We start from the raw sequence: 55,874 nt of genomic DNA, 5'->3' as shown, positions 1-55,874 counted from the left end.
GCCTATAAAAATCCATTACAATACTTCGAGATTTTTCATTACCAGGTAGAAAAAAGACTCAGCAGGGGAAGAGCAGTGAGAACTCCATTCAGTAGCATGAATCCTGTTTTTGTCAGGATACCTCTTGCTGCTAAGGTCACTACCCTTTGACAAAAATGGCCTCTGACCTCCCCAGCCCCACAATTCTGTTGTGACTGACCCTGAAACCCATGAAATTCAGGGGCAGACATTGCTTTGGAAGGTTTAGATAAAGCTGACTAACATGGGAAGGGCTCCTGGTATGCACCCATCTGAAAAGGTCTGGCAGTTCTTTGGTAGAGGATGCAATTTATTCTGTCCCTCTCTTTCATTGAAATCCTAATCCTTCATATGCTACATAAAGTGGAAACTAAAACGTGCTGATGATGAATAACAATGTGCCTTTAAAGGGCAGTAACAGTTTCCTAACCTTTATTTTTCAGGTTTTGTAATTAAAAAAAAAAAAAATTGGCGATGTGCAAGTAAAATGAGTGTTTTGCTGTGCTGCAAAGTAAATCTAAGCAGGCTTATACTTTATTATAGAGCTGTAAATCTAACAGGCAAAAGACTTTTCACCGGGTTTATCTCCAAAGCTGCATTGGTTTACAGATGGATCTGACTCAGAAGGAATGGCTGCACACTGGGTGGCTGGATTCTGTTACTCCTTGCAGCCCAGTGACTGTGCTGTTTTGGATTTATATCCCAGTTCTTGTGGCAAGAAACTTGTAAGGAGGAAATTCAGGTTCTGGTCTGGGTGTGCATGTTTAACACTGCAGACATGCACCGTCACATCTGACCACCTCTGGGCCCTGTCCATCCGCAGGGACAACCTCCCCTGCCTTTTCCACTATGGAACCGGTCATTTGTGAGATGAAAGGTTTCTCTTTGTCACAGATTCCTGAATTGAAGGAATAAAGATTTCAAGGAGAGACCGGCCACAGCTCCGTACGAACATGTTTGGGTTTTTTTGTTTTTTTGTTAACATATCAATTTCTGCTACCTGGACAATGAATTTCCATTATAGGTACCTTGAGTATGGACATACCGTGTATCTGCTCGGTGTGGTTTAAATCCACGGTCTTACAAAACCTCCGTACAGACATGGTTCACCTTTGCCCGGCTCTGCCGATGCAGCCCGCCTTCTCCTCCTGCCACCTCCTGAACAAAGCGGAGAACTTCCCAATGGTGTACCGTCATTGCTCTGGTGGGTTAGACTTGAGAAAAAGGGGGTTGGTTTTGCAACTAGACGCTGTGGGGAAGCCCCGCTTCACACGGAACACGCACAGACTTCGCCGGCGGTGGCAGCCCAATGACCTAAAAGCTAAAGAAGGAGGGCCAGCCCCGCTTGTGGCAGCCCTTCGCCTTGTGACAGACACGGTGTGCACAGGGCGGCTAGCAGAGAGCACACAATCGGGCAAGCCTCAGGAGGACGGGGGGACATGCCGGGCAGCGCCCTGTGCCGCCGGGCGTCCCGGGAGCCCGCTACCGCCGCGCTTCCCGGCAGGCGCCCTCGGCGCTGTGGGCACGGACTACAGCACCCATCGTGCCCCGCGCAATATAGCCCGGCGCGCGGCGCCGTTCGGCATGCTGGGAGATGGAGTCCTCTCTCCGCAACGGCCGGCGGCGGGACGGCAGCCAATAGGAGGGGTCGGGGGTGCGCGCCGCCGGCCGCTCCAGCCAATGGCGAGCGGACGCTGCCTGCCAGTCCGGGCGGCTTCCGCGGGGAGCGTCGGGCGCGTCAGGGGGCGTGGAGCGCGCGGGCGGGGTGCGGCCGCTGCCGGCGGCGCCGGGCGGGGCGGGCCGGGACTGTCGGGCATGGAGCCGGGCGCGGAGCCGGCCCCGGAGCTGGGCGCGGTGCTGGAGGCCGTGGAGGGGCGCGGCGGCGGTGGCGCCGAGGCGGTGGAACGCGTCCTGGCGTGGTACAACGAGGAGGTAACGGGTCCCATCCCCCTCCCCTCTGCGCCGCTCCCCCGGCGGTGTCGCCGGCCCGCCTCGCCCGCCATCGGCAGCGCCGCCAGCATCGTCCTGGTTGCCCCCGGGCTGGGCTCTGCAGCGGGTCACCAGCGCTCGCCGCTTCACCGCCATGCCCCTGCCCCCCACAGCCCCTGCCCGGCGCAGCCTCCCGTCCGTTCCCGTGCTCTCCCGGGAGCCGGGGCAGTGTCCTGAGGAAAGCAGACTTCCAAGGGAACACAAAGCCCATGGCCAGGCTCGGCCCCTGGCACCGGTTGTGTGGGTTATCTGTGATCGGGCTGTTGGATAGCATACATTTGCCTCACAAGTCTTCTAACCTACGTATACCACTGGGCAGGGGCTGGACAGAAGAACACCGAAGTGTCTTGGTAGCTGCCCACCTGCCTGAGGTGCTGCCCTTTGTCACCGGGAATAGAGAGGGCTTTCCATCGCCTGGACAGTGACCGTGTCAGTGGGCAGGGGCGGGCATGGTGTGAAGTGGGCTGACACAGCGCGTTACATTTTTCCGTGTTTCTGGCCAAGCAAAGTGAAAGGGGAAGACAGCTTAGAGCAGGTTGAGTTTTTAATGCTGGCAGGTATGCAAAAGTAGTAAGGGTCTACTGCTGCTACAGTCTAATAAGGGCATGTTCAATCAAGAAGTGAAGAGGTTTCCTGCTGATGTAGGAAGGTGAAAATCAGGGTGAAAGTAGATGTTGGGTGGGTTTTGTATTTTTTCCCACCTCTTCTGATAGGGGCGTTTTGACATTTAGGTTGTAGTAGAGCAGTACAGTCCATTCTGAAAGATTGTGTCTCAGCCCATCAGGTGCTTGTGTGATTGATTCACAAGTCTCTCTAAAGCTGGTACTGACTCCGAGTTTGGCTTTGGCTGTAATTTAAATGCAGTCATGTTGAACTAGTTATTGACTGAAATTTAGGAATCTGTTACAGGAACAAACATTCAGATCTTTAGTTAAAGTTTCATAGCTTTGTGATTAGGAGAGAAGCCAAATGAATGTGGATGTGATGTGGGTATTCTTCAGCCTCCAAGAGGTGTCTTGAAATTTGCTATCCTAAGTGTGATATGTTTTACGTCTAACAATGGCAGTAACTGATTTCTTCACTCAAACTTGGGCTTGTAGAAGAACCTTGAGTAACAGTCTTGACATAGGCTGCCTTTGTGCACATGAAATTCAAAGGCAGAGATTGATGCAGCTGCAGGGCACTTCCTCTAACGGATTGGTAGATCAGGAGCTCATGAGACACATCTGTTTTAACTTGCTGACCTCTGAGGTACAGAGGAAGGATTCTGATTAAAGGAACCTTTTGTCTCTGTCCTTACTCTTCAAAATAACCCCGTGTTAAATGTGTTCTGTCAAAAAGCATGGACAAGCATAATTTCTTAATTTTGCTCTACTAGATTTTATGCCTTCTCAGCAGCTTTCCCAGATGAATTATTTAGGCTTGAATTGAATCCTCAAGGACAGAGCTGCTCGTGCAGCTTCTATTCTGATATTTCAAGTATTTGTATGAAGTCTTGAAGTTAAATGTGTAGCTGAATACTTCTTTTGGAGTTGGAAGTGAAACTTCAGTGCTGTCTCAGTATGACATTGCTCTTATTGTGTTTCTTGTTCAAACTTTTTAATAATATTTCCTCCATTTTTTTTTTTTGTACACTTTGTTACTGACACTTTGTCTATGGGTCAGCAAAGACTGGGCAGAGTACTCCAGTTTCCAGAGCTTTATGTTCCCTTTTTTTGTTCCAGATTTTTTTTTTTCCAAATAACAAATTAAATATGCTTTAATTGAAAAGAAAGGATGGATCAAGTGCAGTTCCAAGGTGCAGGTGCCTATAGAGTAACCATAATGGGAAAAATGAATAGTCTGTTGGTGCTTCTCTGTGCTGTCTCATTTGCAGTGATTATTCCAAATCTCTGTTCTTCTACTGCTTAGGCACTGCTTACTGCTTTTGTAAATTTGCGAAAATGTTCATGTGCAAGCATCAAGGTTGCATTCTCTTGGTTAATTGCTCATCATTTAATGCTCACCTGCTTTTGATTGGCATGTTGCTGAACTCCTGTGGTCCAGTTGGAGCCCTGTAAGAGAGAGGAAAGGAATGATTTTCCTGCCATCCTCAAGGCTCTAACTGATGTTGGTAACCTTTGGTGGTTGGGTAGATGTCCAAGGCCTTTCTGTATAATTGTGAGCTTGGGCCATGAAAGGCAAGAAGACCATGAATGTGCTGTGGAAAGTCATTTTTGTTTTCCAATCACTTGCATGATGTAGCAAGTTGCATATTACAAGTAGAAATTGAGATTTTTAGTTTTTTGGAAACATGCTTAATCATTTAGATTGGAAGTTTTAAAATGTTAAAAGAGCTGTCTGGTATTAGTGCTGTTTTCTTTGTCTCGCAGAATAACTTTTGCCATACAAGTAATATTTCACTAATAGCATTCTTCAGGGTGCTAGCATAGAATTAGGCCCAACTGCTATTTGAAGTGTTTAATAAAAAATAAGAACTTGTTGTTAGACCATGTCTATTTTGTGCTTAACTGTATCAGAGAAACAAATACCTTGGTAAAGTGTTTTGGAGGCTGCCAGAACACAGAAACTGGTAGTTTTTGTAGCAAGGCTTATTTGATTTGTACTAGTTGTTTTCTGGGCAAGATGATGCTGTGGTGGTTCTGCTTTGGAACAGAGCAGTCAAAAGCTTGTAAGCTTGTGGAAGAATCTGGGTGATGAGGTATGTGTACAACACAAGGCAATCTCTCTTTTTTCATCCTGTCAAGTGCCATGTGTGAGGTGGTTGACTCACATCCCACAGATAAAAGCTTGCTCTGCACCAGTAGTGATTGTGCAACTCTTCGCTGGAGTCACTTGCAGAAGCTTTTGCTGTTGGAGATGATGGGAAAAGGATGACATGGTTGTAGCCTCATTATCTGAGGCTGGGTTTAACCAGACCCCTGAAGTTTTGAACAGTTTTGCAGGTATTACATCCTCAGCAGCTGCTGTGCATGTAACAAACACAACCTCTTGTCTTTACTTACAGAATCGGGCCACTTTCAAATTTGACCCTGCAGATGAAGACAAAAGAAAGGTGAGTAAAATAGGCTGCTGAGCTGCATACCTCAATGTAGAAGTATAAAAGAGTAAAGGCAATCTCTTAACTTAGCTGCCATTGTGAAATGGTGCAAGCAGTGAATATAAAGTTATATTTTAATTTTTGCTTTTTCAGGCCAAGACACAGCCTAAGAGACATGACAACTACACATTCCCTTTTTGTTTTGTTTTGTTTTTTTTTTCCCGTGAAAGACAAAGTCCCCAGTCTTGAATGAAAGTAGTTACAGAAACGCCTATAAATGATTTTGCTGTGTACGGATTTGAGATGAAGTGGAGGAATAAGGGTAGAGATGCTCTTCTATATCTACTGAGGTGAAATTTTGCAGTAGATTTTTCCATTTTATCTCTTCTCAGCAGGTCACGATATGACAGATGTATTTCTTGTCTATGCGAGATGCCTAAAGAACACTAGGGATTAAGATGAAGGGATAAGTACAGAAGAAAGCTATTAAGCTATTAAGCTGTAAGGAAGACAGGGTTGCACAAGCCTATTCTTCCACAGGTGGCTGTATTCAGTGAGGTGTGGTATGTGCATGTCAGGTGTCAAAACTGGGAAATGTGAATTGAGTTGTCCAGGTATGGTAGGGCTTAACACACCCCTTGGAATCTATCCACAGCCTCACATTTAAAGCTTTGACATGTTTTTTTTTTTTTTCCTCTTGTTATTTTTAGGGTGTAATATATAATTACAAGCCCCTTCCTTTCTGTTGTGTAATTGACTTTGGGGCTGATTTACATATTTATTCAGAAAATGTTCATTAGTGATTGAGGCTGTATGTTTCTGCTATTTCTGGAATAAACTTAAAGCTTGAAATCAGAATTGCAAGGTTCCTACAAGGATAGCTTGTCTGAAATTGGGTACACATCGTTTCATTCCATGATCTTATGCTAAATCTGAATAATATAAGGTTTGTTTTTTTCTGGTAGAAATAGGTGGGATGATAAGTCTGGCAGTCTTTTGCAAACCCATCAGTTGTTTATAGTTTAATCTTCACTTGCAATTCCTTGTTACACAGAGGACTCAAAGACCTCTTAGCTTTGCTTTATCTATGACTTTACTCAAAGCTGACACTCAGTGATGTGGTGATGGACTCTGTGTGTCCTTTCTGATCTGTAGAAGAACTCAGCTGGGATCTGGACTTGATGTTCTTGCCTCTGTTCCCTCACCATCTCTACCGTCCCTTTATACATTGCAAATGAGCAAATGTCTTGTCTGAAAAATTGATTGCCAACTACAGAACACAGGAAAGGAGAAGAGAGCAGAAGCCAAATTGGCAAAAGCCAAATAAAGACAATGAGTTTGGAGAGGTGAATATAAGTTATATAGTATAAAGATTTTTTTTTAAGCAACCCATACACACTAGTGATGTGCTGAAAATACAAAAGATAGGCCAAAACTATGGCTTGACTAGAAGCTGGGTCAGTTGGACTGAGTAAATTGTTCTGCAGTGACATTACTATCAAAGTGTGATGCTTTTAGGCTATAACCTAACTAAATCAGCAGTGAATTTGTGATACTGAATTCCAGGAGGAAAGTAGGTTGTGTCCTCTAGAAGACAGGAAGAGAGGTAATGCTATCAAACTTGTCTATCTGGACATAGCCACAGGACTGTAATACATCAAAATTGTGATAAAAACACAAGATTGTAATGTGAGCTGTCCTTGTATTTGTCCCAGTTGTTTGTTTAATGATGTATGCGTCTGCCTTGGCCTGTCTATGGTGAGTGTTCTGGATATAAATCACATGGCAGTCTGTGTTGTACTGGAAGATCCACTCAGATACCAGGCACTTCAGGTCACTGCCAGTCTTTCTTAACTTGTTATATACTAATAAAAACTATGAATTTCTGGAAGCCTGTTTTCATTTTGTGTGTAAACAGTATAGAAGTTGCCAACCAGAAGTAAATGTGTTCTGAAATAGCAGCTGAAATTAAGGCAGTGTTGTTGTTTCTGAGGAGCTTAATGAGCTCTTAGATATCTAAAATATTTGTTGACAGTCTTTTACTGGGAAAAGTTGAGTCTGCAAAACTTCAACCCTTCACAGCACCATGGCATGGTTGACACAAACAGTTGGTTCTTTAGGTCTGTTCTGGAATCCACTCCAGAAAAGTAGTATGTATTAACTTGACCAGGCAGTCACCTTGGAGAGAGTTGTCTGGTGCAGTGTCTCCCTCTCTGTGGCACAGCAGGTGCTTCAGCTCAAGCTCATGTCCTTGTACAAATAGAAAAGGGTTTTTTGGACCACTTGATCCTTATTTAATTGCTTTGCTTTCAATTATTTATGCTTTGTTGCGGTCAAATACTGCTTCTGAAGCAGCAACACATTTGTGCTGTTTACAGACTTCAAATGGTAAGAAAATTACAGCACTGTTTGTGCCCTGGAAATGTCTCTCAGCACTGATTGCCTGATTGGTCATAGCATTCCATAGCTGGACGTTGCCACAGCACCATTTGCTGTGATATAACAGATGAAGTAGAATCTGCCCAAGATGGCAAGTAAGGCTTTTTAATTTGGATGAAGGTGCTGAGTTTGCAAGAGGAAGGGAAAAAAGGGAAGCAGTAGCCAGATGTAAGAATATGACTTACAAGCCATATTCTTACCTGACGTGACTGAACTATATCTTCTCCATACCTTTCTGTCTACTTCATCTTCTGTAGTACTTGCAGCATCTGGTTTCTGCTGTATTAGGTCCAGCTTACTGTTGGGTCTCTTAATAGAATCTTCAGAATTTGAGTCCAGTGTTCTTGAGTTATTGTCTAAGTTCACTTTGAACATGATGGCTCTAAAAATGAGTGGGAAGAAAATCATCAAAACAGTCTTTTTCCCTATCATCATTGAGTGTTTTCAAGGTGTTGAAATAGCTGGTGGTAAATCACATCAAATGTATTGTGGGGCTTTCTCTACCAGTTAAATTCATGATGTGGGAAGATTCTCTAAGTCTGTGGATAGTACCATATTTTACCTCTGGAAAGCTGGAAAGAATGAAGTATGTTGATGGAGCAAGATGCTGTCACGCTGTAAATTGTAGAAGAACCTCATTCTTAGACAGTCCTGTTGCTTCAGGGAGGTCTGAAGGTTCCTGCAGCCACCAAGGCACAGTTTTTCTCTTCCCAGTAAATTTGGGACAAGCTTTTGTGTACTGTAAAAATATTAAGCTCTAGTTCTTCTGTGGGCACTCTGTGTGGTATCTTAGTATTAGTTGCTGTTGTTACTGTTCTGACTTCACCAAAACCCCTTAAGGGAGTACCAGTCTGTAAGAGGAAAAAAGTGCTAAGTATCCTTCATTAATACTGAACATTCGTTCTGATTCCCTCTGGTCCTGTCCATTCCCATCTAGCATTTTTCAGCTTTTACTGAAACCTCTAAAGGTTCATAAAACCCATCTCTCCTTTTAACATCCTTCTTTCACCATGGGATTACAGAAGATAAAAGGGTTCTCCCTCTCCCTGTCCAGTGAGGTGAGCAGGGGCTGCTGCAAGTGCAGCTACACAGGGTTTCACCTTTCTGTGACTCTGAAGCAAGTGTTTAATCCACTAGTTCTGACAACAGGCATTGCTCAGTGTGCTCCTCACCTCACCTGCAGAATTGTCCTGCTCTCACATGTTCAAACCTTCAGCTTGGAGCTGTGCCATGTCAAAGCTGGCAGGCTCCTGATGAACAGCCAGCCTCCCCCTGTCAGTGTGGGCTCAACCATGAAGTGCTCAAAATAAAGCAGGCTGAATGCTCAGGAATGCAAGTATACACTGTCCCTCCCTACCCACATCTATCCACAAAGACTAGGCAAAAATTTGGCATAGCCTTCTCGGGGAGGTTATCTCATTGTCCTGTTATTCAGCACACTTGATGATACATATTATGTTAATGTTACCTTCACTTCCAGAGAAATGAAAGTTGTAACTAACATTTCAAATATTCTTGGGCTTCATGCTTAGCTCTGGAACCTAATAGATACTTCAACACAGAAACTGAAGAGTTGTGCTCTCTTTTCCTTCCCCTCCCTTCCCCCCAGCCTGATCAGCCTGTGAATAAAGATAGTGGAAGATAATGGAAGTAAAGAAATTATATTGGCCCAAAGCCACACAGCAGGTCTGTGGCTGAGCAAGGGAGAGAACACAGGTCTCTTGTATCTCAGGAGAGGTTTTTTTCTATTGGGCTGTGTTGCTTCTTAGCATCAAGACTTTATGCTGTCAAGATGAAGGACCAAAATGGGTTAATAGTTAATTTGTCAAGATGACAAATGGGTTTTTCTGGCCTTCCTGTTCTAACACAAGATTTAACACTACAGCATAGACAAAAGGAATGGTGTGTGTTGTTCTATCTTACTATCTATCTTACTATTAGCAAAAGCTGAGAAATCTTGAATTTCAGAGAAATAAATGGATTTTACAATAAAAAGTTAAAACTGGAAACTGCCTTGAGTCTGTGAAAAAGTATATTAAAAACACTGCTTGCTGTAGCAGTTAATGAAAGGTTGGTGAAGGTCAAAATGTTATCTGGATCTTGAAAGTCAAAATGTTACATGATTTTATTGTTTTGATTCTACAAAGGACAGAAGTATTAGAATCCAAACAAAGAAATGTTAAAAACTTGCAGTGACCTAAGGGTAGCAACAAAGCCACTGAAACTGGAACAATCATCTGTTGTAGAAGGGGAAGTACCTTCCTGTCTGAATTTTCACTTGCTTTCATTTCCAACCACATAAATGAAATCTATGCCCCTTAGTTTATGCCATGCTAATGGCCTACAGGGTGGTGGAAAGACCACCACCTAAAGAAAATTAAAATCATAATAGTGTTGTGGTCACGTCTCTTCCTGTTTCTCTTCTCTGTGCATCACTTCCCTTGTACCACAACAAGGCCACAACAGAAAATGTGCTGTATGGCATTTGGTTTTAATTGTCTCCAAGGCAATTTTCTAGTAGGGTTAATCTTTCCATGGATAGTTCTGCCATTATAATCAGATTCTCTAGCTTTTCCTGAGCTGATGATGGCTCTTGGGATCAGCCAGCAGTAGTTCACTGTCACAGATATCCTAACTGATTGCTGACTCCTCTAAAATCACTCTTGATGGCTCACTGGGTCTTAACGCCAGAGAACTTTGTAAGCAGCTAAGTTGTAAGCAGGTTGCTAAATCTTAAAGAAAAAAAAATTCTATTTAATATCTATATTTAGTTCAACTATTCAGAGTTGAGACTCTTCTGCTGCTGTGTTTCACTAGGATTTGAAGCCAAGAGATGATTTTATATTTTTTAATTAAGTTGCATGTTATTTACTGTATGGAAGGAAGGTTAGTCTTCCACCTCTCATAGCAAGTCAGCAGGAGGTTGGTGCCCTTTGGGATCCTTCCTGCAGTACTTTTGACATTTTGCAGTGACACTTTGATAGCAGCAGGTGGGTAAAACTTTATGAAGAAAAAAAAAAGTCAGGAATTTGAGTGGCTTGGTATCTTTGTAAATTGTTACAGATCACTTTGTAGCAGCTATTACCAACAAGGGAGACAGTAACTGCTAAGTCTAGTTGAAAAGTGCATAAACACAGAATAAACTAACATTTTTCTGAAGTTCTGTGAACTGTCCATTCAGTTGTGTGTTATTCCTCAAAACTAAATAGACTGTACGTTTCAGCTTGCAAAGCAGAGTTAATCGTGTGGAAAACTCAGCAATAGAAAGGTAAGAAAAAAGTCGAGCTGTGACTAATTTGACTGCGGATCTAGAGTGATGATTTTTTTTTGTTTTGGGCATTTTTAAAAACACTTCAAAAATGCCACTTTCAGGTGCATTAGTCCAAGTCTAGCATACCATGCTTAAGTCAGGAAGTCGTGCAGATCTGTGTGAGCAGCATTAGGTTAGTGGTGAAGAACTCTGAGGACTCTGTACTTGAATATCTTTTTCCAGCCACAGTAAGTACCTATATGCCTGCACAGATGGTCACATGTGGGGGTTTTAATGTTGTAGTGTCTCTAATATTCTGATAAAGCTTTCTCATGTTGCCTATGTGATAAGAGGTGGGGCTCATTCCTTGTTTTCAAACGCTTACTGGATTAGTCTAGTCAGGGCTGTGGAAGTGCAGTCAAGATCTTGATTGTCAGGGTGGTGCTTTTGGATAGGCTTAACCTCAGGACAAGTATACTAGAAATCATATTATGAGTTCCTACTGTTTGTGATTGTGTACGGATTTTCTTTAGCATTGCTGAAGTTAAAAGAAATGTTTTCTCCCATATTCTTCTGGTGTGTTTATTCTAGATGTGCTGTAGACTTAATGTTTGTTATTTCATAATTTTTGCTTTAATTGTCAGTTATCACAGTAATAATATGGTTTATCTGTCCCAAGTGGAACCTTTGTTTTGAACTTCATGTCAGGGTCATGGACTTCTGTACTCCTCACCTTTTCATTGTGGTGATGGTGAAAAGTGGAATTCCAGAGATCATTCCCCAAGAACCATTTTATACTTTACTAGCATTCCTATGCTTTTTGTAATCACTTTCTTGATGCAGACTGCCTGAGATCACAATATGAATTTTGGGTCCTAAGTAGACTTCTGCACTATGACTCTTCCACTCAGTGACTGCTCTGCTTCTTTGGTAATTTATTCATATTGGTGGTAAAGACACCAAACTGGGGAGGAGAGAACCATGGAGGAACTGTGTCCTAGGAGGTACAGTGCAGTTTCTATTGTATTGGGAACTTCTTTATGACTATACTTCTGACTAAAGAACTCTTGAGCGTAAGGCATAAAAACCCATTTGAGTCCTCTCACATCAAGCAGTCTCTTCTGGCCTACCTTTTCTCCTGTTTGATTGATTGGTTGTCCATTTCTATCTTATAAAAGGTAATACTGCCATAATTCAGATGTTACAGTTCTGACCTGCAGATTATTGGAGTGTTGTATTTTCTCATGCTGCATTTATGTGATTTTTTTTTACCCCTGCAGTCCTGTTGGTATAAGGAATCCTTGAACTATTTTGACATCAAGAACAATCTGTGTTGATAAAGCAGCAGCTTTGCTGGTTTGGTAAAACTGCTACAGTCTGCCTTCAAGTAAAATTGCATTATGTTTCTGTGTCAGAGGTCTTATTTCTGAGAGTCATACTTAAAATGGGAGAAGTCTGTCAATAAGGTTGAAGTGGCCACACAAATTATAGCTGTTACCAAACATGGAGTACTAATCCTTGTATGTGAAGTAGCAGTTATTTTGGTTTCTGTTTCTCCCAGCCTCCTGACTGAAACAACCTTAACTTAAAATTCTGCAGGTGCTGTAGGTGTGACTATTGTACTTTGGCATGTTTTTAAAAGCTTTCACTTCTCTCTAGCTTTGTTATTCTTCTGGAGTTTTTAGTCCTGATACTGTAACTGGCAGTGGTGGGTAACAGATGTCATTTTGGCGTAATGCTTTTGCAAATGTTGATGTATTTGGATTGTGTCCATAAGAAAAGCTGTTTTTGCTGCTCTCTGGAGGCCTTTGGTAACAATTCATATTTTGCAGTGCTAATATGGAATACCTAGTTTCTCAAGTCGGATAAAACCTCAAAATTTATATGGAAGCTTAGCTAATTGTCACCAATATTTTGATACTAAAACTGTTCCCTTTTTCTTTGTTGTGTTTGCCTAGAAACTGTGTGAGGGAATTCTAAACATCCTTGAAAAAGACACAAAAACTTCATGTCAAGTTGCCTGCCTGGAGGCCCTCCGGATTCTCTCCAGGGACAAGAAAGTTTTAGTGCCTGTAACCACAAAGAGGAACATGCAGATCCTTATGAAGCTAGCAAAGCTGGACACTGTGGAAGATCCTCTGGAGAGAGTATCTGAATTTCCTGTGATAGTAGAAGCCTTAAAATGCCTCTGTAACATAATTTTTAATAGTTCAGTTGCACAGAAGCTCAGTTTGGAACTGAATCTTGCAGCGATGCTCTGCAATCTTCTGCAGAAATGTAAGGACCGGCAGCTGGTTGATGACATTAAATGCTTTGATTTGCGTCTCCTCTTCCTCTTGTCACTTCTGCACACAGATATTAGAGCACAGCTGCGTCAGGAGCTGCAAGGGGTGCAGGTTTTGACTCAGGCTTTGGAGAGTTCCCTGAGTGTAAGATGGACAGAAGAATATAAAGCAGCAGAAGATCGTGACAGGCCTCCTCTATCTTTGCAAGAGACAGATTGTGCCATTGAGGCATTAAAGGCTCTATTTAATGTAACACTTGACAGTTGGAATGTCCACAGCAAGGTAAGGCTTAGCTCAAGTGCTTTTTTCAATTGATTTTGTTTAGCCTGCAAGAACCAGCGGGTGGATACAGAGGAGGCAGTTGTTGTTCTTGTTACTACTTGGGCAGAAAAATCTTATCCATACATTTTCTGTGTAATGGGAGAACAGCTTGGCATGCCTACAGCAAGTTAAAACTATATGTTTTTGAATACAAAAATGCAAAAAATACTATTTCATAAAAGTCTTAGATTTCCAAAAGAAATGTTGTTCACTAATAAATGTTCATGTTCCACATGGCTAGGAAAAACTTCTTTTTCTAAGTGTAATGGCTGCATCTCTGGAGGTTCTGGACTATGGCAATAGGGCAGTAGAGCTGAGAAGGCTCCCTGGTTTTTGTCTGTTGCATGATAAGTACATCAACTATCATTTTTAACAAATAACTCTGATGGAGTGCTGCTGTTGTTAGTATCTTTGTCCCATCCTCCCAACACCAGCTTTGGACTTAAACATGGTCTTTTAATATGACATCAAGTACAAATACACTTTCATTGTTATGTCTTATGAGTAAGATTTATCTTGGTTTGTTTTTGTTATTAAGTCAGATCTTTTTTTTTCCTTAGATAAATATGCTTCCTATGTGTTGCATCCTTAAATTTATAAGCAGAAATTACAAGAGTAACTTTGCTGAATAACCTGAGTCTGTGCTAGAGCGGGAGAATTATATAGGGAACCTTTCTTTTTTAGTCCACATCATAGTCTCTAGAACAGTGTTATTTACTTTCCACTGGACATGGTAAATATGCAGCATATAAAGCTGATCAAAATTGTACAGTACTTAAAACTTGCAAATAGTTGTTCTCTTTAGTGCATTGAACTAAACAGCAAATCAGACATTAATTATAACTTAAAGGAATGTAAAACTTGAGCAAAGTTGGAACTTTATTCTTTGTTTTAATGTCTCAAGGAAATGCTGAATAAGAAATCCTGAAATTTAAGATGAAATGTTGGAGGAGTCAGAGAAGCTAATATTTGAATTTCAAGGAAATATAAAGAAAGTGAGCTTTCTTTCTTCTGTTTATGTTCCTGACTTGGACCTTTATTAAAAGTATATTTAACTTTGCCAAAGTTCTTTGTATAGACAAGTGATTGTTCTGGAGGTGAAAAAGCATGTAACACAGTTATATGGAAAGTTGGAAAAAGAAACTGTATTACATGTTCACCTCTTGAGAGGTAAGCTCTTGCTATCTGGAAGTTGGTTTACTTACAAAATACTGAATCTGGAGAGATGTAAAGCCCTGCTCACTGTCTTTTCCTCCTTAATATCCCAAGTGTGCATGCAGCCTTTTTTTTTTAATGAGAGTTTAAGACATCTTAGGGCAGGAGAAGCTTATGTGCATTTTGAGATAAAGCTTAGATAACTCTTTACTAGGAATCCATGAAAACAGAGAACTTTTAAATTAAAGAACTTTTTAGTGGCTGTTAGCAAGATGACATTCTGCTTAGTGAATATTCCAGTGGCAATTTTAATGGTCTGGGAGAAGAATGAAAGGCGTGTTAATGAAGTGGGCTGAAGATGCAGAATTTGAAGAGATTCCAAAGAGCACAACACATGGAAAATAAAAGGACAGCAGAGAGGTTGGGCATGTGGGTGGAAAGCTAAACAAGCTTCATCCTTAATGACTGGAGATGGTTTCAAAGTAGCAAAGCCAGACAAGAGCTGCAGGTGGTACAGTTGGCAGATTTGGATGCTGATGCTACAAAAGATGCATTGGGTGCTTTGTGCCAGGTCAAACACTCCAGCACATGTGATAGGTGCCAAGAAGAGCTGTTGAAAAAGGGCGAGGACAATGATACACAGTTAAATGGTTGCAGTTACTGATGTACTTTTGTGTGGTTGCAGTCTGGTGGGAGATTGGAAGGGGGGATTGCTTGGAGAGAGGAACAGGTAAGGCAAGTGAGGTTGCTGAGAAGTTATTAATGGAATGGAGGAAAGGTATCAAGGGAGCAGAAACAAGGGAATTAGAAAAAGAGACGGACTGGATGGAAGGAATGAAACTTGGCAGCAAAAGGCCTAAATGAGGAGAGGACAAGTTAAATGAAGAATATGCATAATCTAAATGGATGAAGCAGTGGCATGGTATAAATACAAGAAGGAAGAGAGTGGTATGTTAGGAATAGTGGTATGGAATTGAGCAATCACTTGTAACTGGGTTTTCTAGTAATGAAGGCTGATTTAACTGGAAAAAACTCCTCAGTGAGTTTTACAAGCCTGGTTCAAAGTCAGCTTATGAAAGTTATGTAGCATTAAGCATTCAGTGAACACTAAGGTACAGTCCTTTTATTGATAGGGATGGATGTTATGATCTAATAGGTATTTTCCATCTTTAACTTTTATTATTCTAGTGACCTGAAACCCTCACTTGCAATCTTCAAAATGAAAAAATATCTTCATAATTTATATTTATATAGAATGAATCTCATCAATTTCGTTACATGGCTGCCATCCTTCGACACTGCTTATTAACCACGGGCCCTACTGAAGAAAAAACTGAAGAGTTGCACAGGTTGGTAGAATTGCAGAACCAGTCTATGTTAAAAGGTTTTTGTTAGGTTGGTTTTCCTAAAGAGAAATTACTTTGCCTAAAATCTAAAGTGGAAATCTGAGAAACAATGAAAACTTAATTTGAGTTAATATTGTTAATATTTTTTGATGAAAGCTGTTTTCCTCAAATATTGTTTAAACATATCCAGTTTTCCAGAGAGAAGGTGGCTGGCAAGATTGTTATTTTCTATCACTGATAATGAAGCTTGCCTTTTTTAAATTTTGTTTTTATGTTCATACGTGTGTATCTGAGGATGAAAATACATATGGAAGTTCTAAGTGTAGTTCAAATTGAAGTGGAATGCAGCTTCTGTTGTTTTGCACAGAAGCTGATGGAAACACTACATTTTGAGATTTCTATATATAAGTTTTGCATTTCTGATGGATTGGGATGGAAGTAATAAGCTGATATGTTATCCCAATAGTTCTAGGCTGCTGTATTGGATGTACCAATGATTTTCCTTGGTAATTTTTTTTTTCAAGGACAAGTGAATCCTACAGTTTTAGGCGTGTGGGTTTGTTATCTATTGGCATATTGGCAGCCAGTAATTCAATCAAAATTCAGATTATGTGTGGTGGAGTGGTGGTTCTTTGTTTAGTGTTACTGTTCCTTCTCTATAACACCCTTATTTTTACCAAGTAGGTTAGCTGTTCACTGGGCCTGACAATACAGTAGCTTCCCTCAGCACTGAAATGTTGCCATTTTCTTTTTCAGTGATGTCTGTATATCTAACTATAGGATCTTTTGAAGGTCTTCTGAACCAGTCTCTAGGAAGAAGGATACAGCTTTTCACACCCAGCAATCTTGAAAGTGTTAAATGACCCTGACTAAAATCTTGGAAAGCTCTTAGAGATAAACAGTTTTGGGAGGTGAACACTAAAATCCTGCATCAGAGCCCTTCTCAGTTGGTGCAGACTAGTTTGGAATAATTTAGGATACTGCTGCAGTAGTTGCCATGACTGAATGAGTTCTGTATCCTAAAGGGCACTTAATATTTTCTCTTTGCTGCTGCTTATGGTAGCTGCTTTGTGCTCTCAGCCCCTTTAAGGGAAGGACTGCCAGGAATAAAATCCCTATTGCTGGGTGAATTTTAACAGTTTTGGATAAAATCGACAATTACGAGGGAGTTGCAAGAATTGTTATATAGCTGATGGTCTTCCCAAGATCTGTTTCCTTGTCCAGAAATCTGACTAGTCTGATCACCCTGTTAAATATATTGCTCTTTAAAATTTAATTGTTTTGTGCTATTGCAAAAGGATGCAAGTTATGCAGGTCCTTTTGCAAACACTTGCAGCTGAGATCCAGAAAGCACTTCACATAAAGAAGTAGGCAGCTGTGAAGATGATGTAGTGTTGGTGTGATTTGTCCTTGCTTTTTTCAGTCACAAGGGAGATGTTTTGTAGCTGTGCTGCCCACATGGGCCTTATGGAGACACCAAGTCAAAGCAAAGGCTTGCCATAATTCTGAGAGGGAGGACACACATCATTGCCTTGTATCACTTCAGCTGATCCCCCTTCTCCTGCAGATTCAGTGTAGCACTGCATCACTCTTTCTGCTGTGTTGAGAAAACAACTTTGTCCCTCAGTTAGCGAACTGTAGCTGGTTAAGTTAGCTGAAGAGTAAAGAATGCAAATACAGCATCGCTGCTTGTGGCATTTGATCTTGATTTACGTGCTACAAGAGCGCAGTGCCGAATTTGACTGCTGTGATTCAAATATTTCAGCCTTTGCTGAACCTGAGTTTTGTCTTTGACTGCTACAAGGATGAAATAAAAGGTGAATAATTGAATGCACTTTTCCGCTAAGACTGTTCATCACAAGGCAACTCTGGAATGGAAAAGCTGTACTCAGAAGTAATGCCCCTGCAAATCCTTAAAGGGATTGGGGCCTGCATCAGAGGGCCCCACTTCAGTTGGCTGTTCTATTTGGACAAGCAAAACTTAATTCCTAATAGGAACTGCACTAACGAATAAGTGAACTGTTGTCAGCAGTCTACAGCTAAAAAAGAGAGGCTGTGTCATCATTTGGGCTATTCAGCATGCTGGACTCTGACCATGCAGTCTCTATTGCTAGAGATGAGGTGTGAGAGAGCGGATCACAATTTCCAGCTCTGCTTTCCTCCTGGAGCCTATCAGTAAAGCAATTATGAAAACTGTGTTAAAAATAAAATACAAACAGTGGTGGATGCAGAATAAACTTTATGAAGCGTAAAGGAGATATAAATATTTTTCTGAAGATTGCCGGTCACTTGCACTTCCCTGAGTTTGTAAATCTGCAGAACCTAAGATGCTTCAGTGAAAGGTTTGGGCAGCCTGTTAAAGCTGTTTGAATGCCTGTGCTCTGAATGTGTAAGTTGAGGATTTATTTTAGGTGAACACTGAGTGTTGGATATGTGCCCTGACCGATGATGTACTGATTGTCAGTGTGACTATTTCTAATAAAAAAGCAGAAGTTAGACATAAAAATATCTTAACTATTTCAGTACTCAGTATTGTCACTGTGGTTCTGTTGCGTCATTACTTAATGCTTGAATATGAACAAGTTAAAGTACCACATGTTAGAGTGAGTGTCATTTTTGCTCACTAACAAGGTCTTAATCAAGGCATTCACTGGCTCTAAATAGGCCTTTGCTTCTCAATTTGCATATCAGGAGGGGGCTGGGAGCATGAGTGGGTGGATGTCATGTCCCAGTGATTAATGATCTCTAGGAAGCCGAAAAGGGGAGAGTAATATACGCAGTATTTCTACCCCCTGGAGTAGGAATGCAAACACTATTGTGCATATCTGTGCATAGTCACTGACTTCCTGGTAGCTGGAGAATTTCATACACTCCTCTGCCACAAATAAAACTGTCAGTGGAGTGACAAAGATCAGAAAGCCGGGCTTCATTTATTGAAAAGAATAGCTCAGGCACAGTGATCCAGAAAATTAATTTTGTAGGTGTTTGGGAACTTGGTTGTTTAATAAGAAACTGGTAAAAAGAGAACTTTTGATGAAAGCCTGAAGCCACCAAATATTTGTTGAATTTCTTCTTGTTTTGTTTCTGACTATTCCTGAATTATTGGAGAGGAATAACTTCCGTGGCACAAAAGACATATCTTGAACAGGATTTAGAAACAAAACAAAGAGAACAAGCGTTCCCAAAAGTAATAGTGGTCTGAATTTCAATTACTAAAAGAGTAAAAAGGAGATGGCACAGTGTGGAACAGCCACCCAGTCTGATCAAACCAGAACCAGCACATTTGCTAGAAATCCTGTTATGGTCTGATGGCCATGGTTTGGTTTCTCTTTGCTAATTCTTTGTTAGAATTGTATTGATAACTTAGAAACAGAGGGCATCTTCTAAGTACATATTATTAAAACTCACAAATGAAGTTGTTTGAAAAGTTTTTTCCATTCTTGGAACACTTCACCAGTCCTTGAAACATCAGTGCTCGTTGCTTCATTGATAGCTTTGAGGTCTGCATGGTTAAACCGGAATAGTTTTGTGCCATTTCTAAATACATCCATTTATAAGTTTAGTTGGACATCAGCAAGTAAATAGTGACAGAATTCTAATTTTTGCAGCATCTGCGTAATTTCTCCCAGTGTTCAGGAACAGTAAAAGCCCAAGTCTGTACAGTGAGAACAGGGTAGATAGCAAACTCAAGGCATGTGTACCCTGCAAGAAACCCTTGCAAAATAAGTCTCACCTTACTCCAGTAAAGAGGAGGGAGGGACCCTGTGGTCTAACTGAAGTCACTTAATGGCTCTTCGGAAACGCTCCTCTTTGTGTTGTAGAACGAGAACACTGCCAGTTACTGAAGGGTAGTGCTTGGTAAATAAACCTGAGTCTTTCTTTAATGTGTTAAAAGCCTTCTGTATTTCATATATACTGCAAACTAAATCAAAATGACAGTACTTCAGGGGACGTAAGAAATGGCCACTTTGCCTCCCTGTTACAGCAGGAGGAAATGTCCTTGTTGTATTCTGCCACACTAATGTTGGTAATGTGGATGTGTGGTAAAATGTTTTAAGTTTCAAGGAGGAAAAAACTGACTACTGCAAATCAATGCGAGAGTTCCCCCTGCTGTCCTGTAAGATGAGCTGCTGTAGCATGCTGCTGGAAGCTGTGCCTTATCCACGGGATGGGATACTGTGGAGGCTGGAAGTAATCCTGCACTGCTGCTTTTGGAACTTTTTGTTTTTCTTTTTCCTTGTCTGTTCTAAGAGCCAGCACTCAGGCGATAATGCAGGCCACCTTCTTTAAAACGCAGAGGAGAAAATAAAGCATTGTTTGAGTTGTAGGGCCTCTTTTTGATTGCAGTTGTACAAGCAGTTTATGGTGAGTTGTATTCTGTTTTTTCTTCCAAATGAATAATGAATTTTTAAAATCTGTTTCAGCAATGCAATCAACCTCTTAAGCAATGTTCCTGTTTCTTGCTTGGATGTCCTTATTAATCCATCATCCCAAGAGGAAACAGATATAAAATACAATGGTATGAATATGGGAGCTATTCAGATTTTACTGGATTTCATGGAGAAGAGGATAGACAAGGTATGGACTGCAGAGGTTTTTCACAAAAGGGGTCTCTTTCACTAAAGCAAAAAGTGCACATATATCAAATTTTGTATAAATCTTTCAGCCAGAACTTAGCACAAACATGGATGTCCTACTAAACTGTGAAACACCTCAAAATAAAGAACAAATTCCTGTGAATATCTGAAGCTATTTGCTGTGAGTCTGAGGGTGAACATTTGGCTCTTTATGTAAAGTTCATATTTTGGCTATCATATAGAACTTTATTGAAGTATTCATCGAATTTGAAAATGAAAGTAGGCTCTTAAAATGTTTTATTTGTATTTGGTTTTATTTTAGGGAAGCAGCTATAGAGAAGGTCTGACTCCAGTTCTCAGTTTATTAACTGAATGCTGCCGAACTCACAGGAATATCAGGAAGTTTATCAAAGCTCAGGTAAGTAAAATATTCATCAAAATTTGAATATGAAGCTAATGATGAACTTTGAGGTTTGTACATCACTGCAGGACAGTGCTGTAGAAATAATTTTTCTGTAAATCATGTAAATCAATAGATATTATGGCCTGAGTTCCATGATACATTCTGTAGAGCTGTTAAGTAATAACATCAGGGATATTGTAAAGCTGTGTTAATGTGAGTCACTGTGGATTGAGTGAGATGGGTAAAAAACTCGGTAAGGTTTGTTTCCTTACACTCAACAAATAAGAAACATTTCAGTGCAGTTAATTAAACTTTGCAGATCTGTGTGGTGGCCAGTGAGAGTACAGGTGTTTTGATGGGTTCTGCTTGAAGTTTAGTTTTACCTCAGCAGGAAGGAATTTTTGGTATTAAGATTTGTGTACCAGTGTGTCAGAGTAAAAGTGTCCCTGGACAGAGGCACACTTCATGATTTTGTCTCTTAAAAGAGCTCTTTATTACAGTGTGGGCTGTGGCTTTTAACAGGGAAAAGGATTTCTGGTTCAAGAGCTAAAGGATCTGTGTAGCTTGGTGGTTGAGCGTGGTGTTTTCTATTCATTTTGCTGCTTTTCCTGAGGTCAAACAGAAAGAAGTTAAAAGATGAGCAAGAGAAAGAAATTGTTCCTCTGGTTTCTGCTGTCCTTCTCCTAAGCTGCAGTGACTTTTAAGTTGCATCCTAGATGCTGCTCCCAGATCAAAGCTGTGCCTGAATTAATAAATGGAATTTAAAATTAAAAAGGGCATATATTTTCTGCCTCTTTCATCTATATCAGAAAAATGTTTTTGAGGAATTTGAGGAACTTGTTCTTGTTTGTTTGCTTTTCTTCACAGCAGTTAGTTTTTAGGATACTTTGCTGATCTGTTAACTTGAAAAAAAAAAGTTGCAGAGCCAAGTGTTCAGAAGCTAGAAAATGAAGTTGTCTGCATGTTTTTACGACATCTGGGCATCTCGATGTCAGGATATAATTGCATGCTGACTCCTGCCACAGGACCACTGCCTCATATAGTGCAGAGAATGGATGGATGTTGCTAACTGCATGACTGGATGTTTGATATTTTGAATTACCCTCATTGTTAAGTGCTAGCCTTGGGCTTTATTTATTGTGTGCTATTCAAATTGTGATCTGAAGACAGGATGATTGATTTCCTCATGGACTGTCCTATGGCACTCATCACTGTATTAGTATTAGAGTACTCTAAAAACATTAATTCATTCTTACAACACACTGGGAAATGGCAGTCATGGTACTATCCCCATTGGGGGGAGTAAGCAGGGACAAAGTAAAATATTTTGCTAATTGTTTGAATACTTGGTTTGAAAAAGACAGGGTCTGTTTTATCCAAAGCAGTCAATACTGTAGCATTCATGTAAGGATCAGTTCCCAGTGAGTCCAATTTCAGTAGTAATTGTGCTTTAATTTTGCACAGAACATGACTCTTTACATTAGATACCTAGAAGACAAAGGACTTGTAATTTGTTATGATGGTAACATACTTTTTTTATTCCCTAATGAAATATTGAAGATCCATAATTCTTACTAGAGTCTTCAGATCATTAAATATTTCATATTATGGCCCAAAGTTGTTTGCAGATCATATCATATATCCTTTGAACATGAAAAAATTTGCATAGATATTGACTCTGAAGGCATCCACACAAGGAGGCACAAGTTAGTTTGCCAAAAAAGCCACCATTTGTGTACTACCTGGCTTTCTTGAGGAAGTTAACAATATTAATGACCTCTAATGGGAAAATAGTGTGTTTGAGGAAATGTTAAATAGTGATTTCTCAAAAATATTTCTGAAATTTAGCTGGAGATTTAAAAATTGTTTTCTGGTTGAAATATGCATTTCCTCTATATGTAGAGCCCATTTTTGAAATTTAGTAGTATAAACTTGTAGTAGAACTTGCAATGTACTTATTTTCCTGCTTTTTCATTTAGCACATTATTCTTCTATATCAACTACATAGCATTTTAAGAGTGTAAGTTTCCTTAAACTGGTATTTCTAATACTTTTTCAAGATACCTGAGCAAAACAGAAGAAACCGAGAGCATGAAGTTATGGCTGCCTGATGACCAACTCTCCTGGGACACCCATTTGTGCTCATAAACTCCTAATAATTGCATTTTTTAAATCTACATTTGAGACTTAGTATATTTCTGCCCAAAATGACAGACCAGAAAAATTACGTATATTAAGAAGTAAGAGTCACTACTAATGCATGTGGGCATAGTTGTCTGATTTTATTGCCTTTTTTTTTTTTGAAGGACAGAGTATTTTTTTTTTGTTCTGTTGACGACATTTATTTTTGGAAATATTGGTTTTGCAAGGTATTTCCATGCATTTTATGCTGTTCTTCCCTTTCTTTTGTGCTGCCAGGTACTGCCTCCACTAAGAGATGTCTCAAACCGTCCTGAAGTTGGTACAACAGTGAGGAACAAACTCGTGCGCCTTATGACACACGTAGACCTTGGAGTAAAGCAAATTGCAGCAGAATTTCTTTTTGTTCTTTGTAAAGAGAGAGGTAAAAATTACTTTTTCTTCTCCTTTTGTATAGGGTCTTGCTGTAATTGGTGTATTTACGTCTTGCTGTAACTCTCAATTCTTGTAGTACTCTAGTGGGATTTGTTTTGTAGCTGATTGCAGCTGAATAATTTTCTGTATCCTCTTTGCAGTTGATAGCTTGTTGAAATACACAGGCTATGGTAATGCAGCAGGATTGCTGGCAGCCAGGGGCCTGCTAGCTGGAGGAAGAGGAGATCATTGGTACTCAGATGATGAAGATACAGACACAGAAGAATACAAATCTGCAAAGCCAAAGTATAGTATTGTTTTCAATTTCTCATATCCTGTTGCGTTTTGGATTCTTTTGACATAATTTTTGGGGGGTTTTACCTTTTTCAGAGAGGCCAGTTTTTGAATGATATATGCTTATATTAACTCCTGTCTTCTGCTCATTTCATGGTCTAATTATTGAGAAATCAGCCTCTAATAGTGACCATTATGTAGTCAGATATGGTTGCAGGGGAAAAAATGTTACTATGAGAATGATTTAATATCTGAATAACTCTTAAAATTCAAGTGTGGAAACAGATTTTTAAGGAAGTGATAGGAAAAAAATTTAGTAGCAAACTTAGCAAGGATGGGTTTTGTCCCAGATTTTTGAGGAACTCATATGACGTTTGCCAAGCTGCTAACTATTGTTTGTGGAGTGTATCTCTGTAACGGAGAAAGTAATGGTGTCAGATATGGCTAAAGCTTTTAGCCAGAACTTTGTTTAAAAGGAGAAAGCCAGTAGGTTTAGTTTCATTTTTGATTGAGTTTCAGATTGCCTGGTACTAAAATTTTCCTAAAGAACCAAGCAGGTCACATAGGTAAATATGGAAGGAGCAAAATCTATAGAAGTCATGTAGCAGGAATCTCATATATTTGTTTGAAGGATTCACTGGCCACGTAGAAGTTTGTTGATTTTTATTGGTTTTATTTGATTGGGTGTTAGAGGTTTTAGTTTGTCGTGTTGCATCTAAGATTTGATGCCATTTTAAGGATGTTCTGAAACCGTTGATAGTGGAAATCTGAAGCGTTAACATTATTCTTCTGTTTTACTCTGCTTTCTTTGAATTATACAGACATGGTTAGGTATATGGTGGGAACTTGTGGTTGTTTGGGAGATTCTTATTAAGGTACATGAGCAAAGGACAGGATTAAATGTATGAGATTTAGGAATTATGCTGCTTCTATGCTAAGAAATTAACTCTAAACCAAGAGGTTTCTTTTTATTTCTGCACTTCAGGATATTTTTCTTGCTGTTTTCTCTGCTCTTCTTTCAGAAGCCTGACATTCAATTTATATGCATATAAGTAAAACCATAATATCCATTTAGTTAAAAGCTAGCACTTAGAAAAAACATTCAAGATAACTGTCAGTTGGTTTATGCATCTGATTTTCTGTATTGCTGTTAAATGTTTGTGATGAAAATGTTTGAAAGGATAATGTGCCCTGAAAGTTTTCTTTAAAACTACTTCTCTGCTTTTATTACCATTTCTGTATCACAGTTTACTTGTATTAACAGTGAAAATAAAGCTGGCTTTGTAAAGGCTCAAAGTAAAGTAATTTAATCTGGCTTGAGCAAAAAATCATCATCATGGAATGGCAGTGGTTAACTAATTTAATGGAAAATTAACTGGAACCTGTCTATATTTTTTAAAATTAAGCCTGTACAGAATTAGTTTCACACACGTATCTGTCATTCAGTTCCCTATTTATGTCATTAGTACTAATGACATTGTCGTTGTTACCATCATCATTCCCCTGGTTTCAAACGGTTCCTCTCTGGGTTCCAACAACAAGAACTACTAGCCTGTGCATTTTTGAGCACAGACAAGACATTGATACAGTGAATCTCAACACAAAGATGCAGTCATGATTAATGAGAAAATACAGTTTAAATACGAACCTTGTCTATTTATAACAAAATAAAACCTTTCATGTGCAGTTTTAGTCTTGATGGTTTCTGTGAGTTCTTCCTGTTTCCTGCTATTAAGAAGATAGAAAATGTACCTATTCTTGCTGAAACGTAAACTGTGTTGTTTTTTCACCTCCAGCATTAACCTTATCACTGGTCACTTAGAAGAACCAATGCCCAATCCAATGGATGAAATGACAGAAGAACAAAAAGAATATGAAGCTATGAAGCTTGTCAACATGTTTGATAAACTTTCCAGGTATTGTATTATAGCTGCTTTTGAGAGGCAGATTGTATCCTGGCTCTTTACTAAGGTCTAGTGCTTCAAAATACTCCTAGAATCAACTGCTTTGTAGGATTAAGACCACTTTAAGTGCAGAGAAAAGTGTTTAGCACTTCAAAGAAAAGAGTGATATGTTGCAGGACTTCAGAGGAAACCTCTTGAAGAGGATTGGACAGAACTGGGACGATCTGGTGGTCAGAGGACCTGCCTCCTGAATAGATAGGCTGATGGTAATGAAGAGAATTTCTTCTTTTAAAGTATGGGACGCAATCGAGGCCCAAGGCAAGCATACTTATTTTCCCCAAGTTAATGAGCAACATCTCATTGAAACTATTTATGTCTGCTGCTTATATGAAAAACAAATACAGTGTGAAAATAGTTGTTGTCAGAAACAATAAATTATATAATGGAGCAATTAAAAGGAAATTTACAGTTAAGACTTACTGTGGATTTATTGGGTTAAGTGTGAACTGGATTACGAATCAGCCTTTGTAATTTGTTTTATGTGACGAAGGCAATGCCGTGAAAGAAATGGGTACTTCGTGTGACAGTATTGATGGAGTTACAGTATTAATACAAAGAGTTGGTCTTCAGTTCATAACTTTCTGTGTACAGAAGAACATAGCCCTGTATTGTTGCCTCTAGCTTTTTTTCTCTTTGGCTCAATATGCCTAGAATTTACTGGTTTTTATTTTCCCATACTTCTAAATATTGGAGTGATTGCTTGTAGTTTTTTTTTTTAATTGAAAAGCAAAGTTACACCCTTGAGAAACACTTCTGTAATACTATTTTGCCATTGAACTGAGCTGTAGGAGGTATATATATAACTGCATCCATTCTTCAAACATGGAAAAAACTCAGCAGCTAGAAATGTGCTTATGATAGTCGATTAACAAGGTCTATCAAGAGAAATTCAGCAAAACTAGTATTTCTTCCATCTGTTAAAGATAGGAATATGGCAGAAGATACAGGAGAATATGGATTTTACATTAGCTGTCAAAAACTGAATTACAGGCAAGATTGAAAGCAGGGAAGGAACTTAGAATAACTGAGCTGAGACTGTCAATGAAGTAATTGGGTATTTTTTCACATTATTTGCGTGGAAAGCAAGTGTAGTATGTTATAGTCTTCTTAGGAAAGAGAAGGAAATGCAATGCACACGTAATCTTAATTGAACTACTCTGTAAAATGCAATCATTGCTACATTAAGCCAGAGAATTAAGATGCTGAGATTCAAGGGTACCACAATAAAATGACTAAATGGTCTAAAATGTTCTTTGAAAGAAAGATTCAGGCTGCAGATAAGCTGAGATTGAAGACAAGTCAGTTGCTGTCCCTGCAGCAGTTACACAAAAACTCCCAATGGTTACTGTGGCACAAGAGCTCTTTCAGTTTGGAGGGTCGGAGGCACCTGCTGCAGTGCCTGCCACAGGCTGACAATAACTGAGCAGCTGCTGCCCTGTGTCACCACTTATCCTCTTGGCCAGCAGCATTGCTGTCACCTTGGGCTTTCTGTGCCCCTTACATCCACCTGCAGTTTCTTCTATAGCACTTACACTGCTTCAGGGCTGGCACTCTTTGTGGTAGGGTTTTTGTTTGTTTGTTTAGTATTGTAGTTTCTGTGGAACAGTGTTGTTGGTGTGACCCCTTTAGGTGCTGTGATAACATTAATAAAATCATTTTGCTGTTCTTCCCACACTTTGTTTTACTAAAAACTGGGGAGGAGGGAAATGCTGGCAGGAAGGAAAAAAAAAGTTAAGACTTGGAATGGGGAGGCTATGGGATGTTTTTTATAAATGTAATTGAGTGCAATTATGGGCCCTGCCGATGTTAAACAACATGGAAGTTGCCAGGCTTGCATACAAAGGGTTAGTACCTTGCTGATAGTAGTGGGAGTTCCTCCATGGTTTTGAAATAGAGCACTTGTGCTGCCTCCAGCTTGAGCCCTTCAGTGCTGGGAGTTTGCAGACTTAAATCTACATAGAATGCACTTCTTACCCTTGGTTTGCACCTTATGGATGCAAAGCAGAAGTTGCTTGGTTGGAGTTTTTGGTTGATCTGGGGTTTGAGTCTTCCTTTGAGGCAGAGTGCTTGTGGCAGGTTTCCTATTTCTGCTGCTCTCTATTGTCATCGTAGAAGGGGAAATGTGCCATGAACAGGTTCAGTTTGATGCAGTGCTTTGCTTATAGAAGGAAGTTGAGCAGGAACAAACAACTTTTCATCTTTGAGCAAGTTTATATAACTCAGTGTAACCTGAACAGGAGCTTAGAGTAAATTTATGTGATGTACAGCAAAACAGGTTTGCTTAGTTCACTGGTATTGTCCTAGCAGTGGAAGCTAAGCTTAGAAGAGCTGCCACACTTTTATTGGAGGAAAGTATGAGAAGAAAAAAAGTTGAAGGAATGACAAACTTGTCAACTTCCCTCTCTGACTGATGAGGATAATCAGGCCAGTTTGACACTGTGGTGTTCCAGTTTTGGCTTTGACTGGCTGAGGTATCAGAACTCGGAAGACAAATTTGCCAGGCAGTACTACTTCATTGGGAAATTATAGCCTTCATTAACAGCTGCTGAATTTGCACTGTATCCTTTGTAAAGGTTTATTGAAGCTATAAGTACAAAGGGACATACTTTTCTTAGTTCCATAATATGCCAGTGGATTTTTGCTTTTCAGGTTTCTCTTTATTTTCAGCATTGGCACTGAAAAATTGAAAGTTTTTGAGGTCATGTAAAACTGATTGATGCTTTTGGTCATTTCAGGTCATACTTCCCAAGCTTTTCTATTCTTTTACATTGTTGGTGTTTGAGCCTGTTCTACAAAAGCTTTTATAGAAATTAGTATTTTGATCAAATTTGGCTGAGTGAGATTACTTTTTAAAAATCATTAAATATATACAAATTGTAAGTATAAATGAACATGAGAAATCTTGATTACTGCAGTTTTTGGGAGATGTATATACTACTTAGGCTGATTCTAGATGCCTGAACTTGGCCCTGATGTAACTCTGTGGGTTTTGTCTGCATTAAGTGTCTGTTGGTTCTTTGGGAACTGTTTGGTGACTGTAAATCAGTGTCGTCTGCACATGATGCACATCTTTGAGCTTCAAAAAACTCCCCAGATCTGCAAGGATTTAATTCAGCCTTCCTTTTTTTTTTTTTTTTTTTGCAAAACTTCCAGTTAGCCACCTTAATTCAGTGTTGTGTGATATTCTGTCTATATAATAGATTATTGGAGATACTCTGTGTTAATTAAAATGTCTGGAAAAAATGCTAACATTTTTTCTATTATAAATGGTGGGTAGAATTGTATATTAATTGACTAATTTAGAATGTCAGGATGCTTTTTCCAAGCCAACCTTGTATTAATAGCAAGAATCCTTTTGCTGATAAAATGGTCTCCAATTATCACAGCTTGGGTTTTGTTGTACATTGAACAGAAGTCAACAAAAAGAGTAAGAGAACCTGTCTAAATAAGGTACCCTACTCATTAAAAACACAGAATTAATCATAGGATCAATGAAGAAGGCAATGCTACATCGAGTTTGTTTTTTTCTTCCTCTTTCTAATCACAGAACAAAATAATGTTCCCTGAAAGGATCGGAACTATTATGTGGCACTCAATTATAAGGAGGTGAATAGGTCCCCAAGACGCTGTTTTATCAAAGGGGCAGGCTGGTGTTTACATGATGGCTGTTTGATTACAGACACCATCATTAATTCTGTGTGGCAGTGCTGCACAGACATCAGGCAGGAGAGAGTCACCCTTCAAAACAAGGCAATGATTTTTGAGTCGTTATCAAGCTAAATTGCAAGCAGGAAGGCAGAACTTGCATGGATATATTTGAAGGGACTCTTAGGAGATCTGAAAGTGGAAGAAGAGAATGCATTTTACCAACTGTTTAATTATGGTGTGTTTCTAAGTACACTTGAATGAATGCTTTGTTTGCGTTAGAAAAATGAGTGTTACAAGGTGCATCTGAGTATGTGGAAGGTCACCTAGGGATTTCCAAACATGTATAAATACACCCACTGTGTGCTTGTATAGAACTTCATGGATATGGAAGAATTCCCACTCCATCTAGTGGGCTGAGGCCAGTGATGTTCTGCCCTATGGATGTGCTATAAACATTCAGTTTCTGGATAGTGACCTGTTTTCTGAGGCTCTGCCTGTCAGTTCCTGGCACTTTCTTTCCCACCTTGTCTCTCCCCGTAGACAGTGAGCACATCCTCAGGTAGTGCAGGGTGTCAAAGCACAGTGAAGGTCTAGATCGTGGTTAGAAACAAAATAGGCTGATCCTTACTTCTCCTTCTTTGGTGGCTTGCTGTATTTCTGTCTTCACACAGTTCCATTTTAGTGGGTAGCACTTGCCTGAGGAAGGATGTGTGGAATTCAGCCTCCTAATGCAGAGAACAGCAGCCCCCTACCAGCCCTCTTCTGTCCTGCTCAGGGACTTGCAGAGCAAGAAGCTCAGGAACAGAAAGGTGCTTGATAAGCATCCTTGTTATTCCGTTCAATGTGGCTCCCATCGTTAAAGCCTAAAGCTAAAGAGGGATGTGAAAGTGAGGCTGGAAAAGAGAAACCTCAAAGAAAGCTTTGCCTTTATAATTGACAAATGATGAGATAGGACTCCTTGACAATATTTAAAGACCTAAGAATTGTTGGGAGGAGAGGGAGGTTCCCACATAAAGGGGACTTTGTTTTCCTGTGTTTCTCTCCTTTTTCATGAACAAATTCCTTATCCTTTATTAGCTATTATATAATATATATATAAAATATATATTTAAATATTTATATAATATATAATATTTATATAATAATATATATATTATTTATAAAATAAATAATAAATTCCTTGACTTCTGGCTGCAGTATTAAATATTGCAATTTAAGAGTACACTTTGGGATTTTCAAAACAAAAATCTAGGATCCTTTCAGTTTAAAGGGCAAGCAGTGTTGATTTTGTTCTTTGTGGCTACATTTTTGCATTTTAGAGGATACTTATTTTGTATAATGTTTAAAGTTTGAAAACCAAAAATACCTCAGATATAAAGGATTTTGTTTCTCTGTGGGAAAAAAAATCTTTGCTATTAGACACAACTCCAAAGCACTCCAGCTTTGTCTTTGGAGGACCCCTACAGCAGGCAGGGTTCTTGTCCTCTTTGGACATCAGGTTTGCAGTCTTGGTGTTTTGAGCCCTGATTGCATCTGATTTCAAGGGCTTAGAGGTGTCTTTTTCACATGTCTCCAAGAGATTCTCTGAGTGCTGTCACTTGGGCAGAATCTGCACACTGGATTGCATTGCCAGAAGGGAGAGGCCTCACTGGCAGTCCTGAAGTAATGGCAGGCTCTCTCCAGTCTGTTTAAAGATGGTTCCTATTCTTCCACACACACTGAGGGAGAGCCTGGCCTGTGCTCTTGGTCTGGTCTTGCAAACCTCCTTCCCTGCCCTCACACTTAACACCAGACCTGGTCAGCCAAGCCACAGTTGTTGTTTCTCATTTGGCATTTATGAGTTTATCACTGTAGGATCTGATTGTAACATCTGCACAAACAGCTGCATTTATCTTACTGGTCTCTTTTTGAGACCTGATTTAACTGCATCTTGACTGTACAGTGTCTGGCATATGCATGTCCTGTGACTCAGATGTTACCTTTCTTGCTGTTCCTGTGGGTGCATCAAGGTTGGATTGACTGCCAGCTGTGTACAAGGAATTGTCTCTTTTTTCAGCCAAGGTAGTAGTGCAGACCAGGCAGAGAGCTGGTGAGATGCCTTTGCTTCCCCACTGAGTGATGCAGTTTTATTGTCTGTGGCTTGGGAGGGTGGTAGATGTATGTTAAGTTGACAGTTTTACTGGGCTGCCTTTCGACCAACGGGTAAATTAACATCAAACCTCTCTTCCTTTATTTAAGGTGACTCCTGAATATTTAGAGATGTTTTCCCTTTTTTTTTCCACATAAAATCAAAATGTTATCTTTGCCCTTACAGCTCTTGCCATAATCCACATATAAATGAGATGATAAAAAGTAAGGATTAAATAAATCTTTGCTAATACTTTTTGATTGGCTTAATCAATAATTAATCATCTCTTAGATGAGGCTATAGCTTGTGGAGTAGATATAATTGGATTAACTGCTGAGCGGTCTTTGGAGCTTTGAAGAGATTAAAATGGCTGTAAATCCTATAATTAAACTGCCACAAACAAAAGCAATAGTATTAGAATCAGTCAGCTTTTTTTTAAGTGAGTCAGCAAGTCCTTAACACACCCCTAGTAGTGGTGTAGGCAGAGTCTGTTCTCGTGACTGATTTATTTCCTTCAACAAGATGAATATGTATCAAATCATTGTTTTAATTGCTAGGGCATATATTAGCCAGAATGGCAGGTGAAATTTTGGGAAGAACTGGCTGTCAGAGAACTCTCAGAAGAAAAGCTAGTTTGTGTATCCAAAACAGTGAACCTGCTCCTTGTCTTGAGCCTATTAGGCACTGACTTTTCATGGTGTCTTTAATTGGCTAAGTAGTTTTGGCCTACATGAATGAAGTCTTTATCTGTCCTGCTCTTCCCCTCCCACCTATTTGGGAAGTTTTTTTGTGCCTTTTTCTTCAGAACAGAGGGCTTTAGCAGGAATAACTTCCTTTTAGAGGCTCATTATGTACTGAAGCATATATTGTATGTGAGTGTATTATACACATGGGAATTGATATGTGTGCACATGCTAATATGGATTCTTTTTTTTCAATCTCTCACAGAGATGAGCTCATAAAGCCAATGGGAGTTCGGCCTGATGGGACAATGGCTCCATTGGAGGAAGCAGTCAGCCAGTACCATACCAGCAAGCAAGAGAGCTCAGATTCAGACTAAGGCATCACCTGCTTCACTCTCAATTCTCCTCTAATCCGCACTTCTCCTTAGAGCCACATCTTTTATCCTCGCATTAGCCAGCATCACTTTAACTGTTCTATATTGGCATATTTAAATGATGAGTCCTGTGCTGTAATGTCTGAATTTTTATTATGTCTGTTTAGAGAACATATCAATTTATTAGTTTATGATCTTTATTAATTTAAAATTAAATGTATTTCAAATGGAGAAAAAGTGAAAGCCTACAGTGTAAAATAAAGTCCACTTTCATTTTCCAGAATCTTGTTTTCTGAACTCTGTAGGTTTTCACATTCTTGATAATCTTTTGTATTGTCTTGCCAGTCTTCCTCTTTATATAATTGTATTAATGAAGCGTGTTTACTTAATGGCATTAGGAACAGAGGGTGTTTAGACTTAGAAGTCTGACCTTGTGAGGCTGCTTTAGCTAGCATTGAGCCGTGATTTCAAAGCTCCCGTTTTTAAAGTGCCCTGGGGTTTCTTACTGCTACAAACGTCTCCAGTTAAGCTGCTCCTTAAGATTTTAACAATGTGTCAGTGACAGACTGCTTCTAAAACTGCCTTTAAATTGGGAACAAGATGATGTACCTTGTATGTCTTCCCTCCCTCCCTGGTTAAGACCACACAAATATACTCTCTCCTCCCCTCTTTGCTTAAGTAAAAACATCCCTATTGAAAATGGTGTTCAAGTATTGCACTTAAATGTTGCCATGAATGGGAGGGGACTGGAGTGCATGTGTCTGTGTTTCACTGAATTGGGCCTACTTTTGGAGATTAACTGCTATGCCTCAATTGAAGTGAAGTCAAACTAATCAACAAAGAAATATTTCCTCTTAGAACTTAGGAAGCAATGGGATAGAGAACGGGAGGGGTGGAAGGAGAAGAAAGTGTCACTTTCAATTCTGTACTTTTTAAAAGCAAAGATTAAAGTTTTAGGCGTGCTGCACTGCTGTTGTTGCCTCCTTGCCTGCTTGGTTTCTTTCTGTGTGTTTCTCCCAGCATGAATTACATGAAGAATAATCCATGGTCTAGTTTCTAATTTCATATTTTGTGCAGAAGCTTAAACATGCCATTCACTGGGGACGTTTCAGAGGCTGGTGATGATTCACCAGTTTGTTTCCTATGACTTGACAGTAGTTCTCTGAACTAAGGAAGTTGGTGTTCAAAGACCCTGTAAAGGGGGATTTGGTATGAAATTGTGCTGTGGTTGTTCATGTGAGGAGTTTCTACAGATGATCTTAGTCTTCAAAAAGAACTGAAAAGAAAAAAATAATGCACTGCTGTCCTCTCAGTGGTTCAGTTTGTATTTCCAAAACACTGCCCAGCCACAGCAATGTCTTTCCTGGTACATATGTAATATGTAATGTCATACCTCTTCTATGTGACTCCAAAAGTGGAAAGGACTTGTTGTCCAAGAGCAAGAAATGTGCTTGGCTGCATCTAAGCTGGGTCTCAAAAATGTAATTCCGGGTTTAGCATCATGCACTGACTACTCTGAGACCAGCACAGGCGATTTTTGTGTGCCCTACAGGTGCAAAGAATTTGTGATCCCTCCCTGAGGAGCAAAACTTCCCTAGGCCTGTTAATGAGGAATGGTCTTGGTGTCAGCTGGGGCTGGGGAAGGACTTGTTTCAGTCATGAGCTTCTATAGGGGCTTCTTGCTGCAGAGCACTAAGTAAAGAGCATGAAAAAGAGCAAAATCTCAATTGTTGCTTTACAAGCTCTAGAATATGCTCCTACAATTAGCGGGCTAAAGAGATTAATAAAACAATAATGGCTCTAGGGACCTTGTTACAAGCAGTATAGCACGAGGCTCTTGTGCTCTGCCCCCTGTCATTCACCACAGGGCAGCAACATTTGCAATAAATAGTTCTGTTTAGTTTATCTTGGAAAACAGATGCTTGTAGAGGGTTCTACAGACATGAGATGCTGCTTCAATTAAAAAGAAAAAAGTGAAGACCAAGCATAGGAGGTTCTGCCTGGATCCTCCAGTTCAAGAGTGGCTGTCACAGCTGGGTTGCCTGTAGTACAGGTTAAGGTAGATAAATTAACAACTTGCATTAGTGCAGTGCCCCAGAGCAGCTCTTGTTCCAAGGGGATAGTTTGTGAAAAGGCTTATTTTTGCAATATAACATAGGTCCTACCTTAGCTGCACTGGCTGGAGATCTGGGAATATCTTAAAACAAAGGTCCTTCAAATCAGCAGTGCCTCTGTTTCCTTTTGTGCTGGCTGGTGTTTTAAGAGTAACTGAGCACATGGTAGGATTTCTCTAGGATGGGAGTCTGGAGAAAAATGAGGTTAAAAAAAGGAGCTCCCTGGAATTTTTTTGTACTGTGAATTTTTGCTCCTGAATTTATTTTCAAAGTTGAACCTCCAAAACTAGAGGCTTGGGCAGCTGAGTCTTGCTTAAACTGGCAAACCAGGCAGTATGGGGAAGGGTCTCTAAGGGAAATGTCTCATTTTGCTCCCTTCTGAGCAAAAAGTCAGTAGGTTTTTTAGTGGTGACAATAAAGGTGTTACCCAGTGGGTTTTGGGGACATGTACCTTTCACTCCCAAAAAGTCTTCCACAGTCAGTCCCAAACCCAAGATCTTGTGTTTCAGTCTTTACTTTGGCATCAACAGTCCAAAGCAGCACAGTTCTCAAAAAGCTCATCAATTATTTGGAAGCTTTGCTTCTCTTTGTTTCCCATTAGAGTTATGAAACAAAAGATGATGGGAAATTGCTGAAATTTGTCAAAATACTTTGTTCTTTTGTAAAATGATACAGATATATTTGTTTAAATGTTCGTGAAAACTTCCTGGCAGGTATTCCCAAATGCTAATTGAAAATTCATGTGCTCCAAAAGTGGTTTTCAGGAAAAAGGGTCATTTACAATCTGTTAAAAATGTTGTGAGAAAATTACCATAATTTTAAAGAAATTTGCCAAAGCGGAAAACCACATTAGCTTTGATGTTTTGAATGTACAACATTGCCGTATGTGTGTGTGGCCAAAGTAGATTTTTTTACCCTATATCTTGAGTTTTTCCAAGTACCTAAAAATCTGCAAAGGCTTTTTAAAAAAATAGAACAACTACACAATAGCATCTTTTTCTTCATACAGTTCTTCAAATGGCAAATTTCCCATACCTGGGTGAAAAATCAGTTGTCATAGGTGGCTTTAAGGAAGAGAACATTACAATAAAGCTGTAGCATTGGTGGGTTGCCAAGCACCCTAGTCAGAAAGAGGAAAGTAAACCCCAAAGTACACAAGATCCCAAATCTCCTGAAGGAGCATTCCACAACATTGTACTTCAACTTATTACCACAAAACAGCTAATAAAATCCTGTGCTTTAATAAGGCTGGCTGTAAAAAGACTCTTCCACTGTTCAAACAGTGGAGAGCCAGACTTTGCTGGTCTTTGAGTAGCAAGTTAAACAGCTGCCCAGGTCAGATTCTTTTCTGGTCAAGCATGGAAAAGCAGTGATTTAGTAGGAGTGCAAAGATGTGGCTCACTTTTAGACAGAAAAAAAACCCCAACACTATTTAATGCTACAAATGATCATCCTTCTTGCATTAACAGCTACTTACATGGGTCTGGCCCTTATGGACAGTGTCACAGAACATTTCTTGTTCTCTATGCAAAAGATACATGTCACTCTGGTGATGATATTTAGACCAGGAATTTTGGGCAAAGTTGATGTCCTTTTGGCTTTTGCAGGTGTGCCTGGAAAGCAGCTCCCTCAGCAGTGGAGGAAGAGCCTGGGAGGGTGGGCTGGAGGTGCTTGCCGAGCTGTGGTGGGTGAGCTGGGCCGGGAGCCCATCCCGCCTTCCCCTGCTGCCTCAGGGAGGCCTCGGGGGTGTGAGGGGAGGGGAAAGGTGGTGACTGTAGTAAAGCCGAGTGTTTTTCAGGGCTCCTCCTCTCACCTCAGCAATGCAGGTGAGTCCTGTTGATCGACTGCTTTTCCCTGTTGCTCGCCCGTAGAAGGCTGTGCCTGCCTTGAGTTATTGCCCTCGGTTGGAGGCCTCGGGAAGGCCGTGGGTGTTTGTGAGTCCCTCAGCTGGGAGGTGCCCCTTGCCTTGCTGTCCTCCTTGAGAGCAAGCCCCTCTTCCCTGCCCTGTGTGAGTGAGGAGGAGGAGGGGGTCCCACAGGAAGGCACCCAACTAATTCTTGGGAGGGAGGTAGGAGCAGCCCAGTCTCCTCTCTGTGCAGCATTGGAGCCACTTTCAACTCTGCCATGAGACAACTCCGAGGCCCAGGCTGACCTGCAGCTACTCCCACCACAGTGGCCTCTGGCCAGTCTTGAGGACAGCAAATGCAGTCTGTAAGGTAGGGAAAGGAGCCCAACCCCCCCCCCCCCAAAAAAACCCAAAACCTGACCATTGCCACAAGCAGGCCTACAGCATCGTCTGGCAGCACGTGGGTCACCTCAGCTCTGTCCTGGCTGGGAGCTACAGGGTCCAACAGGACCAGGTAAGTTCCTCGAGCATCCCGGCTTTCTGCAGGGCAGGCGAGAGCACAGATCACTGAGCTGCTGACGTGCCTGGGAATCGATCCCTCCGACAGCATGCCAATCTCTGTGGGGTACCTAGGCAGGCTTTTAGAGGATGCTGGGGAAGGAATTATTCAGACCACCCATCTTAGCTGGCTAAATTACCCGGGTAGTCTCTTCTAACTCCTTTTCCAGTCACGGATGAGAGAGAGGACAATTCAGAGTAAGGCTAATTTGGGTGCACTGAATGACCCTCTGCAGGAGCTTTGCTTTCCCTCCCTCGTCTACAGAGGGAGCCTGGGGAGACCAGCTGGTTACATTTAACTGCTAAATTGGTTGCCAAAAGATGGGTGGTGAGAATTCCTTCCAGTTTCCCCTTTGCCATGGACCACACTCTTCCCACAGCAGGATGCTTGCTTGCTCTCTCCTGCAAATTTGGAGATTGATCAGTGCAGTGGGATGCAGGCCCCCAGGAGCCACCACAAGACAAAAGCTGCATCACACCCCTTGGCAGGTACTATATAATGCTGTGTGCAGGATTTCATGGGCTTCCTGCTTAAACAGGTTCTTTAAAGCAGCTTTGCTTTTGGGAGCCTGTTTAACAACTTGCCTTGGTATAAGCCAAGTTTTACATACATTCTGAAATTTGAAAAACAAAGTGAAACTTCCAGCAAAAACTGTAACTGGAGAGAGACAGATAACGGAAAAGACTTCTGAGTTCACTCCAGATGTTGCAAATGGAGAGGGAGGTGAAGCCATTCAAAATAAGCCCTGCTGAGATTGCCCCTTCCTCTTTGGCCTGATAAACCCATTACAAATTAAAAGAAAAGCAGCCAAGATTGTCAGGCTTCAGGACATCCATTAGCCCTCTTTTACATTTTAGAGCTTGTTACAGATGCTGACTGTGGGTGTTAGTCCTTGCCTAGCCAAAAAGCCCAATTCTTCATTCTAGAAGCTTAAAATACAAGAATTCTGCCAAGAATTCAAACCTGAACCTAAACTACCAGGATTCTCAGGCTTCAGGATTATTTTATGCTCAAGAAGTGAGCTTGCCTGGTAAATCACAGTGCTGTGGCACATCCCACTTCCAAAGGCGTTTGAAAAAACCAGTAGTTTTAATGTTTTTTTGTTTGTTTTTTTTTCCTTTTTGAGAAGAGACTAGTGACTGTCTGGGTTCCCTCCTGTTTTTTCAGTCCCTAAATGTTCATAACACCCTGTTGGGGAGGAATAATTCCCATCCAAGTTGTAAAACACACTTATAAGTAGATGGGAAAAGCATGAACAGAGCTGTAAAGAAAACAAAACCGCCAGGAACAAGATCTTACTTTGCATGCTTCTCACTGTTGTATTTTTGCCCCAATTAGCATATTTTAAAGACAAGCCTTTTTTTAGAAAAAAAATTCTGCGATCTGCCTGAACTGTTCTCAAGCTTTGAACTTTTCCATCCTTTCTATTGATTATGGCCAAGTGACCCATATTTAAAAAGCATTTACAATAAAATTATAGCACTTTCTTTTGTGCTGCCGGCTTTCCCAGTGAAAAGCTAAAATGTTTTAAAATTGTCACTTTTTGACAGAGGTAATGGCTGTAATATATTTAGTCTCTTCCCCCTTGTTGTGCTTAAAATGGCTATGCTAATAAAGGGCACAGCTGTCGATACTTTATGGCCTGCTGGGGGGAAGAGGGGGAACGAAGGAAAAAACAGATTGACTGTGTGTCAACAAATGCAGCTGGGAAAGAAAAAAAGAAGCCCCTTGAAGGCCCCTGCAACTTAAAGTCCAAGATAAATGATGTCCCTATGCTTAAAAAAAAAAAAATGGAGGTTGGAATTCAATAAAGGGGAACTGAAAAGGAAACTGCTTAAAACTGAAAGCCTTTTCTCTGCCTCTAGACAGCTTACAAGAGAAATGAGCAAAACTGACCACAGAAAGAGGGTGAGCGGCCAAGAAAGAAAACAAAAGCCTATCCTGGAAAATATATTGCATCAAAGAATTATCTGAAGTGCACTGCGGCCGGCGGGCGGAGCGCGTACAGTTTAATGGAGATGCAACAACTTTTACTCGCCGCTGCCTTTGGGGGAGTGGGCAGCTTTGTGCCAGGGAGGGAAAAGGGGAGCTGGAATTATTCATATCAAAGCAGTAAGAGTGGGACATGAGGGCAGAGGGGTGATGGTGGATGTCCTTCCCTGGGGAGCCGCGCTGGGCTGTCCCATGGTGTGTGCTCGGCCACTGAGACTCATGGCTTGGGGCTGCTCCTGAGGCAAGGAGAGAGCAACAGCAGGGCCGGAAGGGGTGCAGACATGGGTAGCTGGAATTTATGTAGTGAGGAAATGGCAATATTGGGTGCAAACCTGCAAGAATCAGGCAGTTTTCATTCCCCAGGTCATGAAGCAGCTGGTTTGCATGGAGGCAAACTCTTAACAAAATAACAAGTGGCAGGGAGCCATTTGTTCATTGTCATTTCTTGGACAATTATGGAAGATGAGGACAGTTTTTCCCAGCCTAAGGCAAAATGCCTCTGTAAGTGTGGCTTGTGTTTCCCAGAGGTGTCCTGAGAGCATGGCCTGGCTGCACCAGTGCCACCAGAGCTGCTGTATCCACCTGCTGAGAACCAGGGTCCAGGCATTCCCACTGCCTCTTCTGGGCCTGGAAAGAGGCTTCCTGGAAAATAAACCCTTGGCAGCAGGAGAGGCCAGGAGAGCTAGTGAGCCTGCAAATAACCTCTGCTTCTGCAGTGGGAGGAGATGCAGTCAGGGGTGGGATATCCTGCTCTGAGGAACTGTCTGCTCTTCTCTTTCACTTTCCCACTTCTGTCATCCTTTACTCCCATCACTTTTTTTTCTTATTTTTCATTCAAGGCCTTTTTTTCCTGATGTGTTGTTCCCATTCAAGAACATCTGGAAAAGGTAGTCAAATGGGACAAATGGGTTATCTGTTTTCTCAGTTCGTCAATTTTTGCATGTGTATATGTATTCCCTTTAACCTCTGCAAATTTTGTAAAAATGGGAGGAAGAAAAAAGAAGTAACTGAAGACAAGGCAAAAAGCAGGAAGTTGAAAAAAAATCCTGAAATGAAATGGAGCAATTGTGTCAAATTTTTATTAAAGCAGCAGGACATTAAAATCACATAGAAAGTTCTCATTTCCTTCTGTAATTGTTTGAAAGAGCTTTAAAAGACCATAATTTTTATTATTCTTGCTAGATTTCACTTGGTAAAACTCTTACACCGTTAGAGATCAATACCTTCCAGTGATGCTGTTTGTGGGATGACCAGTTTGGCTTTGGTTTTCTCCAGAGAAGAGTGGAATTTGGTATGGCTGATGTGCAAGGGGAAATATGGAAAGGTTTCTGTGCCCAAGAACAGAAGAGTTAAGAGATTCCCCCACCCACAACTGGGACTGACTTAGGGAAGCAAACCTCCTTGCCTGTGACAGTGACTCGTTGAGTGAGTCCCACTGACGTTTTGTAGTTGACAGTTGGGAAAAAATGGAGAAAAACAAGAGAAAAGCACCTGAACTCTTGAGCGTGTTCACTGGTGTGGGTTAGGGTGATTCCACGGGCAAAGGTTCCCCTGCAGCTGGGCTGAAGGTGGGAACACATGAGCTCTGCTGGACTGTGAGGTCATGTTATGAGGAGTAGTGCTCTAGTTGGTGTGGCACATGTAGCACAGCTGTAAAGTAGCTCAGCAGTATCTGAGCTGGAGCTGCTGTTGGAGAACATTCTCCACAGGAAAATGTCCATCAGGGTTCTGTAAGAGCTGTGGCCCTGAGGGACTTGATGTCCCATGTACCCATGATTTGGGAAACAGCCTGAAGGGGCTGGAGATAGCACAGAGCTGGTGTGTGATGGTCAAAGTCAACAAGTTATGCAGGGGCTGCACAGTCCCTGCACAGGAGTGTGTGACTGCACAGAGATTGATCCCTCCATAGAGTGCTGGAGAGACCATGGCTGTGGCCAGCTCCCTGCCCAGAGCCCACGGATCTGTAGAGGTCTGGAAAATGCAGGGAAATTATTTATGATCATGCTGCTCAGCACACTCAGGGGAAGGCTGAGAGGAGGCTGTGTGGGAGCCAGAGCAGATGGGTTTTTGTAACTTTTTCTTTGCAGATCAGCACAATTTTCCAGGGGAGATGCAAGCCCGGGATAGTGGCTGTTGAGCTCACAGATTTTCTTTGTTTTATTATCGTTTGCAGACTGTTTAATAGGGGCCTGGAGACTCCAAGAACTACCAAGAGCCAGAGGTTGACAGCCACCAAATATCTCTGTAGGAAGAGAGTATGTAAAACTTGCATTTATTTAATGGAGCTGAAAAGTGCTCAAAACAGTATTTCACGTGCGTGTGGGCTTTGCTGTCAACTGAAGCTCTTTGGTTGGTCAACTCACTTTTGAACCTGGGCAGCTGCTGCTGCCATTGGTGTTCCATGTGCTATGAGGGGTCTGGAGACCCTTAAAATGTCTGTGCTTTGGACCAGCTATTTCTAATGAAGGTTTTCATATTAAAACCTTTCATGTAGGGTGTCTCCCACAGTCCTTCTAAACAAAAAAATCTCAGCAAGCAGCAGGTGAAACTTTACCTCTTGTTTTTACTACTTATTTATAATTTCAGGCACCTTTGGATGTTGTTCTCATTTCTGGGTCTGTCAGTTTTAGTGGTTAAGGTTGTCAATATACTGTGTCCCAGCCAGAGCCTGACCTTTGGGACTGGTGTTAGTTCTCTTATTTTCAACCCACGTGGTGTGTGGGTGCCTCTGCCTCCCTCCAGGCTCTACTGCTCTCTGCTGGTCTCCTTCCACCGTATGTGGGTTTCTCAGAGGTGTCAAGTCACCTAAAATTTAACTAAAGGAGGCAGGGACAGAGGAGAGAAGGGTTCAAGCGTACCCTTTGCCTTTATGAAATGGGAAAAAGTGTTTAGGGTCAAGCTGGTGCCTTCTTCTGTGTTATCAGGACCTGGGCACAGATTTGTAGGAAATGGATTTTGCTTACTCTTGGGTGCAGGAGCAGAGGGTCTTTTTCAACAGTTCCTTTGGTAATTATTTCATCCTTCTAATAATACCAGCACTGTGTGGAGGCACATGGATGCCTCCTTGGGTGGGTGGGTGCTCCCATCCTTTCCCTGTGTGCCTTCTGGTAGTTTTAAACCTGCTGGCCAGTTTTAAATGCTGTGGATCAGTGCTGGGCAGGCTCTTCCACCCTCATCTCACCCTTAGCTGAGGACAGAGCAACTGCAGGAGCAATGTGGTGTGAGTATCTGCAGCGTGCAGCTCTGAAAAGACCTTCTGCTTGCAGACCCTTGTATCACCCCAAAGAACTCTGAGCAGATTTTCAAGGGAGGATGTTACAGTGTAGGATCCCAGAACTGTGAAAGGATTTAATCCAAACATTTGAAGGAGTCAGCCAGTTGGATTCTGACAGGAGGGACATTGGTGCAAAGCCGTTGCTGGGTCTCTGATGCTCAGAAATCTTCCTAACAATCCCCATGTCATGAGTGTTTTGGTGAGGAACTATATAAACAGACCAAAAGTATGTTATGCAATAAGGTGTTTGGGGTCACAGGGGAGACCTTGCAAATCTAGCCATGAGGCATTTGCATGTAAAAACCCCCAAATTAAAAAAAAATTGTAGCTTCTTTCAGCTGCAACCTAAACTTTGTGGTAAGTTAAATCTCCCCAGCCCGGGCTGATCCCTGTAGCCCCTCCAGGGTTTTCAATGCATCCAACAATGAAAGTGAAATCCAATCCCATCCAATTAGAGGAAAATGAATGGCTCATCTACAATAAATGGGCTCTGAATAACAATAAGCCAACAAGAGAGCAATGAACTGGAGACAGAGTACAATCTTCCTGAATGTTAATCGACAACTAACTCCACAAGCTTCTTAGAGGTGGAAAGAATTGGAGGAAAATAGATTAGGGAGGCTTTAGAGCAGATTGCCTTTTAACTGCTTAGGCCTCACATTTTTACCTAAATACAAGAATGTTTCTAATGCTGTCTTTTGCAGGGTGAAGGGTGTGTGTGTGTGTGATGGGGTGTTTGTTCTCAAAGTTAAATGTTTTTAATTAATTTATAAATTGACATGGTAGGTCTTACTGTATATCCTCTAGTATTATTTCATTGTTTCACTTATTCAGAAGGCCATTTTTAAAATTGTGAAGTAAAATGGCAGAAGCCTTGGAAAATGCTTTCTGTAGATCTGAGAAATAAAGCTGAATGAATCCAGGAGTTAGCCTGAGACAGAAAAGAAGCTGGAGAGATGAAAGGATAAGGAAAACCCTGCAGTTCAGTGGTTGAAGTGCTATCTGTACCCACAATTTCCCCAGTGCTGTTCGTTGGTTCCCCCCTAGACACCTTTTCACCCTGTCTCCTGCAGAGCAGTTCAGCTACTACTTTCCACTGCCCTCAACCCCACAGGTAATTTTTGTAAAGACAGGGAAGATGCCAGGTGTCCTGACCCATCACTAAGAAGCTCCCACAGTAACAAGGTCTCACCCAGCTGAGCTGTGTTGCCCATCCTCTCTACTCAGCCTATTAAACCCCAATAACCTTCGGGTTTTTATCCTCTCCTATATAATTCTCTCTGAATAAGAGAGCTTATTCAGCTTGCCCAGCACGGCCATCCCCTTCTGCCTGCCTTCATCCATAGGAGCCAACTCAAAGGCCTTGGATACCAGGTGAGAGCAGGCTCACCTCACTGCAGGCTGGGCACCTACATCAGCTATAGGAGTAGAGGGTTGATCATCTGAGAAGAAAAGTTCCCCAGTGCTGGTGCTGCTACAAAAGATGGTGTGGAGAGGTCCATGCAGAAAACAGAATGGAGTAACTTTTAAGGTGAATTATACTTGAAGTTGTATCTTTATAATTTATTGTATTAGCAGGGTTTCATGTGTTGCATTCTTTATCACAAAGGTCTTCCCAGAAGTAGCTCCTAATTTGCTGTCTTGTGGTCTAAAAACCTGGCAAACAGGTCCATAGGAGATCAAAGTCTGTCCTTTCTCTGTAAGATGGGAATGAAGAGAGGAGCCATATCCCTTGTTCCCTCTCCTGATCTGCTGTACAAGCAAAGGCCCACTTGTATTCTTTCAGAGCAGTTAGCATTTGATAGGCATATAGATAAGCTATTAAGTAATATGCACACAGAGCTAAAGGGGATTTGGCAGGGAGAATTATTAATTTGTAAATTAAATTACAGTTTTGTCTCGGCATCATTAAAATGCATTTCCAAATACCATTGTCTGCTTGAACAAAGAAAGGAAAGGAACTGTTAGAAGGAGTTTGCACAGTTCAGATATGAGGGTTTGTGTGTGAAAATAAGACCAGTGCTGGTCCTCAGCATGTAGCACAGAGAACACATTTGCTGCAGTGTGCCGGGCATGCTCTGGTCAGCACTTGGGAATAACAACACACCCTGCTAATGCTTAGCATGGAGAGCAAGAGATGCCAAGAGGAATTTCAAATTTCACAAATGCATTTTTTCTAAAAACTGACTTTAACTGTGGGACAGGACAAGGCAGTGGCCAATAGAAACCTCAGGGTGTGGTCATTTTGGGACAAAATACTGTTCTGTTCCCTTTCAGCATCCTAGAATTTCCTGCCTTGTTTTGTTTCTCAGCTTTGGCTGCCACTAACTGCAAAAGCAATTCTTTGGTTAGTTGGGAATTTTCAATCAGAGAGGGTTCTTCTGCAAGTCCTGAGAAAAGTTAGCAGTGCTTTGCTCCCCAGATAAGGTGCAGCATAACATTTAGACCAGGCCCAGGCACCTTAAGAAGCGTTAAAAATCTTAGCACTTTAGCCTTATTGTGCAAAACTGCATGGCTTTATGCTCATTGTACGACAAAAAGGGAATGGCACCAGCAGGTTAAATTGTTGGTCTATAAAACCAGATCCTGGTAACTCAGTTTACTCCAAAGAACAGCATCTGTTCCTCATGGTTGTGCCTGTGGAGATGGGTACTGCTTATATAACTGCTGCTGCTCATTGTGGGGTAAGCTACAAGGTAGGGACAACTCTAATGAAAAAAGCAATATTCTGTGAGAGTTTCAGAACAGACATTATCATTTAGAAGAGCAATATCCTGTGAAAACAAATTCCCTTTTCATAGGTGCTCATCATGTTTTCATTTTTTGGCAGAACCATCTCCACCTGCTCTCGTGACTATAATACCTCCAAAGCACTGCAGCCCAAGGGCTGATGTCCATTTTCTTTTGGCACTAGACCACCTCTCCCATGAGAATCAGCACCAGGAGCTCCTAGGAAGCTCCTGCCCCTGCTTCACACAGTGGGCAGCTGAGATGCCCAATGGATGGACAACTTTCTCTCAGCTTGGAGTGTTTCCCTGCTGGAGACTTTTAACATCAGCCCTGGGGTAAGGCTGGCTGTGGTTTGGAGGCTTAGGGCTGTCCCCGTGTCCCCATCTTCCTGTGACCTCTGAGTGGCACCCTAACCTTCACTGGCTGAGACATTGTCATTAAAGCACTTTATGCTTTCAGCATAAAGCTTAGCCTTGCTGGGATACAGAAAGAGCTCTCTGCTGAGATCTGTGCTCATGGGATCAATGCTCCCTGTCGTATTTTGTATTCCTGACCTGCTCAAGAGGCTGATGCCCAGAGCAGAGAGCAAGGCCAGCACTGCCCTGGCACTCTTACAGGGCTGCTCCCCCTGGAACAAAGCACTGTTTGAGACCAGCTTGGGCGGCCCATGGCTCCCTATGGGGATCTCGTCCATTTCAGAGAAAAATCTGGCAAATGTTTGCCTTTTCTGTCCTGACATTTGTGACTGTTCCCACCTCAGGAGGGGTAAGTCAGGGACAGAAGTCAAGACCTGCAGCTCCCAGCACAGTGCTAAGGCCAGATACCTTTCTCTTGACAAGCTTTATGGATGTTGCATAATTTGTAGATTAATAATTAATAACTAACTCTTCCTATGTGAACCTGCTTTTGCTTTCCTCTTGATTGTTGACTGTCTGGGAAATCATGCTGGGTGAAAAAGCATTATAAATAAGGTAAAAATTGTGTTGGGTAGCTCTTGGAGGAGATGGATGCTCAGATGATTTTTCTAATACTGACAGGAATACTAATACACCAGGAATATCAGTAGTCTGAAATGGAGTGCTTACTGAGAAGCATATTATTATGTAGAAAGAAAAGGATCTGTTTTAGAAGAACACTGGTCTGGATGGAGGCTTTCTGTGCTGAACTGCGTTGTACACATGGGAACAAAAGTGGCCTTATGAGGATGGGAGATACAGCTCTACCATGAGAACAGTTGTACCTGTCATGGCATCTATGCCCAGGAGAGGGTGGGGTTTAACATTTCTCACTTCAGTTATCCCTCTGAAAAAATGGAAGCAAATTTCTGTCTCTGATTCCCAGAGGGTTTTACAAAGGGAGCCAATCTCAGGCCAGAGGTGGCCCTTTGAGCTCAGGTGCAAAACAGTCATTGCAGAGCCTAGCTCCTTTTTTAATTTCAGGCACTCACCATCTCCTGCAATTATCTTATAAATCCATATTGTTTGGATTCAGATTTATTCCTGGTACTGTCTTTCAAAGTCTCTTGGTAAATCCTTCTGCGGTCAGCTCACTGTTATTTGTGTGACTGACTCTATCAACAGTGGCAGACACTTGTTCCCTTGGATCTTGTAGAGCAGCTCAGCACCTATATCCAGTGTGTCCATCCTCCTGCCAAAATTCAGGAGCTACCATAATGCTGTAACGCTCCTGCAGCACCACCATCAGCGGGAAGCTCAAACTCAGCCCCAGCTTTTCCAACATGCAGCTCTCTGCTGCATCTTTATTAGCTGTAGCACTGCAGGAAGGAACATCTTAGATCTTCATGTGCACATTTTCTCTGCTCAGCTTGCCTGAAAAGAGAGATTTTAGAATATCTTTGTCCTGGGGCAGCCAGTATTTAGTCTGCAAGCTCCTGCTGCCCCCTCTTCTCTCTGAGGTGTTGCAGGCCTGCCACATCCTTAGAGGCTGTCAGAGCATAGCACAGTTCATTTGAATTTGAATAAAGTACTGAACTTTATTTTGAGCCCTAAAATTCAAATCAGAATGTGATGAGCACATGCCTGGAGGATGTGCATTTTAAAAAGAGCCACTGAGCACTTTTTTAGAGCTGTCCATGTTCTCCACCTCTCTGGTTTTATCATCTGGAGAGCAAATACTGAAAAAAAAAAAGAAAGAAAAGCCTCTGCATTAAAACATTTCCCAAAACATGGACCTCACTGAGAGATTTTTCACTGGCATTTTTCTGTGACAGGGAAAAAGTGACTCCTTGGACAATATCTCCTTGTTTCTTTTCCATCAGAATAAAATTTTGGTTAACTCAGAGAGACTACCCTAAGTATCTTAGATTTAAAAAAAAAAATAAAAAAAAATAGGGGGAACCTCTCCCCCCAAACCAGTAAAGTTGAATCACAATTAAGATTTTGACAATTTGGGCACAGTGATATTGTTTTGGAAACGCAGTCAAAACAAATTTTTCTCAAAGTTTGCTATAGGAAAGTGGCTGCCATATTTAGTGGGTGCTGCAGAAAGTCCTCAATAGTTCATTAGAGAGAGAAAGAAACAATCACCCTATCCCTGGAGTTATCCAGGGCTCCAAATTGGCAAGACTCACCAGGTAATCTTTTTTTAGCAGAGGTTTGCAGAGAAACTATCAAATCAATCCAAGAATAATAAAAATATTAATTATAGACTTTGTCTCCCTACAGAACACGTGGACTTTAATACCTCTTGCAGGAATTTATCACACATGAGAATGTAGTCCATTTTTGCTGCTCCTTCTTGTTCTTTTACTCATCAAATACTGGTGTTTTCCAAACATGTTGCTGTCAAAGACTAAATCCTTAGGTGGTAGAAAATGGGATCATGCAGCTAATTCCCTCTGCAGCTACACTGATTTGCATGGGCTACAGATCAGTCCTGTTATATTACCTAGGCACAGAGTAGAGTTGCTTTAATTCTTTATTCTTGTTTGATTTCAATTTCAAAAATAAAACTGTCTTACAAAGTACATGTTTACAAGTGAGTCAAAACCCATTACATGGAAACTATTTAATTGTAAGCAGGTTAGATCAGCTTTCCTATGATAACATCTTCTGATATTGGTGTCTCTTTCTTGTTCAGGCTTAAAACTTTGCTTGCAAAATCTCCTTGTATTCTTTTGAACTCCCCTGGGAGATTAAAAAAAAACAAAAAAAACTCCAGTTAACACTCCCTCATTTCATTTTTAAAGGTCATGCTTAGAGCTGGCAGTTGTTATAGGAGCTGTCCTCTGTAAAGAAAAGTCTTAACTAGCCAGGCACAGACTTAACCTCAACATGGAAAAACTAACATTGTCACTAGGATATGGAGAAACCATGGTGAAGAGCTAGCAACAGCCAGACCACGGCAGAATGAGCAGTCGGCATCTGCTCGGTGGGCCTTTATCATGCAGTGTTGTATGTACGATTCAAAACGCACAGGACGATTGTTGAAATGATGTAGACAAATTGACTCAAATTAGTTTAGCATGGGCCATGCAAAGTTTAAGCTTGTTGAGCCCAGACACATAGCAACAGCTCCGCGAGGCGCAGGCACACAACGGGCACTGCAGCCCACGTTAGCAGCGTTTGCTTTTGTGCCTGCTGCCTCTTTTCTTTCCATTTTGCCTGGCTCTAGACAGTCTTGGCAGAAGCAAACCCTGCTGAAGACTACACTAGCACTGATAATTTTATAGAAGTACTTGTGAGCTTCAATGTCATTTTATACTTCCTTAATCTTTTGACTGTTACTTAATGACAAACAAATCCCCAAAGAACTGGGGAGGTGGGGGGAAGATTAAAAGGATTTTGAGATTGTATTCTCTGCTTTCAGTCAAACTGTCCCAAATCCTGCCAACACAATTCTCCAGTGCCCTATGACACTCCTCCCCAGACCACCAGGAGTGAGTTTCTTATTGTATTTACAGTAATCTAATTACAACAGTTCTTCAATTCAAAGCCAGCTTTGGTATACAGACTTTAGCAAGAACTCTCCTCTAGTGCAGATTGCAAACTTTAATCTTTTAAACTAATACAGAACACCCCCTTCCCCCAAAAAAATTTCTGAAATGCCTGTGTAAGCTAAGATGTATTCCCCCTCCCACACCCGCCAACACTTTGCTCATCTTTTTGTTAAGTTTCTTTTGTGCCAATTTACTGCCTAAGGTAATAATAGAGTTCCTGAGAGATAATATTCTGCAAGGTTATAAAATCATGGTAAAAGCAGGTTGCCTGCCAGAATATTTCTCTAAATATGTGTAGTTGCCTTATTTTTTTAAACTTCTCTCTGTTCTTTGTAGTTAAAGAAACAGCTATGTAGAAAAAATATAGACTGAACATTTTACTTTAAAATTAAATAGTCTTGGCTTAAAATTGTCATTACTCAAAGCCACTTGATGCAAATCTTAAAGCTGATTAACTTTATTTAGAAGAAACAGAGGACAAAAGTAGATGGAGTTTGTACATAATAAAAATGTCAAGAAAATGAAGACAGAAAAGATTGTTTTACATGAAGAAAAATACAAAACAAAAGTACATCCACAATGAATTAGCAAATCTGGACATTCTTAGTGTGCCACTGCAGCCATCTAGCTCTATACACAAGTATTGCACTGTCCACTTTCAGTTCCATCACAGGTTTCCACTTAGGGCTTTTACAGTAATACTGGGTTTACTAAGACATATCTTTGGCAAGTTTGAGACAGCTTTTCTCTTTTTCATATCTGGCATTTGACTTTGTGAGTTGTGCACGCATACAGAATAACCTGGAACTCTCTAAAGTTAGTGAAATCTTCACTCCCAAAAGGATTAGGAATAATCTAGGTCTCCCTCATTACTGTGTTCTTTTGAAGATATACAGAGGGCAGAAATAATGTATTTCATATTACATTTATGAGTGTTTCAAATACTCAGTTTGTCCTTTGGAATCTGTCTGGTTTCTGTGAGATCTATCAATCATTTTACTTTATAATATGTTTTCAGCAGTCCTTGTCATGTCAAAATTATTTTAATACTTAATTCCTCTTGTTGAGATTCATTGCACTGCAAGTGGCAATCAGCTGGCCAGTCAAACCTCAGCTATTTCCTACTGTTTTCTGTGAATCTTGAAAAACTAGGAACACAATAGTATCTTTTCTCACATTCAATCTTGAAAAATTACTTCTAAAGCACCTTTGTGCTGTTTTCCTTCAAGCAAACTGTCCATGACAATGCTCAATAAATGATGCAATTATTTGACTTGTAACATCTTTGGATTTCTAGATAATACCTATGCTCTGGTTAATCCAAAGAATTAAGAATAATGAAAGAGCTTAGAAAAGTTGATATGAAAGAACACCTGCATGAAAACTTTCGACTTCTATCAAAGTGTCTTGCAAATAACAGATTGTATGTAGTAGTTAATTTCTGTGAGATCTAACTTCAATTTCAATCTCTGATATAATAGATCTAATCCTCGCAGGCCGCTAATTTATCAGGTTGGACAATGTACAGGAAATACTCCGACCCTTATAAAAACCAAGTTCCTTACCAGTTTGGGAGATATTCTCATGTGAGAGACTCGGGCTCCTCCAATGAAAGGAAAACGTTGCGTTGCTGCAGTGGGAAGTGTGGAGCAGCATCCCCAAGTGTATGGATGCCATCTGCTGGCACTAAAGAGTATGACCCTCCACCCACCTTGAAGATGGACGTGGAGGGTCAGATCTCATTTTTCATATTGGCATGAGCCACTCACATTATTCCATGTCTAAACCCATGTCAATAGAAGACGAATGAAACTGAGATTATATAAGCTCTCCTTTACCGGGTATCTCTGTGCTTCAGCATTAGGTTTGTCTAATGTTTTATCACGGTATGGTGATTTAGTAATAAAAGGCATCTCTGCTTGCAGTTTTGCTGAATACCACGTTTAAATGTACTTATCCTCATGTAAGTTTATTAGACCATTGTTAAACATGCAGTGCTGCATGGGAAGGGTTCTGCCAGGAAAGCCAGATTTAGCCCAGGGGATTTAATCTCTCTGGGTTTGTGACCTTTACTGAAGCAGTGCAAGGCACAACCTTTCCAAATTTGACACAGACCTCCAAACTCACAGGACCTGAAAAATACCAAATATCAAATGTGTTTAGCTTGCCCTTGCATGCCTTCTGCCTCCTGAGCTGCTAAGATTTATAGGTAACTCATTCTCTCTTTCCATAGCATTACTCCAAACACTGTAAGATGTCAGTGTGGATTGAAGAGTTGGCATGGGAACCTTCCCAAAGAGGAAGGTGTGTGACCTGGGTGTGTGAATTAATCTGTATAGAAATGGGACTGATTTAGGTGGCTTTGCCTAGAAATGCTAGGGTGAATTTAGAGAGTGTGGTTGTAGTTTATAATCAGAATTATCATATAGTCATTTCATAATCAACAAGTAATCAAAACATTCCTTTCTACATGTTTGATTAATTTTCTTGGGTCTATGCATGAAGAAAGGGTACCAGCTCCATCATACTCCCCATAATACACACTGGATATGATACACTATATTTTTTCCAAGAATGGTCCATTCTTGTGAGGCTGTCCCCATTCCACTGTTCTTCTTAGAAAGGTGTCTTCTCTTTGTTTCTTTTTCATTCTAGGCACTTCATGCTGTTAGAGATGACCTGGAGCCAAGCAAGCTGAGAAGCCTGTCGTTATTCAGTGTCTGAACTCCAAAAGAGGTCAGAACCAACAGTGCAGCTAATGATGGCAAGAGGTTAATGAGGGATCAACAAAGGGATATGACTAATGAAGGGAAAAGGATTGCAGAACTGCGAAGTCACTGAGTACATTGCATGGCAGATAAAAACTCTGTAAGTCCTTGTAACCTCAAGCCCACAGCCATGTTTTCTCCCTCCCACACCTCATCCTCCTAGCACAGCAAGAATTTCCAAATCACCCATGGCAGGACCTGGCAAAGCTGCAGCTCCCACTGCTAGAGTTCAAGTTGACCACACACACACACACACCTCTGACACCAGCTTCTCCCTGCTTCACATGGAGCTCAACAGAGTCGCACTGGAAAGTCCCCTAAGCAAGGACAGCAATCCCATCAATTCTTCCCCCCCAAAAAAGGTGTTCTGTGTCTTCTGCAGACTGTTAACTGCATTACAGGACTGAGTCAGTGCTTTAAAATGTAAGTAATTAATTATTCTACCATCATCGTCACTGGTATTATTTTTATTCTTTTCTTAAATAGGAAAAAGAATTAAAGGAAGTATAGGATTTAATTTGAAAAATCAGGAGAAAGAAGAAAACTATATTCCACATAGAGAAAAAGGGTTTGAAACTATTGTGCAGAATTTAGATCTAGCTGTGTATGGGATTGCATTTGATGAAGTTCAGAGGCTTGAATCTGGGGTTTGTGAAATCACATGATTTCCTTTACTTTTGAATGTTCCTTTCATCCACTCAATATGCCAACTGTGTTGGTATAGAGTGGTCAGGCAGAGATCAGGAGCAGCATTAGGAAGCTCTGGCATCAAATATTCACTCCTTAGCAGTATCAATAAGATCTTGCTTTGTATTTGAAGTAGGTGACTTGTAGTTCAAAACAGACTTGAAGGTACTTCTTGTGAGTGTTCCCACACCTGTTTTACAATTTTCTGTTTTGTGTTTCTCTTTTCATTTGTAGGAATAAACACAGTAACAGCAAAAAGAGTCTCTAGTATGCCAAAACTGTGGCATGCCCAAGTTTCAGAGCCAGTGGCAAGCTGATGAGTCTCCTGATTAGGAGCTGGCAGTGATCAGACCATTTACTTGACTTTAAGATATCATGGAGTAGTTTATTGTTATGCTGCCACCTCCGAAAGATACCAAAAGTACCTGAAAGCATTTGCTCATCTATAACCTGATAATTAAACAGCTGTAACAAAGTCTGGAGGTCCCTCCTGATTTTCCAAATGCTTGTGTATTTCATCAGTCCAATGGGAAGAACAAGGAAGCAGAGCAGGGAGTTGAATGTCTAACTAAACTGGTGGAAGGCATCCACTCAGCTCTGCAGAGACCCCTTGGGAGAGAAAAGCAAGGAAAGAGGTGCTCGTTGCCTTTACATGCCTGGTTTTATCTTTGCTTTGTTTGTAACCTCAAAAACATGGAAGGACTTCTTGCTGTGTAGATCTGTAAATCTGATAATGTTTTATTTCATAACAAAAATGGAGGCATGGTCGAGATAAACCTGAGGAGGGGCTTCATGCTAAGCACAGCGTGTTATTTTAAATGTCAACCTCTTGGGGAAGGTTCCCATGCCAACAATTTTCTTTCAAGGTTACGCTATGAAAGTGGGTGAACACGCACCCAACTCATAACTTACTCAACCTTCCACCTGCATAAAACAGAGAAAAAAGCTTATGAAAACACACTAGCAAGAAGAGCACACAGCTGGAAAACAGCAAGAAGGACATTTCATTTCAAATTGAGTAAAAACCCAAAATGTCACAAGAGTTGCTGCACTTCTATGCAGCATACCACACCTAGGAGATTAAACAGTAATACTGTCATTTGAACCTATTTATTCAAGGCAGGGATCTGACCTTTCCAGGCTCATTTGTTTCAGCAAACTTTGCTCATGCTACTCATGACTGCTCATATTCATAAGGCTTGCAAGATTAGAACATCAAATAATTGCTGATAATATGAAGACAGTGTGATAGAAGGAACAATAGTGTTTCTTATTATGTGATTATCTTTCTTTTTTCTTTAAGGCTCTGAGAAACCACTTCAAATACTTTGATCATTTTCCTGTCAAAGGTAAAATTTTTAATTGGCCACTGCGCTTCTACAGATACGAAGCTTTTCTGTGATCTCTGCAAATCTCAATGAATACATCAAACCAGGTAGTGTAGTTCTACTAAATAATATTACTGTAGGGTTTGTCAACCAAACATTTGGTTTGTTCACCCAATCATTTTCTCAGTCGTATGGAAGAAATGCCACCCTGCAGGTTGAGCAACAGATCAGACTGCTTCAGGGGATGGGTGGCTACAGTCTTGTCCCTTGGCCCCAAAATGACACCATGGCCTGACCTATAAAATGAGGACAATTAAATCTATTAATTTTGTAAACACTAGAGCAAAACATGGTTGAATTGCACTATGTAAATTTAAAATCTTAATTAAACTGAGGCAGAGCGCCAAGTTATCACAATGCACACACACTATTTGAAACCAGCTCATTAATAGTTCTGCTGCTGGAACCAGTTTCTTAATGGCTCAGTAATGAGCTGACTACAATCACAAAACCATGTTTCTTGATAATTTTTTAAAGTATGTAATTATAAAATGATAATGTCTTGAACATGTGTGTTAACACAAGTACAGTTAACAAAAAAGATACCTCCGAACACTTAATGGCCCAAGACTTAAAATATGTTATTTTTTATTCACAACTTGTATTAGTATAACTCTGTAACAAAAAGGAAGGAAAATATTCTGGCTTTTTTGTTGGTAGCTGGCAGTGTTGTGGTACTTCAGTAGAATGTTTGATCTCTGTTACTGCCTGACCCCTCAGTCAAAAATGTGCAACCAACTCACTTCTCCAAGTTTCTTCCCTTGCATGCTTCAGTCACCCAGAACTAGCAGACAGTTTCCTTTCCTATGAGGCAAGATGCATCTGCAGATGAGGCATCACGCTTAACCAAGCACATCTCTTCATATGCAATGAAGATATTATATATGTTTGAGCAGGGTAGGCTGCTCTTTCATCCCTGTCTGGTTTTGTGAGTAGTAAACCAGCCAGCAGCCTCACTACCAACAAATGTTGGATATTAACCTCCCTTCCTTCCTTCCAGCACACTATTAACCTAGGTTATCTACTCAGGGAGCACATTTTTAAGCCCCATAGTAGATTTATATTTGGAATTTGCAAAAGTACAGTCCTTGCCTAATCCCTCTCCATTACAGCACAGGCATGGATCTGCAATGGGGAGGTTTTTACATCTATGGCATACAAAGTTAGGAGATGCATCCCATAAGGTCCGTCTCTGGCCTTGGCTGCTCCAGTTCAGAACCTTTAGAAACGGATCAAATATAACAGCACATCTCACAAGCTTTCCTGTTGCCTTCCCCATTCAGGTCTGCTGTTGAGCAAACAGTTCAGCTGGAGTTTGTTGTCAGTCACATGCCTATAGACTTCACCAGACATGTCCCAGACACAAACCCCACAGCTCTGCCTTTTTATAACAGCTACCTACAACAGGAAAATGGCACTGCAAGGTTGAGGAATTCAGGAGACACTCGTCACATTTTAAATTAAGTTCTGCACTGAGAGAGGAAGAGTTCTTTTAGGGCTCTTTCCTAGTCTACATCAAATCCCACACAGTAAAACTCCAACTCTGGCTGTAGTTCCCCACAGCTACTGCAGCAGAAGCAATCACAGTCCTCACAAAAGAATACAAAATGTATATATTTTGACCTTACTTCAATTATTTTATGCATCTAAAATTATAGTGCATTCACAGACAAAATGTAAAAACCTATAATCTAAATGAAGGAACCACTCCTCCACAGGAGAAGACAGAATGTTGTATTTTTTCCATTTTAAAATTGTTAAGAAGGTAATTATATGTTATTTCCAGTGAAAGCATGTTATTTATTTCTCAGATTCAATAACACTTAAGAAGTCTTTTCAGAATATACCAACAGTAGACCATCTTTGAGTCTGTTTATAAATGAAACGTTCAATGAATGAAAAATTAAATGAGACCAAAAATAGTCATGATGGCAACACCTCTGCAACCAAAACCTTTCCTTCAGCTTCAATGCTGGTTTAGCAAAGTAACAGGCACACTGCTCATTTGTTTTCTGTTGTCTGCAGAGATGTCAGCCTGAAGTTATTTCAGTTATTACACCTGTCAGTGAGGCTCCTCTCCCTGTAGCTGTG

At 40.8% G+C, this 55,874-nt stretch overlaps 1 protein-coding gene across 1 annotated transcript; it reads left to right on the top strand.

The window, feature by feature from the left end:
- The first annotated feature begins 1,815 nt into the window (after positions 1–1,815).
- Positions 1,816–33,434, top strand: RIC8B (RIC8 guanine nucleotide exchange factor B). Its single transcript, XM_014877035.2, has 10 exons — positions 1,816–1,950; positions 5,015–5,062; positions 12,695–13,303; positions 15,752–15,846; positions 20,268–20,421; positions 20,743–20,838; positions 23,242–23,386; positions 23,538–23,682; positions 25,467–25,586; positions 32,359–33,434. The coding sequence occupies exons 1-10, from the start codon at positions 1,834–1,836 to the stop codon at positions 32,468–32,470; spliced, it is 1,641 nt and encodes a 546-aa protein (XP_014732521.2). The 5' UTR covers positions 1,816–1,833; the 3' UTR covers positions 32,471–33,434.
- Positions 33,435–55,874: the final 22,440 nt, after the last annotated feature.

The sequence above is a fragment of the Sturnus vulgaris genome, chromosome 5, assembly GCF_052056855.1.
Source record: "Sturnus vulgaris isolate bStuVul1 chromosome 5, bStuVul1.hap1, whole genome shotgun sequence".
In the NCBI taxonomy this organism is placed as follows: domain Eukaryota; kingdom Metazoa; phylum Chordata; class Aves; order Passeriformes; family Sturnidae; genus Sturnus; species Sturnus vulgaris.
Note: the sequence above shows the minus strand (reverse complement) of the source record. Positions and strands in the feature narration are given on the sequence as shown.

Excerpts from the sequence above, each read along its gene's own strand:
- RIC8B (XM_014877035.2), top strand. The coding sequence starts at position 1,834 with ATGGAGCCGGGCGCGGAGCCGGCCCCGGAGCTGGGCGCGGTGCTGGAG. Across the intron at positions 5,063-12,694 it reads CAGATGAAGACAAAAGAAAG|AAACTGTGTGAGGGAATTCT; the intron begins GTGAGTAAAATA and ends GTGTTTGCCTAG. Across the intron at positions 23,683-25,466 it reads TACAAATCTGCAAAGCCAAA|CATTAACCTTATCACTGGTC; the intron begins GTATAGTATTGT and ends TTTCACCTCCAG.